General features: G+C 45.4%; 1 protein-coding gene across 1 annotated transcript; it reads right to left on the bottom strand.

Annotated features, from left to right (window-relative positions):
- Window positions 1-19,641: 19,641 nt before the first annotated feature.
- On the bottom strand, window positions 19,642-60,287 carry LOC138164912 (TM2 domain-containing protein 1-like). The gene is made up of 7 exons (XM_069092870.1): window positions 60,118-60,287; window positions 56,023-56,096; window positions 45,024-45,132; window positions 41,641-41,732; window positions 26,752-26,825; window positions 20,803-20,935; window positions 19,642-19,933 (listed from the first exon to the last, which is right to left on the bottom strand). Exons 1-6 carry the CDS (start codon window positions 60,270-60,272, stop codon window positions 20,825-20,827), a joined length of 615 nt encoding a protein of 204 aa, XP_068948971.1. The 5' UTR covers window positions 60,273-60,287; the 3' UTR covers window positions 19,642-19,933; window positions 20,803-20,824.
- Between the last annotated feature and the right edge of the window lie 11,802 nt (window positions 60,288-72,089).

The raw sequence follows: 72,089 nt of genomic DNA, 5'->3' as shown, positions 1-72,089 counted from the left end.
TAATTGTGCATGTATAGCCTATATCAGATTGCAGACTGTCTTGGGGAGGGGAAAGAGGAAGAAAAATTTGCAACGCAAAATCATATAAAAGTGAATGTTGAAATCTAAAATTAAATAAATAATTTTTTTTAAAAAATAGAAGATCTGCCTCACGGCCCTGGGTGTATCTTTCCAAGGACAGAAGAACTGAAGCTTCTTACCACTAGACTCAGCTGCCCTATGGACCTACATTATAGTCCTGTCAGGCAGACTGAATAAAAATTAGGAAAATGAGAAACTGAACTTAGGGTCTGTGGGTCCTGTCTGCAGGCCTGTGGTGAAATAAAAATGCAAACAAGAAAATTTCCCTTCTGATGGAGAAACATTCCAGTGACATGAAGGCATTTCTGGCTGGACCTAAGGGCCAGCTGCAATGACCACTGGCTTCATGGTTCTCTATTGAAATTAAGTCTGTGCATTTTCTCCCCTTGGCTGCCAGGGAAGTAACTACCATAGATCCCCTAGAGACCAATCTGTCCATTGGAAGGCCAAGATATTGCCCCAATAAACTGATCATTTTTCTATTTAACGCAAAGTAATAAAGACCCGTTGGGCAAGCAGGAAGATGTATGCCAGTGCCTGAGTGTATAACATACTGGAATCGTTATTCTTTTTTCCAAACAAACCAACCAGAAACCACAAGTGTTTTCCCTTTTGGAGCATCTCTTCAGAATCTCCCGGATGGAAAGAACCTCGGAGGCCATCTAGTACAAACCAATCTGAATATCAATCACCAAGAATCCTTCAAACACCTACCACACACCAAGCAATGTGAAAAGTACAGGGGATACAGAACAGCAAACAAGACAGTCCCTGCCCTCAAGAAGCCTACTTTCTAATGAGGGGAAATGATGCATGAAGGGGAGCTGGAAAAGGGGGAGAGGGTTATGGGTGGAGAGGAGGTATGACCATGACGTAACAGGAAGGCTTATTGGCAGCTGCGCTGAACTGGACATAGTGCTGGCCTTCATCATAATAGCTAACATTATATAGGACCTACTATGTGCCAGGCACTGTGGTTAGTGCTTTACATGTATGATCTCATTGCTACTCACAACAATCCTGGGAGGGAGGGGCTGTTATTATCCCCATTTAACAGATGAGAAAACGGGAGGAAAAAGAGGTCATTTACTAAGTGACCTGCTCAGGGTCACAAGGTTGTCAGTGTCTGAGGGTCAAAGTTGAACTTAGGTCTTCCTGACTCTCTGCCCAGTGCTCTATTCACTGAGCCATCTAATTCCCCCAGGACTTAGAGACAAGTGGATCAAGAAGTATAATTAGGGTGGGGCAATCAGAACTTTTCCCTGTCACATCAAAATTTAAGGTGCTGAACACTGTTAGTGAACCCTTCAGCACAAAAATTCCTATACCTGGATTCTGATCATACTTTTGGAAAATACAAGCTACATGACCCTAGATAAGTGACTTAAACTCTCTGGGATCATTGGATCATAAAATGTAATTATAGACCACGCCTCCCAGAATCGTGAGGATCAAATGGGATAACATCTGTAAAGTTCTTTGGGAACCTTAATGCTATGTGAATGTCAAGGAACCCTGAACTCCAGTCTGTGGAGCTCACCACATTTGGCCTCCACCCGGAGCCCACACGTTATTCTCCATCCATCTTCAATGCATGCTGCTGTTGGGTCCTTCCCACAACCACCCCTTCCTTCCCTACTATCACCCCACCCCCTCAACCTCTAGCTCCAAGAACAATAATCAAATCAACACAGCTATTCCTGGAAAGGATGAGTCACCCGATTGCCTTATGACTTCATTCATCATCCCTGTGACTTCCCAGACCCAAATACCCCTCCTTGGCCCTGACTATTGATTTCACCTCTGCATCACCTCTGGGATACACTTCCTTGTCTCCTCTGACACAGCCTTACCCTAGTGTAGACCCTCACCACCTGACACCTGGCCTGTTGCAATAACCTGCTTGGGGGGGGGGGGAGCAGGGCTGCCTTCCTCCAGTCTCTCCCTCATGCTAACCCATCCTCTACTTATCTGTCAAAGTGATTTCTAAAGCACGGATCCAATCACATCACCACCACCCCTATTCCATAAACTCCAATGGCTCCCAATGGCCTCTCGGAGCAAATACAAAGTGCTCTGTGTGGAATTCAGAGCCCTTGGGAACCTGCCCCCTCCTAACTTCCAGTCTTCTTGCACCTTACTCCCCGACCACTCTTCCATCCAGCACTGTGGCCATAGTCCAGAGTGGGGTCAGTTAGGGCTGGACCAGGGTGGTGACCATGTGAGTGGAGAGGAGACATATATGAAAGATGTGAAAGTCAAAACAAGACCGGGCAGCAGGTCAGACAAATGGGGGGAGGGTAAAGAAGCAAGGATGACACCAAGACGGTGACCTGGGGGACTTCAAGGTTGGCATCTATTAAGTGAGACGGGTGATGGCTAGGGGAGACCAGGTGTTAACAGGGTGGATCCCTCCTTAATTCAAAACTGGCTTCTCCTTTGAAAGGGGAAAGCTCAACACAGGTGTGCCCTACACGCGGCATTTCCTGGCCCCGTTTGGAGGCTTCTCCCCCCTCCCCTGACACGACACATGGTCTGTTTTGTGTCTTGTATAAACCTTGTATGCATGAGCATATTGTTTCTCCAGAGAGAATGGAAGCTCCTGGAGGGTAGAGACTGTTCTGATTTTGCCTTCATATTCCCCAAACCTGGTGCAGTACTCTGAACCTAGTAGGCATTTAATAAGTGCTCATTGTGGGATGGCTAGGTGGCGCAGCGAATAAAGCACCAGCCCTGGAGTCAGGAGGACCTGAGTTCAAATGTAGCCTCACACACTTAACACACTGTGTGACCTTGGGCAAGTCACTTAACCCCAACTGCCCTGCCTTCCCCCCTCCAAAAAGATAAAATAAAATAAGTGCTTGTTCCTGGAGAGGCTTAAAAGAACTGATGCTGAGTGAGATGAGTAGAACCAGGAGGAATTTGTACACAATTACAGACACAACGTATGTGTGATGACCAACCTTGATAGACTGGACTCTTCTCAACAATGCAGGGATATAAGTCAATCCCAAAAGACGCATGATGGAGAGAAAAACGTGCATCCAGAGAAAGAACTAGAAAGAACTAAATTTATATCCAGGTGGAAGCAAAATACCTGATCTTTTTCATTCTATTATTTGATTTTATGTCCTCTTTACCATTTTTCATTCCAGCTGGTACAATCCATCCTTATAACCTGACCATTGTATAATGTGAAAGTATTTACAGATCCTATACTTGATTATAAGACGCCATGGGGGGGAGGGGAAGGAGGGGGACAAAATGTGAAATTCAAGGAATTGTGGAATTGAATCCTGTAAACTAAAAGAAAACAAACAAATTAATAAATTAAAAATTGAATTTAAAAAAAATAAGTGCTTGTTGATTGATTGATTAATTAATTAAGCTTGGAATGAAATGCACACACACACACACACACACACACACACATATATATGATACAGGGTCTGATCCTAAGAGAGGGTTGTTAGTCTTTAGTAAGGAGGATAATTATAAATGTCCTTTGTTATTACCATTGTTGTCCAGTCGTGTCCAGCTCTTCATGACCCCATTTGGGGTTTTCTTGAAAAAGATGCTGCAGTGGTTTGCCATTTCCAACAGGGATTAGTGACTTGCCCAGGGTCATACATCTAGTGAGCATCTAAAGTTGGATATGAATTCAGGGAGATAGATGAGTCTTCCTCATTCCAGGCCCAGCGCTCAGTGCACTATGGCCCTGCCTGGCTACTATAAATGTCCTAGCTATACAAGAGCCAGGTATCACAGTGGCTAGAACACCAGGTCCAGAGCCAGAAAGACTCATCTTCCGAAGTTGAAATCCAGCCTGAGACACTAACTAGCTGTAATGACCCTGGGCAAGTGACTTAACCTGTTTGCCTCATTTTCTCATGTATAAAATGAGCTGAAGGAAATGGCAAACCACTCCAATCTCTCTCTCTCTCTCTCTCTCTCTCTCTCTCTCTCTCTCTCTCTCTCTCTCTCTCTCTCCTCTCCTCTCCTCTCCTTTTCTCTTCTTACCTTTTCTTTCCTCTGCCTCTTTGTATTCTCACTTTCTCTTTTGGCTCTGACTTCCTTGAATTCTCTCTTCTGTCATGTCCTGTCTTCTCTGCCCACATGACCATTCTCTCACTCTCTTTGTCTCTGTCTTTGTATGTCTCTCTCCAACTTTCTCAAGTAAACAAGCATTTATTAAGGGCTTACTGTGTGCCAGACACAATGCTAAGCATAGGAGATACAAACCCAAGGAAAAAGAAAGCTAGTCCCTGCTCTCAAGGAGCTTCTATTCTAATAGAAGTCAGCACACAAAAGGGAGCTGAAAAGCAGTGACCCCCTGGTAATGGTAGTCAGGTCCCCAGCATCAGCAGGAGAGCTGAGAGAGTGAAGGAAGGCTGGCCTGACCACATCCTTGCCATGGAGGCTGGGGGGAGGAGGCCTCCAAGGGTACAGAGATATTTCAGGGTGAAGAGGCTGCAGGGCAGAGGGCTCTTACTGGGTGAAAGGCAACAAAAGCCTGGTAATGAAGCCAAGAGACCCAAGTGAGGAGCTGACCAGCCTGGTCTTGGCACATCCTCCACGTGAAGGCTCCAGGAAGAGCTCACTCATAGGAGGGGGCCAGAAGGGCCACCCACTTTTCTCCCCCTCCCCCTGCTCTTACTAATTTGCTACTTGGTCTAGAACTGGGAAACCTATGGAGCCTCCTTGGGAACTGGGCCCAAGTGGGGCCAGGAGGGGTCATCTAATTCCTTTCTATTTATAATAAATCTTGTGTCTTTAACTCTGGGCCATTCTGAAGGATTATACTCTCAATTTATAGCAGTCAATTTTGATGGATTCACATGTTTATACTGAGCTAGAAATTCCCCCAAAAGTCCATGTGCTATCTCATCCTCATTAAATAGCTTTCTTAAGTAAAATTGTCAGGTCAGTTTACTTAGCAGGTTCAGCCTGCCAAGAGTCCATTACTCGAAGATCCCTAGTTAAAGAAAGTGTTGACCTTTAGCAGATGTGGGGGAGAAAGGCAGGCAGTATGTACAAAGGTTCTGGGGCAGAAAGCAGGCACAGACTTTTTTAAGAATTCATTTAACATTTTATTTTTCCTTAATTACATGTAAAAATAATTTTTAACTTTAAAAAAAATTTTTAAGTTCCACATTATCTCCCTCCCTCCTCTCTCCCATCATTGAGAAGGCAAGCGATTTGATACAGGTCATACCTGTGCGGCCACAGGCATGGAGCTTTAAGGAGTCTTGACTCGTCCCTTCCCTGACTGTCACATCCCATACAGGTGTCTCTTTCTCTTCTGAACTCTGGTACCATTTCGTGTCTTCACTGCCCTTGGGCTTCATTCGACTTTTCATGGTTTTTTTATACCTTGTTTTTCCGATTAGATTGTAAGCACCAAGAGGGCAAGGATCATGGCTCCTGCTTCTACAAGAATAGGGTATCTGAATGTGACAGCTGGGGATGGGGGTAGGGGAACCGGCCAGTGAGGAAATAGCCCTCAGAGCATGCTGGGTATCCACCCCCATGGAGAGCCTGCTTTTGGACAAGCAGGATGGAGAGTGGCAGACTCACAATCTGTGGTTCAGAGCATGTGGAAGTATCCTTTGACTGCTTCCTGTCAGCCCACTACACAGTGATGGAAAGCCTTTTAATTGGCTGCTGAGAAAGAACTGAACATGCCTGTGTGCTCAATTGTCTCTGTCCTGGTATTTTTTGAATGAGGAGGATGAACTACCCGAAGTCTCTGGGCGGGGGGAAATGCGTTGGGCCTGACGGTACCTCCCTCCACTGGCTGCCATGTGGCCATGAACACATGAGGCTGCTCTTCCTTCCATCCCTGTCATGTTTCTTCTTTCCTGACCTTAGGTGAGTATCAGAGATGGAACAGACTTGGTCAGAACACTGGAGTCCATAATCTAGTCCAGTTCAGCTGTTTTCAGTCCTGTCTGATTCTCCAGGAACCCATGTGGAGTTTTCTTGGCAGAGATACTGGAGGGGTTTGTCATTTCCTTCTCCAGCTCATTTTACAGATGAGGAAACTGAGGCAAGCAGAGTTAAGTGACTTGCCCAGGGTTACACAGCCTGTAAGTATCTGAGACAAAATTTAAGAGTCTACTGGTAGCCTGTTTAACCTATCTCGTGTGTTGTTGTGTTATGTGTTTGTCCTTCTTGAAGAGGACCATGGCATCAGGGAAATGATGACGTGACTTGCAGTTGACTTGGATTTGAGTGAGGGAGGGTTGTGCAAGGTCACCGGCTTCATTGCCTTCTCCAGAGCCATCTGGGTCCAGTGACCAGATATTCATCAGGATGACTGGAGATGGCCCAGGATGCAGAGGGAGACCCCCAATCAAGAAAGAAAAAAATCAAGCAGGGAAGGGAGGACCTTCACATTTCCTGGTCAAAAAAGAAACAGTTACTATTTTTTTCTTTCTTGATTAAAGGGGCCATCCCCTTGATTAACTTCTTAAAGAGGCCTACTCACTGAATGGGCGTTACCTCACTCTCAATGAGAACCTGCAAGGGCCTTAGCCTTAAAGGGCCAGAGTCTCCCACTGCATCCTGGACCATTTCCAGTCATCCTGATGAAGATCTGGCCACTGGCCCCAGATGGCTCTGGAGAAGACAATGAGGCCGGTGACCTTGCACAGCCCTCCCTCACTCAAATCCAAGTCAACTGCAAGTCACGTCATCATTTCCCTGATGTCACAGTCCTCTTGGAGATGAAGGACAAACCCAACCTGTGAGTAGCCTCTCCTCCCCTCCCTTCCCTCCCCTCTTCTCCTCTCCTCTCCTTTCCGTCCTTATGCTGGAGGTGCTCTGCCCAGGGGATGGTACTTTTCGATGGCCAAAAGCTGCCTTTTCCCTTTGGGTTGACTGGCTACATTTCTTGTTGAAAGACCAAGCCTCAAACCCAATTCACTCTGGAGCTCATAGACTGGACAATAGGTCCCTGCACAGAGTGAATGTAAATACTAACCTCTCTTAGGGGATAGGTATCACCTCAGATGCCACATCTGGAAAGTGGTCAGCCAGAGAGCAATCAGTGAAAGGAGACAAGGGCACCCCCAGCCCCACACATTCCCTTGACATTGTCTTCATGCATACGGCACTCCAAGCTTGAGCCCACTCTCTCGGCACTGAATATTGAAGAAAGGAGAGTTTGGTCACTTCTGCTCTGGTTGTGCAGGAAGTCGAGGGATGGAAGAAGAGCCGAGAGGCCGGCATCACCCGCTGCAGCATCCTACACACTGCACCATCAGCCCTTCTCCTACATGTCCATAATGGGGCACAGCCTGTTCACACACACACCACCTGTCTCTCCATTGCCCTTTGGACGGACCTCGCCTTCCCATGGCTCACAGCCACATAGCATCACAGGTAGGCTAGTGGAGGGTCCAGAGACTAGCCCTGTGACATCCCTTAAAGCTAGTATGAGGCTAGATTTTAACTCAGGGCTTTCTAGCTCCAAGTTGAGCGCTCTATCCATTCATTTATCTAATTGGCACTGATAGGAACTGTTAAGTGACTCAGTAGATAGAGCCCTGGGCCTCAAGTCAGGAAGACCTGAGTTCAAATCCAGCCTCAGACACTTATTACTATGACCCTGGGCAAGTCACTTAACCTCTGTTTGCCTTAATCCACTGGAGAGGGAATTGACAAACCACTCCAGTATGTTTGCCAAGAAAACCTCACGGACAATGTCAGCAGGCTATGTGCATGTGCACAACAACAGACATTGATGGACCAATGCAAGGGGCCATCCACCCAACCTCATATCGTTATCTGGACAAAAGTCATTCTCCAGATGCTTGCTTTTTCCTGTGTTGGTAGTGAGACATAACTTCTTGGGGAAGTTCTGAATCTCATTAAAAAACTATATCATATTCTAGGGCTTAATGCCATCTGGACAATGAATGTCACCCCAAAATGGGAATGGCTGGAGGTCATCCCCACCTGGACCAGAGAGACTCCAAGCTCCGAGTTTCGAAGGATTGTAATAACTAATGAGAGCCAGTTTTTCAAACACATGAGGACATGCTCTGCCTGTGAATTGGGTACAAGAGACCATGTGGAAACTTGGGGGGTGCCAGTTTCTGCACGTGATGACTCAGGAGTTTGTGTGTGTGCTGTATGATGATGACAAGTCTTCTGATTTACTGCAGAGATGGAAGATCCCGTGACCGGGAGGCACTGAGCAGGAATGGACTGGTGCCCACTTCTCAGTCTTTCCTGGGTTTTGCAGTCATAATGGGGCAGGACTACTTGTAGCTGGTCCTGAGAAGCGGTAGGAGAGGGACATCAGCCCTGTCTCCCACCTGGATGTGAGAACATGACCACCTCTCTCTACGTATGTTTATGTGAATGAGCATTCTGAGACGTAAGTGTCCAGGGGCTCTTGTGAATTTGGGAAATCCAGAGCCCCCTCAGAGATCAGTGGCAATGGGCGCTGGAGCTTTAGAAGCATCTCCTGAAGGATATGGAAAGACAGTTATCCAAGGGTGGTGGCAGGTGCAGGGGTCATGACCCTTCATGATAGCAAGAAGTAGACTAGCTATGGTCACTCGAAGGTACCAGTCCTTGGGAACAGAGAGCTTCGCCTAAGGGAAGCTTAATGAGGACCCTGCAAAGGGAGAGGAGGACTTCCAGTATCCAGAGGACTATGGATTTACCCGTTGGCCACATGTGTCTCTGCACTGGGCATTAAAAGCACAAGGATTAAGGAATTTCTCAGGCTTAGTGGGACCACTTCTGCCCAGGCACATTCCCAGATGGAGATGGGGAGAGCTGAATCCAACTGAACCAGTACTGTCTTTGCTCAACAGCCTTTCCATGGTGTTATTAAATAACCTTCTTTTGCTAAATGTCGATAAGTGTCTCATTCCATTCCAACTCCAAGCTTGGGCCAGCTCAAGTCAGGCCCTGCCTGGCAGCACTTCTAATAGACCACTGGCTCCCAAAGCAGCAGCATTATCATGGCCAGCATTTACATTGGGCTTTAAGATTTGCAAAGCACTTTACAAAATATTATGTCATTTGATCCACACAACAACCCTGGGTGATAAGTGGTATTATCCCCATTTTACAGATGAGGAAATGGAGGCAAACAGAGGTTAAGTGACTTGCCCAGGATCACACAGCTGGTAAGTATCTGAGGCTGGATTTGAACTCAAGTCTTCCTGACTCCAGGCCCAGCCCTATCCACTGTACTAGCGAATCAAGAAGTATACAGGGCAAGGGTTCCTCTTACACAGATGTGTAGCACCAAGGAGCATTATTTCTCTGCATTTTACATTTTTTATGATTTTTTTAAAGCTTACTGCATTATTAAACCTGACTCATATGATGAATATTTAGGCTGCTCTCTATTTCTTTTTCTTGCAAGAATGCTTGAGAACAGGAAAAATCTCTGCTCTTCTATTTGCATCCTTAGCACATAGCAAGCACTTAATAAATGCATTTTCACTAATTCACTGATTCAGTTCCAGTTTTATATATTCCAATAGATTGTGAGTTCCCAAAGGTTAAGGATCATTTCCATTTTTGCTTTTGTACACCTACACAGTACCTGGTCCCTGCTCAAATCCTCTCCGATGGATCTGTGATTTCTTGGTGTGGATATTTTTGCAATGAAACAAACTGCAAGCCACCCACACCTCCCCATCCCATGGGACCCCTGTCCATCTCCACTACAAGTTCACCAACAGACTATTAAAAAAAAGTTGCTGCTTCCCAGAGATGATCCATCCTGTTCTCTTCCTACTGTTTATTTCTGGACCCTCTTGCCCATCTGTAAGATTTGTGCAAGATTAGACAGATGATAGATAGATAGATCAGAGAGACAGAGAGAGATCTTGCTCTCTCTATAGATATATATAAATATATCTGTCTACATACATATCTACATATATCTACCCATACACACACACAATGATATATAAGCCGGATAAGTTTTCTGTCTAACTACATGTCACAGTTTAGACAATAAACATTCTTCATCACTCATTTTTTTCCAGGAGTATATAGTTATGGCAGACTCTTTGCAGGATCTGATATGATCCTAACATATGCAATAAATCAAGAAACGCATATTAGGCACCTACTATTTGCCAGGCATATTTCTGATGCTGAGAGCACCAAGACAACAACAGAAACCTAAGTCTGGGACGTCTAGAGGCTTATATTCGAATGGGGGTACTCAACATGCTCACATACAGGGATGCATGCAGTAGACACAACACATGCTTATGGAATTGAAAGGGGTGGCATGGTTTGATACAACAAGCACTGGATTTTGTCAAAGGATGTGGGTTCAGATCCTGCCTTTGATGCTTACTCCCTGTGTGATCTTGAACCAATCACAGAAGCTCTACGGTCCTCACTCTCCTTTGTAAATCGAGGGAATCAGATTAGACAGTCTCTAATTTACCTCAAGCTCTAGCTCGAGGATCTTACAAATTGAATTGATGGGTATAACAGGCTTACAGCATGCTATAAAAAGAAAGAAAATGTAACTATCAATTTTCCAAAGTGAAGTAGGTCTAAACTTCTCTCCATTATTACGTGTCAGACACAACCTATCCAGAGGAGACATGTGTTTTTCTTTGGTAGCAGAAAGAACACTAACTTTGGAGTTAGAGAACCCGGGCTCGAGTCAACCTTGTCATTTAGTAGCTGTGTGACTTTGGACAAGTAGCTTCACATCACCTAAAAGGAGGCAATTGGACTGTTTGGGCTCAGAGATCTGTTCTAGCCCAGTTAAACCTTAAAAGTGCTGGCATGAAAATGAGCACAGCTTTAAGTTATTGGGTCAGTTGTGCTTGTTTTCATGAGAAACAAGGGTTATTTGCTCAATTAAAATAATGGTTCAAGTTTTCAGAATTCCCGAAAGCCAAGAGGGATGAAGCCCTGATTTTTCCTAACCATCTCCTATTTGAATATAAAAACGAGCCCCCAAGCTCTGAAAAGGCCAAACCCCACATACTTCTGCAAAGTGTTCTGGTAAGGCTGTGTTTTCTCTTGGCTGCCGCAGGCCCGCCAGCTCCGACCTGAATCATTTTTCACATCTTAATCTCCTTATTCTTGGCACCCACTGATAACCTTGACAGGTTAAAAGCAACATCTCGTTGTATGCACGAGGATGCTCAGTCACAATTAACCTTAATTTGGGCCCAAAGTAGACAGTTCAGCTGCCATCACAGCAACATTTCTAAAGTTGTTAGGTGATGAACTCCAGAAAAGTTTGGATTGAAGAAAACACATTTTGGTGCCACATTGCCTGTGTTACTTGTCCAAGAAGTGTCCTACGGTGAAGCGGTCAGAAAGCCTTCTGAAACACTCGAGATGGGCGCTCGCTTTGGAGATGACACAGTTTTGTTCTTCGTCCTCCTGTTAACCACAAGCAATTAATCAATCAACAAGCATTACTGATCACCTACTATGTACGAAGGGCAGCTAGGACTCATCTTTCTGAGTTCAAATCCAGCCTCAGACACTTCCTAGCTGGGTGGCCTTGGGCAAGGTTAACTCAACCTATCTGCCTCAGTTTCTGCATCTGTAAAATTAGAAAGAAATGGTAAATCACTTCAGTATCTTTGCCACGAAAACCCCAGATGGGATCAGAGAGTTGTACATGACTGTAAGGACTGAGCAGCAGCTCAGGAGCCTAACAGGGAAAGATGAGCAGGGAGCGAGCATGGGAGGTATGGGAGATATGGGAGACAACCAAGGCAGCGGCAGAGAGAGGGAAATGGGGCTGCATGTATTTCTTAATAGAAACTAGACTGACTAGAACCTCAAGTAGGAAGGAAAGTAGCGTGGGATAAGGCTGAAAAGGCAGGTTGGGGCCAAGTTGGGAAGAGTTTTAAAGACCAAATAGAAAAGTTCATCTTTGCTCCTAAAGGTAATAGGGAGCCATGCTGTTTACTGAGGAGGGTACCAGCAAAATCAGATCTATACTTTAAGGAAATTATTTTGCAGACTTATGAATTATGTTCCAAAGAACACTTCACTCTTTCTTAAAATGCAAATAGAAAGGTTCATAATAGACCACACTTAATAAATATTTCTTCAGTTTAGGACTGAATCTCCCCAAATGGGGGCTTCACTTGCAGGTTCGATATACAATAAGCAATCAAAATAATACTGACAGTGGTGGGGGTGATGGTTCAATCCATCACATACCTTATTTCTATTCACTGAAATGTATACATCTGTGAGTAGTTCCAATAATCATGAATGGGTTCTAGGTGTCAAAAGAAGGCTCTGGAGAATTAAATAAGGATACCCAGGACACAGATGTCAGGCCCCATGCCAGGCCCCAGGGATAAAATCTAAAACTGAAACAGCCCCTGCCCTCAAGGAGCTTTCATTCTACTGTCTGGAGCTGCTGGCATGTTATCTCTCCCATTAGGGGTGAGCTCCTTGATGTCAGGGTTGGCCTTTGCCTTCCTTTGTGGCCCCACCACTTGGCACAGTGCCTGGCACATAAAAGGTGTTTAAGAAATGCTTATGGGGCACCTAGGTGGCACAGTGAATAGAGCACCAGCCCTGGAGTCAGGAGGACCTGAGTTCAAATCTGACCTCAGACACTTAACACTTACTAGCTGTGTAACCTTGGGCAAGTCGCTTAACCTCAATTGCCCTCCAAAAAAATGCTTATGTACTAAGCAAAAATAATAAAAACATATTATTAATGACATATGTTAATATTAATTAATAACATATGTTATTATTAACATCTATATAACACTTTAAGATTTGCAAAGCACTTTACAAATATTTTCTCATTTTATCCTCGCAACAACCATGGGAGGCAGGTGCTGTTAAATAAATTCAAAGCACAGAGAGGGGCAGAGGGCTAATAACTGGGGAGTCAGGAAAAGTCCCCCCAGGAGGGAACCCCTAAGAGGTGCTTGGAAGGAATTTGATGAGGGGGAGGTGAGAAGGCAGCCCATTCCAGGCATGAGGAATCACTTTTGTAGAGGGTCAGAGACAGGAGAAGGAATGGCCCTGGAGGGAATGATTAAATAAGTACTTAGGTTAAATTTTCATTTTAGAATTTTTCCAGGAAAACATCTGGAAAGTAAAAGTAGAAGCACATAATTCAATTTTTACTGACAAACAAACGTTCCCTATTGGAAACAACCTTAAGGGTATAGGCACCCTTTGGAGAATTCAATTAGAGGCCAAAAAAGGGGCCTTTTCATCAATAGTACACTGCTGCATAGGAAATGTAAGGCACTAAAAATCAAAACAGTAAAAGTCCTTTAGAAGGATTTTTATGAGGATAGAACATTTTGAATTTACCATTTTTTCTTTTTCTTCCTTCCTTTTTCTCTTTCCCTCCCTCTGTCCCTCCTTCCTCTCTCCCTCCCTCCTTCCTTCCTTCCTTCCTTCCTTCCTTCCTTCCTTCCTCCCTTCCTTCCTTCTTTCCTTCCTGCTTTCTCTGCTTCAGACAGTGAGGTTACATTTCTCCCCCAACAAAACAATGATTTTGCTTTGGGCTTGATTCTAATTTCAGCCCAACTCCAGCAATCATCAGCATATCCAGAGTGAATGCTACATTCTCCAGAGCTGACACTCCTACTTCTCAGTTTCTTGCTGCTGGAAGAAGCTTCAATCTGTACCTACTTCCTATCTACTAATTAACATTATATTTATCACCATACATTCCGCATCTAAATTAGAAGAAGAAAAAAAGTATCATGTGTTAAAGAAAGTTATAAGAACGTGGTGTCTTGGAGAAGAGAGGCAGGGGCAGAGTCCTCAGCTCCACTGGCTCCAACCTGTGGCCATAAGGCCTTCTAGGTCCTTAAGTGCGGCCTTGGGACTGAACACAAGTTTTACAGAACGATTCATGGCCTTAAGGCCACCCCTGAAGCTTGATTCACCTTTGCTCTCAAGTTCATCTGCATGACAAACAGGGGCACCCTGGGGGTTGACAGGAATCTCATCACCACACTTCCACCCGGCACTTTTTGCTAAGCACAGTTTTGCTAACTGGAATCCCTGGGATGGTTGGAAAGGACCCACGCAGAACAGATGTTAAAAAGAATTTATGGATCATAACTCAGATAAGAGTTTAAACTAAGTCCGAACAGCCTAAAGAGGGACAGGAGGTACAATTGAGTATGTGAGTCCCAGGGTTTCCTTTGGCTGTTCAGCTATACACAATATACAGTCGTAGTAGCCCCTGGGGTTGTAGATGAAAGAACTGAATCTTCCCCTTACAAGTGCATGGACCACACAAAAGACTAGGAAGACACTGGGCAAAAACCAGCATAGCAAAGGAAGAAAGTCAGCACACTGGAGGTGCAAATTGTTCTTGACCACACTGGTGTTCCCTCCACCCGAGAGACCGCCGTGACTACAGACACAAACACCGGCGCTAACTTCCGAAGGACTGAGAGTTGGCTTTTGATTTCATCTTCCTTTGCTGGCTTGAGTCTTTGAACCTGGGCAGGAGTACAGACAGATTGGGGTCTGTTGGGTCTGGACTCTCCCTAGTGGGATACCCTTCTCAGGAAGAGTTCGACCCCAGTGAAACGCAGAGTGGGGAGATGGGAACTCTGGCATGGGTGAGGTAATTCCAACTTAGTTTATCCTCCTGGCTTCTGGGCTAGAGGGAATAGAATCGGGCTTAAGCACTGGATAGAGGGTGAAGCTGCAGTTTTAGTCACAGGTTACATTGTGGAAACCTCCTGCTTTGTTACATGGATTTCCCAATTAAAACATTTTGGTCTGGTTAAAATGCACACACGGAGTTTAGAACCTTTATAGGACAGCGACTTGTTTAAACAAGCAGCAGCACCTGCTGTGACTACAGTTAAACAGTCCTTGGGGTTGATATATAAAGACCTGATGCAGTCTGCAGGGCTGCTGATGGACAGATTTTACATTTCTATTCAAATTCGTGTCTTCTGGCAAACTAGGGCAGGGCTTAGTCAGCACCTCTGCTGCAGACCCCTGGCTGCCAGGAGGTTCTCACTAAGAGGTATATGCACTGTCAAACTCCCAAATTCAGACATTGTCTGTCATTGGCGCCCAGGGCAGGAAACAGGAGTTTGAAGAGGCCGTGAGGAGCGCAAGGCTGAGCTTGGTCTGTCCGAGCCTTCCAGCTGCCACGTTCTGGCGGTGGGACGGAGCAAGACCGCCACCCCTCTCTCAAGTCCTTATGCGGGAAAGCGATCTGTCACATGGAACAGTCAGAGGGCAGCACTGCCTTTTCAGGCCCACTTTAAAGCTACTCCTACAGGGTTAGTGACCAATATCACATGCCATAACCTACGTGGCCTCCCCCATTTTCAACCGTTCAAGGGTTGAAAGACAAAGGTACTGCCTGGGTTGGCTGCATCACCCCAAAGAACAAGTCTTTCAGGGGCAGCTAGGTGGCGCAGTGAGTAGAGCACGGGTCCTGGAGTCAGGAGGACCTGAGTTCAAATCCAGCCTCAGACACTTAACTCTTACTAGCTGTGTGACCTTGGGCAAGTCACTTAACCCCAGTTGCCTTGCCTTCCCTGCTCTGGAGGGGAAAAAAAAGTCTTTCAGAGGTAGGCACGTTTCCCTGAAGTATCCAGGGCAGCTCAGAGCTTGCTCCACCATGGGTCGACACCCACTGGGTGGAACCCCCATCACATACAATTTTTAAAGTCCTCTCCCTCTGAGATCACTTCCTGCGTATTTCTTTATGTACTGTCTCTCCCATTGGAATGTGAACTCCTTGAAGGTAGGGACCATGTGTGTGCCCTTCAGTGCTCAGCAGCCGCTGGATCATAGCAAGGTCTAAATAAAAGCTTGTTGAATGACTGACATAATAAGGAAATGCGAAGTCTGGTGTGAAGTCATTTTGGTGGAGGAAGGTCACTGCCAGCACGGGAGAGACCGGAGAAGGCCTCGTGTGAGCTCGATGGATCGTCCACGTAGCGCGAGAGGCCCTCGGAGGCCACAGTAACAGAAATACCGGCCCCTCCTTCTTGCGCTCTGCCCATTCTGGCCATAAGCGTTTCCGGCCCTCTCCTTCTGGGCCGGTGCCCAGCTTCAGCATTCTGCCATCGGCCCTGGCTCACACCTGCCGCACACACCTGACTGAGGCCCTTTTGCACCCGCATGAATCTCCAGTCAGCTCTCCTTACTTTGGCCTTCTTTGCCTTTTATACTTTAAGCTCCACGAGGGCAGGAACCGTCTTAGCTACACTTTTTATCTCCCCCCGTCCCCAGGACGATGCCCTGCGCATAGCGATGCATTTACTTTTTATCTATTTGTCACGTGCTGCAGACACAAAAATCAGAGCAGGCTCTAGCCCTATCTCACTTCTCTATCAAAAGAGGCCACACAAACACACAGACAGATACAAGAGACACAGAGCAGACCCAAGACAACTTTGGAATGGAAGGTGGCAGCTGAAGGCACCAGCAAGGACCTGGGGAGAAGGAGTTGGAATTGAGCCTTAAAGGAAACCATGGACCCCAAGGGCTCGAGGTGAGAAGGGGGTGCACGTCCAGTCAGCGCTAAGGTAGTGAGAGGGGGCTGGAGTGCCACGGGTGAAGAAGTCAGCAAGCGTTTATTAGACACTTCCTATGCGTACAGGGGGGACGGAGACGGCATTTTGGGTTTAGACATAAGTACATGTGGGCAGGACATATTAATGTAATTGAATAATTAGGATGCTCTTCCGAGCCTGCTGGGAACTGAGTCACACGCACCAGAGAAGTGGGGAGCGTGCATTAGCCGACTCTGCACGTCTCACCGATGTGAGAATTTCCTTCAGAGACTCGGGGAGCGCCTGCACGCAGGGGTCTCCCCCAGCCTACTGGGGGCCTGCTCTTAGTCTGGCTCCCGGGGCGCATCTGGGCTTTGTGGTCCCTGGCCCCTTCCCTGGGGCGCCTGCTAAATCTGCACCACCCTGAACCTGCTCACACCCCCCCCAGACACCTCCTCATTGCCCTCTGACTGAACCTCAGCTTCAATTTTCCAGGGACAGTGAGATTCCATGACTCATCACCATATAATATCTCCTAAAAATATAATAAAACTCTCACATGCTATTATAAGGGAAAAAAGAAACTGGGAGGACATCCACCCATACATGTACTTACCGAACTAGCCATCCTAATCAGTTAGGAAGACTTCCTTAAGGCACTTAGTAGCTGTGTGGCCCTGGGTAAGTCACTTAACCTGTTTGCCCCAGTCTCCTTGTCTGAAAAGTGGGGATAACAAAAGCACCCAGCTCCCAGGACCTAATGAGATCACACATACAAGGTGTCCCGTGAGCTGTAATGCATCACATGAACGCTAGCTATAACTACCCAGAATTTTAAGGGGATACTTTTCACGTGCTTTGTAGGCAATCCTTAATGAAGGCGGGGGTGTGAAAGGACCAGGCTGACTTGAGCAAACATTATTTCACAGCATCCTCACCACCAAAAAATTTCCAAGACCCCAAAAGTCCACTGTGTTCATTGACTCTAAGAAAGCGTCTGAGTAGAGAGCACGCTGCCCGGGAAATCCTCCTCGTCAAGATGCCGCCATCTCTAGGGCCTGGCATGGCACCCAAGCCCAGTGGGCACTGACAATGGCTTGTGAGTAAACGAGAGGCAGAGGGGACCCTCCATCCGGATGGATTAGACCCGTTCTCCTCAGACCCCAGGGTGCCGCAAGTGTGGCGGCTCAGAGGCCAATTCATGCTCAAAAATGCTAACACAGTTGTCCAGTCACAGGATGGGCTGCCTGCAGTGAAAGTCTGCAGTCAATGCCCGCTGGAAAGCACTCTACCGAGACAGTGAGTTCAAGTGTCTCGTTTTACAGATGAGGGAAGAGAGTGTTGGCTGGGTAAAGGTCACACAGCCAAGGGGCAAAACAGAGATTTGGGGGACAGAATCAGCAGGACCTGGGTTCAAGCCCTGCCTCTGATGCATCCTAGCTGTGTGACCCTGAACCTCTCAGAGCCCCCAGGTCACTCTCTACCACCCAAGTTACACAGAAGGGGCAAACCTGCACTGCTGAGGGAGTTTCCTTGATGGGAATTCCCTCCACTGATGAAAGCAGAGATCCAGACAAAAAACACAATATAATTCTTATTACTATTATTCATTTTAGAGGCAGCTAGGTGGTACAGTGGGTAAGAGTGCTAGTCAGGAAGACAGGACCCGAGTTCAAATCCTGCCTCAGTTAACAATTGTGTGACCTTGGACAAACCACTAAGCCTACCTGGGCCTCAGTTTCCTCATCTGTAAAATGGGGGTAAAAACTGCACCAGACCTCCCAGGGTGGTTGTGAGGCTGTAATGGGTTAAGCAGAGCACTTTACAAACCTTAGAGCTTGCTGTGTAACGCCTGGGTACGATGAGGAGGAGAATAATAATTATATTAGCCACTAGCCTTTGTCTACTTTCCAGACTTAGATCCCTTGACCTTGAAATACATACAAACCCTTCTTTTCCTTCAGTCTCTCAACACAATAATGAGTGTTAAAAGGACTCTGTTTGGGGTGGCCAGGTGGCACAGTGAGTAAGAGCACTGGCCCCAGAGTTGGGATGACCTGGGATCCAGTCCGGGCTCAGATACTTAGCACCACACCCAGAAATAACTGGCCGTGTAACCATGAGCAAGTTACTTAACCCCAATTGCTTAAAAAAAAAAAAAAGGACTCTGTTAGGAGAAGATGAACTAACCAGCTGCATACAGAACCTGCAAAGTTCAGAGGACTGACACACCTCACCCACACCTCTCTGATCCATGACCAGCTGCCAGGGCTGGCCCCTTCCTGCAGAGCTGACCCAGCCCCTGAGAGTTCCTCCAGGAGGGCCTAGGAAAGGATGCCCGGGCCTCTCCAGGGCCGAGGAGGGACAGGCTCCAGGGGCTGCCACAGACACAGGGGTGGCTCTCAGAGCTCTGTCTGGGGCTGCCCCTCTCTCACCCACCTCCAAACATCCTGGCACAGGCAGGGCTGAATCGGTAGCTGGGCTTTCACCAGGAGCACAGAGAGAAAGGTTTCCGACCTCACAAGCACAAATCCATGAACAGATACAGCCATGCTGCCTCAGCTTTCCCAGGCAGACCAAGGCACTTTGATATCCCTTCTCAGGCAGATCCAAATACTGCAGAAAAGGTGTTACACCCAAAACCATAGAAATTATATTTGGTCAAATAAGACATTAACTGTTTTCAAGAAGCAATTAGACTTAAGAGTAGGAAGACCTGAGTTCAAATCCCACCTTGGAAACTTACTAGCTTCATCATCCTGGGTAAATCATTTAACTTTGTTCAGTCTCAGTTTCCCCATCTGTTTTAAAAAAATAAAAACGCACTCTAGACACACCAGCTACTGTCATTATTACTAAGAGTTGGAGGGGAACTTAACAGTCTCTTCACCCAAGCTCCTCCTTATAAAGAGAAGGAAAATGACGCCCAGAGGAATGAAGTCCCTTGTCCAAGGTCACAGAGACAGTGAGGAATAAAATAACCTCAATTCAAACCCAGACCCAGAATCAGAAGACGGCTACTCAGACTTATAAGAAAGCCCAGAAATGGTGTGAATGAATCATACCCAGCAAAGAGGTTATTCTATTGTTTTATTTTGAAGAAGGAAAGATGACAAGCCACAACTTGCCTATTGAAAAGGCATTTGGGGTAGGACAGGAAGGCGGGTGGGTAGGTGATAAAGCCCTCTAAGGGAGGCTTCGGAGAAAGTCTCCAGTCAACCAAATCTCAGAATAAAATATCTAAAAAAAAAATCTCCAGTAAAAATCACATTGAAGCAACCAAGGCGTGCTGTGCGAACAGGGACGATTAGAAAGCCTGGGATTTCACGCTCTGGAGTTCTCTTAAAATCAAGGAGGCACAAAACCTAAAAGAAAAAAATGGAACCCGTTAAAGTGGGTTTTTTTTTTAAGTCTACAAAGTTACTGCAGACGCCTCCTTTTACCACAATGGGCTCTGCTGTCCCTCAGCCCCATCCACCTCATCCCAGCCCGAGCCCTCCGCCTCCATGACCCTGTGGCCATTCCTGAACTCTGTTCTTGCCAGTTTGATGAGAACAAGCAGACACTTCAAAGCTCTGGTGCACTGCACTTCTTTGATAATAGATAAGGTCAGGAATTTTTTCAAATGATGATAAACAATCTGAGCTTCCTTTTCCAAAAACTCTCCATTCATAGCTTTAGATCATTTAACCATGGTGGACTGGGAATTGCCATTGGGGCCTTTAAAGAGTTCTTTATATATTTTAGATATCAAGTTTTAAATGTCATATTTGTCAAAAAAATTTCTGTTATTTTCCTTTTAATTATATTATGTTAATTATGCAGAATATTTTTAAATTTTTCATGAAGTCAAGGACATGTATCTTGCCCCTAATAAATCTTTGCATTTCTTGACTTTTAAAAATATCTTCCTTTCATAATTTACATACAGAACACTTAATTTTCTTCTACCTTTTCTATCTACCATGCCATGCTGCTTGTCATTACATTAAATATATAAATTAATATCATTAAAATTTTTACAAAATTGACAAATTTAAATATATAAATTTCAGTATTGCCATTTTAACTGTTAATCCAACCCATCCATGAACACTGTTAGTCAGTTAACAACTATTTATTAAGCACCTGCTCTGTGCCAGGTACTGTGCCAAAGGCCAAAGTTAACTCCTGCTCTTCAGGAGCTGCTGCTGACATCTACAAAGCTGAGGGCAGATATAAAATAGTCACTTACCACAGAGCCATGTTCTAAATATCTATGGGTACTTCTGTGTTTTTCTAAACGTTTCATTGGTAATGCTCAGTCTTGTAAGTCTTGTTCCATAATAATCTATAATGTAACTAGTGCCATCAGAAGGACCAACAATCTAAAAAAGGGAAAAAAAATGTTTTTTAATTACAGAGGTAATTGGCAATATTTTGAAAGCTTTCATCCTTAGTTATCTATTCCGTCACAATCATCAGTGAAAACATCTCCTAAAAAGGTTACAAAGTTGTTTACCTGGCATTTGGCTTGAAAAAGTACTTTCCTAGGTCTGATCGTGAAGTCAAGGATGAAGCTAATAAATATGCTCCCTTCTTCTGATTACATCTGGTTTCAAGTTAAAAATAAAACCTTTTTAGGCCCTAAGTTCAGGTGAAAAATAGTTGTGGGTATAAGAAAGGAAATCTGTAGAGGGAAGATAAAACAGGCTTGGGGATATACAGAAGAATGAAGCAGGACAACAGAAGGCAAAGAGCTGGACCAAACCAAAAAGAAAACCTTATTGCTTTGGACCCCACTGACAAAGGTCACCAGGGGCCCCCTATACACACCCTGGAAGCCACATCTCCTCCTCAGGACTCAGGTCACTTTCTCCTGGCAATCAGGAGAGGACGCCTGGGCTGCCGGCAATGCAGGTTCAGGAGTTCAGCCTGTGGTGTCCATTACGATTCTCAGTTTAACCATCTAGGCCCCTTAAACCTCCACAGCTCGCCTTCTGTGTCGACCTTGAAGGGGACATACCACGAGCAGGCATCCAGGCCCTGGAAGGACCATTCATCCTCCTCCTCAATGAAAATACAACCAAGGATTTCCTTGGGAAAAGTCTAGAGCACAGACTGGAGTCTCTCAAGGAAAACAAAGCATTTGGTTCCAGCCATAGAATGGACCCAACCTTTGCTTTAGAAATTCCATTCATTTTGCTCCCCATGCCCAAAAATCCACATGTGGTCTAAAGATTCAAATTCAGGCCTAAGAGACACCAGAGACCAAGGAGGTAGGTGACTAGACTGCTGGGTGTGGAGGCAGGCGAGCCTAGAGTTCGAATTCTGCCTAGGGCCACAGGCAAGTCACAGGATCCTAAATTTAGAGACAGAAGTGACAAGCATTCATCTAGTCTAATCCATTTCACAAATGAGGAAACTGAGGCTAAGGATGAATGAGTTGCCCAAGGTAGCACAGGCAGCAAGGAGCAGAGTCAGGAGCTGAACCCGGGTCTTCTGGCTCCAACTCCATTGTGCTGCTCCCAAGCCACTTAAGCCCTGCTGGGCCTCAATTTTCTCCTAGGTCAAGTGAGATAACAATGTGTGGATTCATGGGAAGAGTTGAGTGAGATCCATCAACTGTCCAGATTCTCACAGGGAGTACAAAACACCTGTGAGGAAATGACTGGGTCAGACAGTGAAGGCAAATGTTTGTTGTGTTTTCTATTCACCCCCCGCCCAGCAGAGACTCCACAGCTGACCAAGGGGCCTGGCCTCCTCTTGTGATCCTCACCATCTGTTTACAGGGTGAGGGGGCACATCTGTGACCATAACAAAGCTAACTAACCCCAAGCAGGACTGGGCCCTGACTTTGGACTCCTGAGCATGCTCGCCACCAAAGGAGCGGAAGGTTCAGTTCTATTTTAATAGAGCCCAGAGGTAGTCTCCCAGAAACTGTTTCATGGAACTAGGGCGTCCCGAGAGAAAGCACATTATTGGAGGACTCTCTCCTAGCCACCATCAGTCAGGCAATATCATCTAGCTCTTTTTTTTTTTTTGAGGGCAACTGGGGTTAAGTAACTTGCCCAAGGTTACACAGCTAGTTTTTTTGTGTGTGGGTATTAAGTGTCTGAGGCTGGAACCGAACTCGGATCCTCCTGACTCCGGGGCCGGCGCTTTACTCACCGCCCCACCTAGCCGCCCCTATCATCTAGCTTTTATGGCATTATTTACAAGTTTCTTACCACGAATTTGTAATCAGGCTTGAGAACTGACTGGCAGTTCAGAGAGCAAGCCCTTGTCTTCACCCAGAGGCCCATGTGGGACTCTAGATCCTGAGTCATGCCACGGGGTCTTACCTAGACACGCTTAGTCATGTACAGTCTAGGAGAGATATTGGAAGGAAGGGAGGACCTCAAAAGTGGAGCCTGAAGAAAAAGCAGCAGAGGGTCAGCGAACACCAGAGACCAAAGAGGGTGGCCAACCCTCACGACTCAGGCTGTTAGTTTCAGTTGTATCTGACTCTCCATGACCACATTTGAGGCTTTCTTACAAAGATACTGGAGGGGTTTGCCATTTCCTTCTCCAGCTCATTTTACAGATGAGGAAACTGAGGAAAACTGGGGTAAGTGACTTGTTCAGGGTGACACAGCCAGCAAGCGTCTGAGGCCACATTTGAACTCAGGTCCTCCTGACTCCAGGGCAGGGGCTCAGGTACTCCATCCTCTAGCTGGACTCTTCACTGACTGAGGGGAGTTTCAGAATTAGGCCTCCTCCCCCAGCTGCTCTTTCCTGCCCATTAACACACACTCCGCTTGTTTCTTGACCCCAGTGTTTCTGGTAACCTGAATTTTTGCCTTACCAATAAAGAGGCCAGGGCTTAGCTAGAGATAAACATAGATTCCAATTAGGTCAGAGAACCAAAACTCTGGCTGAATGTTAGGAATTTCCTAATTGGGCGCTGAGCTGAAGATCATACTCCTAAATGTTTTGTTTAATATCAACTTCACACAACAGCAGAGAAAGGGACCTCGAGGACCTACAGGGTCATGGTATTGCCACCAGTCTAAAGGAACCCCAGCTAACCGGTGTAGCAGGGTGTGGCTGATTAAACCAGCAGAGGTCCAGGAGACGAGAGAACAGCACTCTAATGCCATGCTACACATTTATCCATTGCTCCTCCAGGAAGGCCCTAAATCACTCAATAGGTTCCTCCAGCAAGGGAGTGACCACCGGGCTACGTTTGGTGAGGGCCAACAACGTCCCAAGTCTTAGGCCCTGTCATCCAATAGCTTATGACAGCTCGGGCCAAGTTACTGCCATGGCCTCCTAGATGGTCTCTCTTCCACACTGTCAGCAAGGGCTTGCCTCAGGTGTACAGCACAGGTAGATCCTTGAGGACAAAGCTTTATGTCTTCTGCTTGCCCACTTCGGCCTCACTGCGTGTCAGGCGCCCAAATGGCCGCTCTCTCAGCTCCTCCAACACAACACTCTGAGCCCCATCTCAGAGCCTTCTCAGGCACTTGGTAAAGCCTTATTGATGTCGGGGACAGGGGGGGAGGGTTAATCCTGGATCTGCCCCTTATAGACTGCACAGGTGAGGCAGAGGACTGGAGAATCTCTTCATCCCTTCCAGATCTAATCTATGATCCCATGGACATTAAATGGCCAAGTGCCAAAATGAGTGGCAGAGATGATATCCGACATGAAGGCTGTCCACTAGATACAGGTGACACCGGGGAGTCGTGACAAGGAATCTCTGCAGTGCTGCTGACCTGGTGACGGCCGAGACCAGCCAGCTGCAGAAGCCAAGTGAGCAGGGCTTCTCTGACCATCAGAACTGTCTCAGGGAAGCAGAGGGATATGGAGGGGCTCCCCTGGACTGCCCGGGGAGTTCAGACTTGGCCCTGGGTCCCAGGCACTGAGGCAGTTTACTATCCTGCACTACTTCACACCCCACCCCCCACCCTGATGCCATCAGTATATCATTACACAGGTGTTGCTTTAGGACTGAGCATCGAACACCCCGTCTAGGTTTGGTAATGAACAGTAGATACAGTTTCTGAACTGCATGAGCTTCAAGGTGAGACTACTTCCTTTAGCCACAGACACTGAACAGCATTTTACCATTAATCTAACATCAGAACACAGGTATCTAGACCTATTTTTCCCTTAGGATGGTTTTTCTGAGTTTTCGTTACAAACTATGAAGTGCAAAAGAAAAATCATAATGTGCGTTTTAGGAGGTCATGAGGCCATGCACGATGTGTTTCTGGGATCACAGCCCAACAGAAAAACACTACTAACCACTGGGGAGGAATATTTAATGGTTAAAAAAAAAAATGGGCCCGGAGAGCAGGGGAAAAGGGGCAGAGAAGAACTGCACACACAGAAAAGCAGGATGGAAATGTCTATGATCAACTGGAACAAATCTATTCCAGCCATAAATATTAACATACGTCGATAATGCTTGTAGTTAAAAGTTATTCATATTTGTTTAAAAACGATTCATCTTGGAAACACCTCCCTTAAGATGCAGCCACATGTTCACGCTTATCACGGGCATGGAGAATGATGCTTGGCAGCTTCAGAGAAGGGACTGCTCCTGCCCCAGCTGATGGCACTTCAGAGCTGGTCTTCCATCCTGACAGTTACTGCAGGGGACCACGGGTGCCAATTCTTCCCCCAAACATCTTCCGATTCCTGTGGATTCCACTTCCCTGGGGGTCTTGAGGAAGAGAGGGATCAGTTACCAGAATGTAGGCATTCAGCCGCCTCAAGGCAGAGGCTGAATCAGCTGATGCTTTCTTGAGGTCCTTTCCAAGTTTGTGATTTTATGTAAATCAGAGCTGCAAGGAAATGCTGCAACGACCAAAAGATACAACTCCTTCTAAAGCTATCAGCCAGATGGTGGGACCGTGGAGCTACTTAGTTTGGAAGTCTTAACTCTAAGAATCCCAATGATACATTCAATTTCTTTGAATGTCATTTAACATGAGACACCACTTTCCTAACATATGTAAAATGTTACCTCAGCCTCTTCATGCCTCCTTGCCTGTCCCACAGTCAGAGGAGGAAGGGCAGATGCTTGGGGGGGAATATAGTAGAATTCCAAATTCAAAACTCAATATTTCCATTGTTTAATGCTGCTGGTCGTCCTCTTTCCCCAGATGCTGCCTCCTCCTCACAATATGGCAACCTGCATGTTCTCCTCCTAGATCTGTGCTTTTATCCGTAGAATAAAGACTAACCGTATAAATCGGCGAAAAGGTGAGGCCTGGAGATGCTGTATTTCACAGAAGGGGAACAGAACGAAAGGCAATCAGAAGGCGGTAACCTGCATACTTGCTGTAGGATCAAGGACAAGCTTGTTCCAATGTCAGGCACTTAACAAAAGTTTGATGAATAAAGGAAGAAATGTATTTTCTAGGTTCAAAAGCTAAATATGGCCATTTATCTTAAACTCCACAAACCCTGATCTGGGACATAATAGTTTGCAAAGTAAATACCCAAAGGACTCTGTGACTACTCAGAAACATGGCAGTTATCTGGTAGAGCAATTTTACGAAGCAAATTTGGAAAACTTTAACAACTGTCAACCTCTTAGTGTGATGTGTGATAGAAATTTGAAATGTATTATTAGTTCCAGACAATGTGCAAAAAGACTTTTTAATACTTATGCCGAATGCCATTTTTTTACCCCTCAATTCTACTACATTTTAGTCTGTGAATGGGTATAACCAGAGATGCACAATTTTAATCGACCACTACTAGGCTCACAAAAACGAAAAGATGTGTCATGAAAACTTATGGAAATACCTATCACTGGAACAGAGGTGTCTGGTCTACCCAAAAGAGAACACCAATAAACAAAACCAATGAGACCAGTTCATGCTCTACATGGATTCGTAGTGCATGGACCTACATAGTGCACGGACCTAAAAGAAACTAGGCTGGGCCAAAAAGAAACAAGAAATGAACCTTTAAAAGAGGAGAATAAAGGAAGGCTGTTCCTCCTTCCCACTCTGAGAAGGCGCATGAAGGAGAAGACCCTTCTCAGAGGCAATGTGGAAAAGCAAGAACCAAAAGACCAAAGTCCTTGGATTTATACACATTTTTTCTTCCTGAATAAAACACACACACACACACACACACACACACACACACACACACTCCTACCCTTACACATAAAGTGAATATACTTAGAAATCAGGCTTACCTGCATTGAAATGAGAATGAAGTCAATCAGACTGCCAATTCCACAAAATCCTACGGTGCAAAACTTTAACAAACCTAAGAAAAAACAAAAACAAAAAAGAAAGAACAATAGACAGGCTCCTGAGTGCTCCACAAAGCCAACAGAACTTTTCGATTTTACAGGGAGCTTGGCAAGATATTCCACACTGGTCCTTTTATTTCAAGAATCTGAAACTGGCAGAAGAATCCATTTCTCTAACAAAAGTTCATGTGATCACACATGAAATATATTTAAAGAAAGAATAAAAAGTCCAGGGTTTCTTAACTGAATTAACAAACATCAGGAAATGAAGGAAAAATGAAATAAAGTTTGCAAAAGTTCTTCTGGGCTAGAAGTCTAAAGAAATAAATCTTTAAATCTCAGTGTCCTAGAGTTACAGACTACCTTTTAAAACTGAAAACATTTCTCTATGACATCTCTACCTGACTTAGAGTCAATATGATCTGTTCACCAGTTCTAATGTGCATAAACTCATCAGAAAGACTTCAAACAAAAAAGGCTGGAATGCCTATAACAAGGTAGCCAATTGGAGAACAAATCTGTCTATCATATTAAAATACCAAAACTACAATAGGGCAATCACAGAATCATGGCATACAGCTGCCAATTAATAAATGCTTATTGATTCAACTAATCAGTAAACCTTTTTTTTTCAGTGCATTCTTAGCCCATGCTGCTTTATTGCTAGAACCCAAAACAAACCGCAAGAGTTTTATACATAGTTGCAGAGTGTCCAACTTAGGTTTTTAAAAAGTTCCTCTTTATATCAACTATATATCAACAAAAGAATAAAAGCTCTCCTTCAAACCCCCAAATATCAGTAAACCATTCTTAAGCATCTACTGTGTCCCAGGCACTGCACTAAGTGCTGGTTAACTGACTGACTGATTGAAGGCGCTTAAGAATTCATCTGGTTCAACCTACGCCTGAATAAAAAAGAGTCTGAGAACATAAGCTCAAATCCTGCCTCTGTCATCTCATACTTACACGATCCTGGGCAAGTCACTTAAATACTCTGGGCCTCAGTTTCCTCCTCTGTAAAATGAAAGGATTGGACCTGACAGCCTCTCAGGTCCCTTCCAGCTCTCACTCCAGGATTCTCTGAAGGTTTCCAATGAGGGGGAAACCCCCGTTCCCCCCAACCTATTCCATTTTTATTTTTTAACAAACATTTGTTTGTTTTTCAATCAACAAAAACATGCCTTCTTCCTGCATGCCCTCACACCGAAATGAGAAAGGAAAACAAAGCCCATGTTATAAACATACAGACAAGCAAAAAAAAATAACATAACATAACAAGCAAAATAAAATACCAAAAAAGTCTCGATCTGTCCTCAGAACCCACGGCCTCTCTCTGGAGGCAGGCAGCAGGTCTCCTTATGAGTTGGTCTCTGCAAAGGTAAGAAGCCCTAAGTCTTTCCGAGCTATCTGTCTTTACAATGTGGCTGTCATTGTATCAACCTTTCTCAGGACTCAGCTCACCTCACTCTATGTAGTTCACAGAAATCTTTGTGGCTTTCCCATAACCATTTCTTATGGCACCATTGCGTTCCCTCACACTTCTCTACCATAACTTGACAGTCTTTCCCCCTTTAGTAGCCAACTTCCTTAGTTCCAAATTCTCTGCCGCTGATAAAAGAGCTGCTGTAAGTATCTTTGTAATCCTTAGTTGGAGCTCAGTTTGCCGAGGACTTATCCCTCCCTTAATCTGCCTTCCATCTTATTTTCTCTATTCCCTTCCATTTGCCTGTCATATGAAAAGGAGGTTGGATAACCAAATTGTCAGTGACGCTGTGGGGGTCACTGCTCAAGAATGGGTCAGCAGCCTCTCTGAGGTCCCGTCCAATAGTGAAATTATATGACTAATTATTAGATTTTATTATTTCATCTCTGCTGCTGACAAAATTAGATTTGGATTTAGAAGGGGTTCTGGGGGTCACCTAATCTAGTCCCATCATTTTGGAGACCGAGGCCCAAGGTCAGACAAGTAACAAGTGTCAGAGCCAGGGCTTCTGAGTCCAATCCCAGCTTTCTTTCCAGGATGCCATGACACCTCCAAATTTACATCAAGCCAAAGGTTTGGGGCCAGAGAAGTCTAGCAGACAATAATGGGTCATTAGGATGCTGACTCTCCTCTGAAAATCTTTCCAAACACTAGATGAGCATGCACCGGGGATGGCCAAAGTGCAGATCTACCTTAAATTGGGAGCGATGGCCTGGAAAGCATCTCATTCTCTCTGGACCCAGAACCAAAGACTCCATCAAAGGCAGAAATAAAAGACAAAGGGGTAAGAAACCAAAAGAGGGAAACCACAGCTAAAGAACTGAAGAAAGAAAAGAACAGAAACAGTCTTGCTGTTATTATTCTTGATCATGGACACATATGGAAATGACTCATGGAAATAATCATTAGAAGACTAAAAAACCCAGAATGATGTGGTGCTTAAAAGTGTGCATTGTGCTTTCCTCAGAGCAACCCTATGAGAGAAGGGATGTAAACACTGTTCCCACTCTGCAGGTGAGGAAACTGAGGTTCCCAGAGAACAAGGCTGACTCGGGTTAATAAGAATGAGAACTCAGCCTTGATTCAAGCCTCCTGCATGGACCAAGGTTCTTTCCTTTACACGCGCTGCTTCTAAATGATGAGGTAATTCTGTACATAACACCTTTCAGGAAGGTAGAAATACTTTAAAATGTAATGAGATGAATGCAGCACCTGGGAATGCAAAGTCACTGTCCTAAGGACTGCAAAGACAGCTATTAATACCACTGGTCAAACTATGATAGAAGTGGCCCAATCTTTCTGGAAATCAATTTGGAATCATGGAGGAAAAAAATTAACTCAACTATTGGAACCCCTTGCCCTGGTGATCTCGCTCCTGGCATGCCTATCAATGAAGGAAGGGAAGTGTTACATTTAAAAAAGTATTCACAGCAGCACTTTTTTGTGATAACAAAGAACTGGAAGCAAAGTAGGTGCCCACAGTTAAACAACGTGTGGTAGGTGAATGGAGTGGTTCTGTGCAGTTAAGAAAGGATGAACGGAGAAATCCATCAGTAACAGGTGATGCAGAGGAGATACACGGGGCCCAAACAACAAAACAGAATGACCACTTGTTTCTCATCAAGGAGGCGAGGGGTGCCGGCAGTGACTCTCCTGTCAGTCACAGCCCTGGACATGGCTGCTTTTCTCTTCATAGCAAGGGAGGGCTTTACAGGAGAACAGGGAAGATCATATTGAAAATCAGTGATGTAAAAAGGGCATCAATAAAACTTTTTAAAAATGTACAGAAGCAGGAATAACAACTAGGAGCCCATTCTGATTATACACTGCTTGTTTATATTTAAAGATAAATCTCAAAAGGCCTTCTAGGATACACAGAACCATCCCACATGTCGGGCTATTAAAATGAGAGGTCCCGTTGTTTCTAGAAAAGGCTCTCTGTGCAGCCTCCTGCCTCACTTCTGAGGGCATCTCAGAAGCCTCAGATGACACTGAGCTTAACAGATCCCCCTACTGCTGATCTAAAACGCTGATATGGAAGAACATATCCATGCTTGGAGCCTGGCAAATGTTAATGTCGATACACCTATAGAAGCTAGGGCATGCAGTCACGGTGCAGCCTGGACTAATGGTTAGAGCACTGGACTTGGCATCAAGAAGATGTGGGTTGGAATCCTGCCAGTGGCTCTCACTAGCACAAAACTCAGGGCAAGTCATTCCCCTAACCTGCTACCTGTCAAATGAAGGCTGCACTCAATGGCCTCAATGACCTCTTTCCACTCTAAATGGATGATCCTGTGAATCAGGAAGCCTAGGCTCCACTGCGAGTCGCCCAACATTCATCAGCCGTGTGACCCCTCTTGGGCAACTCTAAGACCCAGACAAGGTGAGGGTTGGTGTCTAATGAGTTCCCAGCTGGAAGTGGGAACTGGCCTTAACTTGTATTCAGACCTCAGGGGGCCAAGCCAACCAGCATGGTGCCTCTGACACTGGCAGCACCCACTCACAAGTCCCAGACTGGAGGCCTCCTCCACCCAAATCACATCCTCATGGATGGGGGGTACATCCAGGTGATACCTAGGCCATGGGAGTAAGAGGGAATGAGTGGCTGAAACAGTCCCTCATTTAACCCTACCTAGAACGCTGAGGTCGCCATGACCGATAGAAAAGAATCAAAGGAGGAAGGCGCCCAGATTAGGTGTGCCCTGCCTAGGTGCAGGATCCAGTGACCTGTCCTTTCAGAACTTCACATTCCAAAAGCGTCTGTCACTTGGGTTTTTACTTTCTGTTTTAAATTTTTTAGTGACACTGTCCCCAGTACACAGACCCGAATCAGAGAGGCCTTAGGGCAATCACTAACTGTAGGCTTGGGCCTCAGTTTCCCTTAAACAGGCATAATATCGATCAATCAACAAGCATTGATTAAATGCTTACTATGCACCAGGCACAGAGCTAACTGCTAATGATACAAAGAAAGGCAAAAACCCAGCCCTGGCCTCAGGAGCTGCCCAAGGGGGAGGCAGGTCAGTAATCAGGTAGAAGTAGACGGAGGAAAGTCCTCTCGGAAGGAAGACCTTGGGGGGGGGCACTGAGATAAGGAGCAAAGCCACAGGACACACTTTGAGAACCTGAAAATGCTGCTACAGAAACTTCTGTTAAAATTGCTGTTGTACACGACTAACAAAGTAACATGTTTTGCATGATTGAACATGTATAACCTCTATGAAAATGCTTTACCGTCTCAGGGAGGAGGGAGGTGAAAGAAGGAAAGAGAAAATTTGGAACTCAAAATTCTTAAAAAATGAATGTTGAAAATTGTCTTCAGGGGGCAGCTAGGCGGCGCCATGAATACAGCACTGGCCCTGGAGAGACCTGAGTTCTAATACGGTCTCAAGACACTGGACACACTTACGTGTGACCTTGGGCAAGTCACTTAACTCCAACTGCCTTGCCTTCCCCCCTCCAAAAAAAAACTGTCTTTACATATAACTGGGAGAAAAAAATAAAATACTATTTTAAAAAACGTTATGGTTCAGTTGTTTCAGTCAAGTCTGACTGTCTGGGGTTTTCTTGGCAGAGACACTGGAGCGGTTTGCCATTTCTTTCCCCAGCTCATTTTACAGTTGAGGAAACTGAGGCAAATAGGGTAAGTGCTTGAGGCTGGAGGCCCAGCGCTCTGCGCACTGGGGCTCCCCCTAACGGCCCCCTCAGCCTTGCGGGGCTTCCCCAAACAGCGCTGTGCTCAATGACTCAGCCCCTGGTTAGGCACCACTCACCAGGCAGCTCTGCCCATCACATGAACTGCCCCAGCTCAACGCTGACCTGCAGCACTGAACAGGAAGCTCGCTGGGAATTCTGATCCCAGAAAGACCTGCCACCCAGAGAGGGGGAGAGGACATCACATGCCAGGCCCCTACCCAGCCTCCTGCCTCCCCACTCTGACCTCCCAGAGTCCCCAGGCTTCCTTCAGGGAGGCCGCTGGGGACAGAGTGTTGGGCCTGGAGTCAGGAAGCCCTGAGTTCAAATCTAGCCTCATACAGCTGTGTGACTTTAGGCAAGGTGCTTAACCTGCCTGCCTCAGTTTCCTCAACGGCTGAATGAGGATAATAGCAGCACCCCCAGAGCTGAGGATGGACAGAGTCTGCGCAGGGCTTGGCCCAGCACAGGGGAAACACTCTACAAATGGGCCACTCCAGCTTCCTGCTCCCCTGGAGTGTGGAGGCCTTGCTTTGTCCTTGTACATAACCCAGGGGCACACCTGTGGGCCAGCCCTCTCTCCCACTGCCTGTGAGTTCCCAGAGGACAGAGACGTCTTGTGTCCTCCTCTGTGTCCTCAGCCTGGAAGGCAGCAAGTGACTGATAAAGGCTTGTTCACTGACTGGCTGTCTGACTGCAGATGCTGTGACCAAGCAACCCATTCTGTCATGGCAAACAACATGGCCATGAATTCACAATATATACCAAGTAAATACAAGCTATGTGCGGGGTTCAGGAGCTGGTGTTTAAATGGTCCTTTAAAGGACGGTGGAGTGAGGGTGCTCCAGGCACAAGGCACAGCCTGTGCAAAGGCACTGAGATGGGGAATGGACAACAGAGTGCTATCACTACCATGCTCATAACATGAATTTGTGTTTATACAAAATCTTCAGGGATGATTGTGCACCGAAATAAGGATAGAAACCCATCTGCAAAGCACTTTGCTACCAACAATCTGGTGTGTAATGCAAGTAACACCATCTCCCCACAGATGAGCAGACTGAGGCTTTTGGTGCCGAGCTGCCGTGCTAGGGAGTGTCTGAGGCAGAAGGTGGGCCCGGGCTTCCTGGCTCCAAGCTCAAGGCTCCGTCCACTATTTCCTGTCCTTTTTAATACTCGCTGCATGATTAAACATATTAATGATGGAATGGAAAGAGTGACAGCAGCCTTCAGGAGAGGAGTCAGGCACGAAAGAGCAGGCAAGCCTCTGGTTGTCTATACACACACACACACACACACACACACACACACACACACACACACACACTCAGAAGCTTCCATTAACCCCTGAGATCATTAAACAGAAATATTTTGGTTAACAGTAATCCATTCCTTGGGGGACGGTTCACAGACCGACCTCTCCTAACAGCGTCCCTCATTCTGCGAAGCCCGGTTCAGACAAGGGGACAACGTGCTGCTGACAAGGATGGCATCCAGGGGCTCACAGAGCACTTACTTCCCTTTCCAGTTCCAGGCTCGTGCAGCTGCAGCTGCACCAACTCACTGCTTCCATCTGCCTCTCCCTATCTCCCCGTGGAGCTGAAGATGGGTAAGGAGGCAGATGGCCCCGAACCCCTGATTCTAGGGTGGCAGAGGGATGGGCAGAGGAAAGGAGGGGAGGCAGGATCCATGGGGGTGAATACTCCCCAGGCTCCACACCAGCCAGTGGCAAACATCTGCCTGAGCCTACAATTATGTACAAGCAGGAGCTTGAGATCTGGGGCAATTCCTCCAGAACTGAAGAAAGATTTCTTTGGCCAAAGGACATCCTGGGGAGTTTTCACTGTACACACAAAACAACATGAAGAATCCTTTATTAATATAGCACTATGATTTTTCATCACATTCTTAAGCAGTGTGCTCATTCAGCTTAAATATCTGTTTTCACTTTTTGGGGGAAAAAAAGAAGTACAGGCCTCATCATACAAGACCTGCTATCTTATGACATTCGAGGCTTCTAAGTCTTAAAACAAAGTGTCACGGAAGCACTGAGAAGAGGTCTGGCCCCGGCTCTGTAAAGGTCCCATCGGAGAGCAGAGACATTTCAGCGATGCCCCACCACCAATGGGCTCCGGGGAGGCCGACAAGGAGGCCTCTGCTCCCTTCTGAGCCGCGACTCTGGCACACAGCGCCAGGCCAATCGGGAACGACGCTGCCATCTGACTAGTGACAAAGCAAACCCCCAACACCAGCTTTACCGACGGATTAGTTAAAGAATCAGACTTCACATCTTAAAAAGATGAATTCAATAACAGGATTTACTCAGCTGCAAAATAAGATGGTGAGCACAGATTAATTTTTCAAGTCCCCTGCTTTGTTACAGGTTAGTTCTTGCATCTATGCCCTCAGTCTAAAGAGTCTCTTTTAAGACTAGAGATCATTTCTGACTTACAGCAGCCTCCTTGCCAAAACCCCGGAGAGTTAGATGATAAATCTGGCCATTAGTCACCAAGATTTCTTTCGCTCCTACACCTACACAGAGCAGCTTTCAATCCCAGGAGAAGCTTAACTTGCAAATCTTTTTTATTTGGGTTTAAGAACTCTCCATTATATGCCGGTCCAGACGAGTAACTTCAAACCTACTTAATAATCATATTTTTGAACCATGAGAATACTATGGACGAACTTAAGATTTTAAACTCCAGGACTAAGGCTACAACACATTGTTATGCTCATAATAAGAAAATATTTACACTTGAAAACGAAGAGCATTAGGAAATGGGAGGATCTGCAGTCAGAGCCTCCAAAGGAGGCTTTCTCGTCAAGAGCCATAATCTCTTAATGCAACAGATGGGCAAAATAAAACGTGCTAGTTACAGCATATCCGAAAAAAATGTCACAGATGTTAACACAGAATTAAACATAAAGACAGAATATTATTAGAAGAACAAGACTTCATATTGAGTAGACAAATGAAAGGGTTCCAGATGAAGCAGCCTTGATGTATTCTGAAGGGGATGAGGGGAGGCCGAGAAAGGAAAAATTCCCTAAGACTGAGCAAAACAAATTTCCTAAATCTCTTCAAACTTTATTAGGAAAAAGGACCAACTTCCCTTGCTCTGTGCTGCTGGACAAGAGTCCAGCAAAGCCCCTAACACTGAAAGCATCTGCAGCACCCTGCCCTGGGTGGAAGGCTGGCTCGTCCTGGGCACAAGCACCCCAGGGCCACGGGGGAGCCAGTGACTCCAGGGGCTGTGCTAGCCCCCCCCCCCACTTTATTCACCTCCAAAAGTCAGCGGCTACAATGAGTCCGCATCACAGGTATCTGCTGCAATGGTGCACAAATGCAAAGGATGAGGGCTTCAGAGCATCTCTCCCGTGAATGCCCAAGGAAGGAATGCAGACAGCAAAAGCACAAGTAAAGACACACACACACTCACACACAGACACACACCATCGCACATGGCAGGGCCTGGCCAGCCACAATGCTCTCCTTTCCTTCTGGTAACCTCACACTCTTCCCCATCACGACTGCACAGCTGAACGAGGAGCCTGCCTTCTGCAGGCCATGAATCTTCTGTAACACACCGCTGCCAGCAGGAAAGAGAAGAGAGAGGCCATTCTCCTTCTCCTCACATGCTGGCCCACTCCTCCTTCCCCCTCACCAGCTACCAAAGGTGGCTGACACTCCCACCCTAGGCAGCATCTAGCCCCTTCTCTGCCCCAAGTCCACCAGCCTGGATCAGGACAAGTGAGAAAGCCTCCAGAGGGCTCTCTGTGTGGCTACCAAGGAGATCTTCCTCAAACACACACTGAGGCCCTGCCTAAGAATGTGCAGAAGCTTCCCAGAGAGCCAGGCCTAAAGTCGGGTGGATTAGACACTACCTCAGACACTACCCGGCTGGGTGGCTGTGGACCTATCACCTCACCTCCATCTGTCTCAGCTTCTTCATCTATGAGATGGGGATAATAAGGGCCTCTGTCTCCTAGGATGGTGGGCTCTGCCATCCCTTACAGTGCTGCAGAATGCTAACTACTGTTCTTCCTTTGGGATACCTATTCCTCTGGCCTTAAGTTCTGGCTCCAAGCTATCTTTCTGCAATGAGTCCACACAGCACATATGTAACCTCCCATATCAGAACACCCCTCCTTGGGGCCACCTGTAAAAGTCATTCTTGCCTTTCTAAGGGCAGGGGCTCTGTTGTCTTTTGAACATACATCCCGAGGACTTGACAGAGTCCCTCACACACAGTGAAGCCATAACCAATTCTATTTTCATCTATTCACTCACTGAAAAGTTACAAGACTGGTAGGTATATGACTTGTAGGTCTAGTAAGCCCAAATTTCAGCAAAACCTTTTACAAAACCTCTCAAAGAAGATAAAGAGGGATGGGCCAGATAACTACAGCTAGTTACAACAGTGATTAGAATGTTAGGCCTGGAGTTGGGAAGATCTAAGACACTTCCTAGCTATGTGACCCTGGGTAAGTCACTTCACCTTGTTTGCCACATATATAAAATGTTAGCATCTACCTTCCAAGGTGGTTGTTGATCAAAGCAGATAATGACTGGAAAGTGCTCTGCCCCGGGCCTGGCACACAATAAGTACTATATAATTGTTAGCTATTATTATTATTATTATTCAAAACCAACTGATAACTAGAACCAAAGAGCAGATATTAATGGTTCAATGTCAGCAGGGTAGGGGTAGGTTGCTAACATGCCCTTGTGCCATGTAACATTTTTATGGAAACTAGAAGAAAACCATAAAAGGAATGCTTTTCATGTTCACTTATGCAGCAAGACACTAAAACTGGAACAAGAGAGAGAAGATGAGCACAGACGTGCTAATACCTGTGCAAGGACACCGAGATTCATGCCTGTATTTCTCTATTACACTTCGGCAGAAGTGAAAAGGGCAAGGTAGCAATCAAGATCTCAGATAAGTCAAAAGCAACAACCGACCTAATTAAAAGAAAAAATCAGGGAAACTACATTGTGCTAAAAGTTACCAAAGACAATGGATTACTATCAGTACTAAACACATATCAACCAAAGGTACCTAAATTCTTAAAGAAAAAGTTAAATGAGTTCCAGGAAGAAATAAACAGTGATACTATAATAGTGGGGAAATTCAATTTACCTCTCTCAGACCTAGAGAAACTGAACAAAAAATAAACAAAAAAGAAGAACCCAAATGGAATTTCTGAAAAGTTAGATATGCTAAATAAAGTTCTGGAGAATACTGAATGGAAAGAGAAAGGAGTACACCTAATTCCCCACTATAGATGGTACAATTATAAAAACTGACCATATATACTAGAACATAAAAACCTCACAAACAAATGCAGAAAAGAAGAAATATAAAATGTCTTTTTATCAGCCATAATACAATAAAAATTACATTCAATAAAGGGCCTTTGAAGCACAGATTAAAAATTATTGGAAACTAAGTAACTTAATCCTAAAGAATGGGTGGGTCAAAGAACAAATTATAGAAACAATAAATAATTTCATTAAAGATAATGACAACAATGAGTCAACATACCACAGTTTGTGGGATGAAGCCAAAGCAGTAACTGGGGAAAAATCTATATCTCTAAAAGGAATGCTTCTCATATTTGCTGATGACTTAGCTAATCAGACTAAGTAACATGCTGAATGACAAGCTCTAAAAAGATCTTAAAAGTCAAGAATGGGTCAAATTTAGTAATATGAGATTTTAAAAATAAATCTAAAATTCTATATTTGGTTTCAAAAAAGAGACACTGTGATGCAATGTTTTGGAAAAGGGTATCATCATCTTCCACCTCTGTAAGGTGAGGGGTGTGCATAAGTCATTCAAAGCTATAATCTCAGAGATCATGCCAACTTCCCTCTCCCTCACCCAGCATGTCTAATCAGCTGTCAGATTCCATCCGTCCGCTCTCTCTGAACATCATCTCTTGCTTTCTTCACCTCCTCCTTTCACTTTAGGATCTTATCTCTTCTAATCTAGAGAATCAGAAAAATCACCTGTAAGGGTTATGGGATTTAAAGATCTTCCATGCCCCGTTGGACTTGCTGACGTAGCAGGAAGGGGCGGAGCAAGAGGAAGCGGAAGCCAAGCTAGCGTTCCTTCGGTGGCTGGCGGTGGTGGTGACGGCGGCAGCAGCAGAGGCAGTGGCAGCGCGAAGCCCTTTTTGAGTTAGAACTGCTAAGGACTTTCTGCTAAGGACTCCTGCTGAGGACTGCCAGGGGCCGGAGCTGCTGGGAGCGCTCTTCCAGGACGCTGGGTGGTTGCTGTGAGTGGGGAGAGGAGGACCTTTGCCTGAGGTAGCCTGTTCTGTTTTAAAGGCTTGAAAATGTGGGTGCTTTCTACTTTATCTACCTGTGCCAATGTCATAACTACTCTGATGGCTTTCACTTTCTGGTTTTGGGACTCAGTCTTTTGGTATCTTAATAAATTTTCTAGTTTATTTCCTCATATGGCAAACATGACGTATTTTCTAATGGATAATTATATCAGCATATTTGTAATCTCTATAGGCATTGTGAATATGGCATTGCTGATACATCACCTAACTGTTCTTCCTACCTCCAGCCCGACTGTCTCCAACCCATCCTTCAACTGATGTCCAAGTGATCCCTCCCTGCCAAAAACCTTTCAGTGGTTTCCTACTGCCTACAGAAAAATGTATAAAAGCCTAAGCCTTGAATTCAAAGATTTTCACAATCTGGCTCCAGTCTGTATTTCCACACTTATCTCATGTAGTCTAGGTTCCAGCCAAGTCAACTTATTTCATTTTTGCATAGTTTTCCATTAGAAAATTTTTCCATACCACAAATCTAAATCTGTAGCTTTACAAAATTCTCCATTCATAGATCTGCCCTCTGGGACCAAACAGGACAACACAACAGCTCTTCAGCTGTGTTTGTGGAATGAATGAACGAATGAAAGAAGATTTATTAAGCATTTGCTATGTTCAAAGCACTGTTCTAAGTGCTGTGGGGACAAAAAAGTCAGACGGTCCCTGCTCTCCAGGAGTTCACAGACATGGGGGAGAGAACAAAGATGGGGAGTTCTAACTATAAGTCAGATGGAAAAGTCCCACAGTCCTTAGGGTTCAACAGCAAAGCAGATGGTAATAAGGTCCCTTCTTTAGTGTCATTTCCACTGACAAAATCCTATCGGTTTCTGATGGTGAGTGATGTGACAGGGTCAAGCACTTGCTTCTCTGGTCTCCAGTAGCTGTGGCTGTAGCCCCTGCTTTGGGGGCAAGGATGGAGGGTACTGACCTGTCCGGTACAAGCCACCTCCTACCTTTCCCTTAGCGAGGCTGACCTGTCTGCCCTGTGGGTGGCAGCTTGTGAGGACAGCTGACCTCTTCTCCATAGGAGTTCTTTCCCTGGATAATGGCTGTGAGGGCTAGGCTAGAAGCAGGACCACTGGAATGGGGGGAACTGCCACACCCAGGACTCTCAGGATTTTCTATGCCTGCTGATGGAAGGAGGTCAGTAGTTGTTGCTGGTGGTCATGGAGAAAGGAGGCCCCCTTCTCCACAATGACTTTCCCCCTCACTGATGGCTACCAGGGATGGCTTGGTAGCTGGTCTGGGGGCACTGCTATTCCCAAGGCAGTGGGTTCAGTGTCCAGTCCTAGGCTGCCTCCATTGGTGGTCTAAGGGGAGGTGGTGGTAGTGGTGGTAGTCTGACTCAATTGGCTCATGGTCTTTCTCTCCCAGCTCCCTCCCAGCTCTTTGTTGTACTCACAGGATCAAAGACCCTAGAAGGATCTTAGGGTCCATCTGATCTTATGCCCTCCTTTTCTAGATGAGGAGACAGGACCAGAAAGGTGAGGTCTCTCATACTGTGGCAGAGCCCAGGTCTCAACCTCAGTTCCTGCAGCCTTTCCTCTGTAGCATAGTGCCTTTAGTGCCAAATTCATTGTTCTCTTATTTTAAGATAGGTATCAGCCATGACCTTGGTCCAGGCTTTCGTTGTCTCCAACCTGAATTAATGCAATGGCTTACATCAAGTCTCTCCCCGCTTCAGTGCAGCCCCCACAGGGATTCTAAGTCTGACCACATCATGCTCTTCCTCCAGAAACTGCAGTGGCTTCCTGCTGGCCCCAAGATAACCTGTCAACTCCGTGGCTCGGTTTTGGAAGCCTGCCACAAGCCCTGAGCGGCCATTCTGTGTTACTCCCCTTTCAGCACTCGACAATCTGTCCTTTCTGTCTATTCAGCATTCTGTTTTCTGTCTCCTTACCTCCATGCCCAGAATGCCCTCACCTTTGCCTCACAGAATCCTGCACTGCTTTCAAGACACAGCTTGTGCACCTTCCCTATGAAATCCTTCCCAATCCCCCTATCTTGTGCTTATGCCCTCCCCCCATCTACCTCACTCTGAATGTCCTGTACTTCATTCATGTTTATTCTGTGTAGACTGACCCTTTAGGAGGTGACAAGAGGCAGCATGGCTTAGTGGTCAGGAAGGCGGCCTCAGAGCCAGCAAGACCCAGGCTCAAGTTACACCTCTGACCCAGAATGGCTGTGTGACCCCAGCAAAGTCACAGCCTCTCAGTGCTTTAGGCAAATCATCAAACTCCAGCTTGCACAGAAGGTGGCACCCGGATGGAAAGAATTTCCTCCCTCAAGAATCATCAGGATAGGGCTGGTTAGGTGGTACAGTGAATAGAGCAACGGCCCTGGAGTCAGGAGGTCCTGAGTTCAAATCCAGCCTCAGACACTTAACACACACACACAAAAACAAGCCATGTGACCCTGGGCAAGTCACTTAACCCCAACTGCCTTCCAAAAAGCAAAAAAAAAAAAAATACAAAAGAATCATCAGGGTAGAGATGAAAAGTGAACCCATGGAAGCTGATGAAATCACCAAGGAAAAGAGGACAGAGTCTGGGGGACCCCAGCGTCAGTGAGCACAGCATAGTGAAGACACAGCAAAGGAGGCTGAGAAAGAGCAGTCAGACAGGTAAGAGGAGAACCACGTGACACGGAATTCTGGGGAGAAGAGAATCTCAAGGAAAAGAGAAGGATCCTCAGGGTCAAAGACTACACAGAGGTTGAGAGAATAAACACCAAGCAAAGGCCCGCAAGGCAGGCCACCAAGAGCTCAAGGGTAACGGTGGAGAGCATGGCCCCATGGAAGAACGAGGTCATGAACCAGAGTGCCAGGGGAGAAGAGCCTGCCTCCTCCTGCTCCAGTCATTCCCCTGAAACCAGCCTGGCTCACAGGGTCATAAATCCCAAGATTCCAGGAGCCAGAGCTGGGGACTCCAAAAGGGCCAAAGGGCAGTGGTCCCTCGAGCTCCACAGCCCGCAGCAGATGGAGGAAAGGGAGGGGACAGTGGCCATCTGGAGCGAGGGCTGTCTCTAAGTCAGCATTTCTAAGCAGAGAACTTCCTGCGTTCCATCTATCCCTAAAAGCATTCCACGAAAGTGAAAACCCAGCTCTGCGAGGAAACAGACGCGCTCTGCAGATGCGGGATGGCCAAGGAATGCGGGCTCTGTTCTTCCTACAGATGTCTCGCCACTAGATCCAAAGCAGCATATGGAACACTGAACATTTAGAAGAATCGAGAGATCATCTAAAAGAAAAGATCTACATACACAGAGAACTGTCATGTTTCCCGAGGGGGCGTACTCACCTAAAGCAGGGTATCCCAGGTAAAACCTGTCTGCTCCTAACCAGCCAAGGAACAGCGAGAGAGCAACTGCTACCCGGTAGGAATAGCCATTTCTGAAGGAAAATGAAAACCAAGATTCAAAGACTAATACTTCCAAGAAGTAAATGGCATTTTAAAATCATATTGTTAAATACTATAATTAAAATAGTCTGTGAGTCAAAATAAACTGGGTTTTAGTTAAATAAAAGTATTTTAACTACTTGACCCATTTCTAAAAGCAGATTCTTATTTGTAAGCTGGAAATGCATGCTTTTAAATGTGACTCAACCAAAATAGAACATAGCACACCATGCACACAGTAGGTCATTAATAAAAAAAATTCTGGTGAAATTGAGTGACAGTTATCATTTAGTTATACATACGGTTATAATTTAATAGTAATTAACAATGGCAGGTAAAGATAAAATCCCAATACAACATCTGGCTTTGGCATAGCAAAGGTCTCCTTTTGTTCACAGAACGAGCCTGTGCCAATCACTGGATTCCCTCCTCTCACTCCCAATCCCCGCCATATTCTCTCTCCCCATATAACAGCCAATTACTGACTCAGGTCTCCTTCTGCCCTTCTCCAAAGCTGCCTGTATCACCTCCTTTTGCCCTCTGGTCTCTCCACCAACGTCCCATATCCAGGCCTTTCCTACTCTCCCAGGGCCTTGCTCCAGCAGCTGGCCTCCTTTCCCTTCATCTTCAATCTCTCCCTCTTAATGGTGCCTTTCCATTACCCTACAACTATGCTCAGAGCATCTCAAAGCTTAAAAAAAAAATGACTCTTCCCTTGATCTTTCTATTCCATCTGACTTCTCCCTCCTCTGTCTCTTCCCTTCTTCTGATAAACTTGAAAATCTAAACTATATCCAATGTTGCCAATGTCCTCAACCCCTTACAATAAAGCTCTGACATTCAGTCTACACCATGAAACTGTACTCTCCAATAACATCAAGAAATCCAATGGCCTTTTCTCAGCATCCACCTTCCTTGATCTTCCCCCAGTATTTGACACTCAGCTGACAGTGTCCCATCTATCTGTATTCATCCCAAGGCTTCTGTCATTTCTGGGATTAGCTATCCTTCCTACCCCTGGGACTGCTAAAAACAGGATGAGGAGGCCTTGTGGTCCAGTAAGAAAGGGTGTGTGATGACACAGGACATTTGAAAGCTCTGTAAGTTCCAAAGCATTTTCCTCATAACAACCACAGCACAGAAGGAGGGTCAGAAGCTGGGACCACCTAGTCCAGCCTGTAAGTGTTTGAGAATCACACAACACAGCCAAAGACCACCTCCAGTGACTACACTACACCACATTCAGAGGAAGCTTATTCCACTTTTTACAGCAACACATCCTGCCATTTAGGCAACACAAGGGTAGCCTCACCTCTGCACAGGAAGAAACAGAGGCACAGAGACATCACATGACAACAAAGGAGAGGATTCAGGACTTGGAGCCCGAGCACTTGGGCTCACCTGCCAGATTGGCTGCTCCCTGCTGCCTACATGGTCTGGAAGAAGCCCCGTCACTTCCTGGGCCTCTTCTCCCATCTGTGTCAAAGGAGGGAGACAACTCCAGAGGTCCCCTGATGACCCTAGGACCTTACCCAAGAAGATGCAGCTAAAAAGTGAATCCAAAGTGGATGAGGAAACCTCAAAAGCCAGGTGAGTACTCAGTGGAGGTCCTCCATGTGACAGAATGCCCATTCACTGGGATGGGTGGTAGAGAGGACTTTTCTGAGGGTATGGCTGGCTCCAAAAGTTCTTCCAGTGCATGCCATATACAGAACAAAAGTTCATGTTTCCTGATGGGCCAATACTCTTCTTGTTATGTCATATTAGACATTTTCTCATGATACCTTGGATCTGATTGTCAGGACAGCTGTTTAATTAAAGTCAACCAGAAAATAAGAGAAAGACCTTGCTTTTTGCAGAGGGGGGAAGGGGAGGATTCTGCAGGTGTGCTAAAGAGCTGACTTCAGCTTCTAAGTAGTGGAGGTAGGAAGGCGCCAAGTGAAAGTATCTATGATCTAGTACCCGCTACTAACAAGAGAAAAGCCAAGCAGAATCCAAATAAAACGTCATTAACATGCTTTTGCTCCGAGGAACACAGTGCCAGGTCCCTGAACCAGAGCCTTCTGAGGCAGCCATCCTGGACATGGGGCTGGACTCATATTTTCCATCACGGACACTTACTTTAAGAAATTTTTTTCATGAAAAACTGTCCAAAGTGCCCATCAATTGGGGAACGGCTGAACAAGCTGGGGTACATGAATGTAATGGAACACCGCTATTCCAGAAGAAACGATGAGCAGGTGGACTTCAGAAAAGTCTGGAAAGATTCATATGAACTGATGCTGAGTGAAATGAACAGAACCAGATCATCGTACACGACAACAGCCACAATGTTCGATGACTGGCTTTGATAGACTTGGCTCTTCTCAGCAATGCAAGGATCTAAGAAACTCCAAAAGACACATGATGGAAAATGCCATCCCCATACAGAGAAATAACTAGGGAGTCTGAATGCAGATCAGAGCAGACTATCTGCTCTCTCTCTTTTTTCGTTTGGTCTTTTCCTCCTCGGGGTTTCTCCCTTTCATTCTAATTCTTCTTTACAACATGACAATTATGAAAATAAGTTTAATAAGAATATATATGTAGAGCCTTTCTTTATCAGATTGCATGCTGTCTTAGGGAGGGGTGGGGAGGAGAGTGGCGGAGAAAATCTATAACTCAAAAGCTTATGGAAGTGAATGTTGAAAAATTAAATGTAATTAATTAATTTTAAAAAAAGAAAAGCATCCAAAGGCACTAAACATTCAGCAGAACTCGAGCAAAACTTCACTAAACTGACCATTTTCACTTTTAAACTGGATTCTCTCTTTGGTTCATTCATACAATTCATAAAAGGACAATTTGCATTTCAATCACTGAAGTTATTTTGCACAAAGGAGTCTGGAAAAGTCCCTCAGTGCAATGTGAAGAGTAGGCATTAGAAGTTGACTCTGTAGAAATGAGTTCAAATCCTAGCTCTACCCCTGTGACTATGGCCAGGCCCCTTACCCCACTGGGCCTCATGTCTCTCATCTGTAAAATGAGAGGGTCCATTCCAGCTCCCCAGCCAGGATTCCATGACCTTCAGTCACCTTGCCTCCTTGTCCCTTGGATTTCCCCTGCGAGAATGAGGAGTTTAGACCAAATTACTTTTGGGGGAGCTTTGAGTGCTAAATGTATGATCCTAAGTCCCATTAGTTCTACGTTTCTCCCCTAAGTTAATTCATCTTCTCTATGCAATCAAGATGTAATTATTAATCAATTAATTTTGAAATGAAAACTCAGGCAAACGTTTTACTTACACATTACGGCAAGGTATGGTCTTGAAAAAACCAACTTCATTTCCAGTAAAATGGGTTTCATTGCCGCTAAAATCCTTACAAGTTATGTTGGGTGCTGGGTAACATGATGCTAAAGGAAGAAAAAGTCAAGAAACAATTATCTTTCCTACAAGCAAACGGGCTTTGTAATGACACAACAATCTTACTCAAAAGTCTACAGAAGGGCAAATATGTCCCCAAACAAGTGAAGAGGTTCTTCCTGAAGACCACCGGGCGGTTGGTCATATGGTGATGGTTTAGTTATGAAATGAACACTCTAAGATATTCAAATTGGCCAAAATTTATCTAGTACCTACTGTGTACAAGCCACTATGCTACCAAAGTGAGGATAAGGAGTTCCCTAAAGAGGTCCCAGACACTTAGATTCACACTACTTGGAATTATGATTATGTAAAATATGGTCACTGGTTCCAGCCCAGTGGAAATATGCAGTGTAGCCAATCATGGCATTCGTTATTCCAACTAATCTGAACCTTGGACCTCACTGTACCCCTTCCTTTAAGGAGTTTACATTCTACAAGGACAGAGGTTCTTAACCTGGGGTCTGTGAACTTGGCAGGGAAAAAAGTGACATCTTCATTTCACTCTAACTGGATTCCTTTGTCATCCTCCATATTTTATCTAATGCATTTAAAAATAGGATTCTGATGGACTTCATAATAATCTGGAGAGACTTATATAAACTGATGTTAAGTGAGGAGAACAGAACCAGGAGAACTTTGCACACAATCACAGACACAACATATGTGTGACGACCAACTTTGATTGAATGGGCTCCTCTCAGCAATGCAAGGTTATAAGACAACTCCAAAAGACTCATGATGGAGAGAGAGAGCCACATCCAGAGAAAGAACTACAGAGTTTGAATGCAGATTGAAGCAAACTACTGGCTCTCTTTCATTTTTTTGTTTTGTTTTGTTTCCTCTTTCCCACTGTTCATTCCATCGGTCATAATCCTTCTTTACAATCTGACTAATGTTCAATATGAAGGTATCTGTAGATCCTGTATTTGACTGCATGCTGCCATTTGGGGGGGGGGGCAGTAGAGAAAATTTGAAACTCAAGGCATTGTGGAACTGAATGTTGTAAATTAAAAGAAAATTAATTAATTTTTTAAAAAAGATTAAAAAGATGGATCAGAAGCTTAAAGTAAAAAGAAAAGGATTCTGACAAGAGGGCCATCAGGTCCACGTGCCCCAAAGAAGGCTAAGAATCCCTGTATTAGGAGGACATGACATGAACACAAATAAGTAAATATGTGGCCATTTGAGGTGGAAGGAGGCATTACCAAATGGAAGGACTTAAACATATCTTGTGTTAATCTGACACACTGCTAGAATGAGATCTTTTTGAAAGCACAAGAATATATACAAGCCCATTTATTAAGATCCTATTTCCCATATATTAGGTCTACACTGAATTGTAACATTAATTATAAACCAGCCTTCAACAAGTCACAGGGGGAGGGGCAGAATAGGGGTCCATAGTGATGCCTACATGTCACAGGAAGTCACATCTGGGGGTGGGCACAGTGACATCCAAGCCTATGTAAGTTTAGTCATTAACACAACTCTTTGTCCCCTTTCCTATGACTCTGCTACTGTCACTGTAAGAACAGATGGAAGTCACACAGGACTGTGGCATGTTCTGTCTCTTTCTTTTGTCAGCTCACTAGAAATAAGCCTCTCCCTGCTCAAAGGCTGATCTTAGAAAGCAAACAGCCAGGGAGGCTAGGTGGCGCAGTGAATAGAGCACCGGCCTCGGAGTCAGGAAGACCTGAGTTCAAATCCAGCCTCAGACATTTAACACAAAAAAACTAGCTGTGACCTTGGGCAAGTCACTTAACCCCAATTGCCTATCTTCCCCCTCCAAAAAAAAACAAACCAAGAAAGCAAACAGCCTACTAGGATCACGGAATCATAGAACAGACCTCAGAGGCCAACAAGTCCGATGCTATTTTATGGATGAACGGACTTGCTGAAGGACTCAGAACCACAGACCTAGAGCTGGAAGAACCTTGGAGGTCATTTAATCCAATCCCCTCATTTTAGAGAAGGAAACTAAGGCTCTCTGAGATTAAAGTCAAAGAAACAGAAAGAGTGCTGGGATCCTTGCTGACTCCAGGCCGCACCACACTGTCCCTGCACTGTTGGGATCACATCCAAAACCCTGACAACGAGACGAGCCTGGTGGGCCACTTTCATGCTCTGACACCATTTATTAAGCACCTACTATGTGCCAGGCACTGGAGATATGAAGACAAAGACAAAACAGCCCAGTTCCCCAGGCACTTAATTCTGCGCCATGAAGAGGCATCTGAGGAGGATGTTAGGCTTTTACCCAAATATTTTCAGCCCCTAGGACCTCTTTACATAAAGAGGCTTTTGAGGGAAAATGATTCGCACCTACATGAAATACTTTCTATATGTTCTCAATTTCCCTACTTCACCACTTCAGTATTCAGGAATCAATAAACAAACCTGGGTTTTTTCCTTAATCACACGCTTCCTGATATCCCAGACTGGTGACTACCCTTCATCATTCCAGTGATTTTCTGTTGTCCTACCACAACGCCCCCCGCACCTTTTCCCCAACCCCTCTGATCATCTCATTCGGGCTATCTGCTCTCACATTGTGTAACAGCAAAGGAGAAGAAGGAAAGCCCCCAACACACAGCAGGCCTCTCCCGTGAGACTGACTGACAGGAGACGAATGACTGACAGGAGCAGCCATTTGAGGCTTGCTGTTAAAGAGAGTAAGATCACAGACCCAGCAGACTAGCAAAATCTCTAGGTCTATTACACCATTGTCAGGGTAGAGCAATCTGAACTGTACTCTCCTCTACTAAGAAAGAAGACATAAGCAAGCGTACCCCGCTCCCTCCTTGGCAGAGGTGGAAGACCACAGATGGGGAATATGACCTGTACTGTCACAAGGTATTGATAGGATTCCCTGAACTGCTTCTTTCCTCTTTCTTTGAATGGCTTACAGGGTAGGAGAGCAGAACTAGATTTACAAATAAAGTGATAGAAAAAAAAACATACAGTAACAACATTCTTTCAGTGTAGTACTTGTACAGAATGTAGGGGGGAAGCCTCGGTTGTGCCTTCTCTCCCGAGGGATTCCTGATAGCTACTGTAGCTGCACCCTAAGAGGACATGGCAACACAGTCTCAAGAAAGCTTGTCTGTGACAAGCTCAAGTCCCTTTTCTGGGTCATAACTGAGAGCTCGGAGTCCTTTGGCCAGAATACCTACTATGTGCCAGGCACGATGCTAAGCACTGGGGACACAAAGGTAAAGGACGGTGCTTGTTCTAAAGGAGCTCCCCACCTAAAGGGAAAGGCAACACACAAGTAACTACGTACAGGTACATGTCACATGCAGGATAAATCGGAAATAATCAGCTTACAGCCCACCAGCCTAAAAAACGCAACTGCTTTTCTCCAAAAGTAGCCACACAAAGCCACCGCCACGTATCTGTGGTCTCTTCCTGGAGTCTACAAGCCAGTGACAAGAAGGCAGCACCTGCTGCACAAACACTGAGATGATTTGCTCCACTAGGGGTTAGGACCCGGTCGATCCTAAAGAACAGAAATTCATTCTGTTTCCAAAAGAGAAAAGCCCACCCTGTTTCTGAGCTGGGAGGAGGGTGGCTCTGCTCTCTCTCCCCCTGCAGAGTTCGCTGTTCTGTGGTTCTTGGTCTCAACGAGCTGGGGGCAGGAGGACTCAGAGGGAAGAACTAATGGTCACAATGGGTGAGGCCGGGCCTCCATCTACCACCGAGCTGCCTGTACTTTCCAAGATCCAGCCTCTAGCAGAAGAGCCCACAGCCTGATAACTGTAGATCTTATTTACATCACTATTTTTCAAGTTCCTGCTTTCTGCTCTGTGTGCTTTTACTAATCAGAAAGTAGGTGACAAACCCCTGTACTCTAGGAAGTTGGGAGCTCTGGAAAGCAAGACAAATAGGGCACGTGAGATGCTAGACTGGCTGATGATACAAGGCCACAACAGGTACCCAGAAGAGTTCTGACTCTGGGTGTGCCAAGGGAAGAGGCAATGGTCAGTTGCTAGCAGTGCCATTGCAGGGAACACCCAGATCCATAAGAACACTGATCCATTTAACTACTGACTGAACTGTCAAGTCCCATTTCGAGGATTTCACCCAAATCAATCCAACAAGCATTTACATTCCTGGGGACACAGAAATGGACCAAAACAGACCCTGTCTTCAAGGAATTCAGATTGCACTGGGGCAGAAGGTGGGAAGGAGACACCACACACTTCAATACAGAAACTATACAAAGTAACATCCGAGCTCTCAGTTATGACCCAGAAAAGGGACTTGAGCTTGTCACAGACTATATTCTTGAGACTGCTGCCATGTCCTGCTAGGGTAGCGCTACAGTGGCTATCAGGAATCCCTCAGGAGAGAAATGGAAACACAACAGAGAAGTTCCCTTCCTTAAAGTCAGGCAGCATTTCATCTGGTGGGAATTAGAAACAAACTGGAATGGCCCCAAGATGTCAGATAACCCTCAGGATGAGCTCGATTCAGACTCAGCCTGATCTCAATCAGTAACGAGGCAAAGGCTGCACTCTACAAGCCCCTATGCAAATGCAAGGAAGGCCTGGTTTACATTTAGGATTTTTTTGTTGTGTTTTGTTTCTTCAACATCTACATTTTCTAATGAAAACAAAAACTGGAGACATATCAAGTTCCAGAAGCTGCCCCTAGTTTTTAAAATATCCCCTCTACTAAAGGCTGCTTCTCCACCTGTAAGACAAGAAGAGTGGACGAGATTGTCTTAGGGCCCCTGCCAGCTCTGAAATTCTATGGTTCTACGACTTCCCCACAGAGGAAAGCGGGGCCTAGAAGCCGGGTCCTAGCAGGCCTCATGAGAAGCCAAAGGGCTTTGGGGGGCAGACTCAGGAGTACAATCAAGTTTTACTTTTAGGCCCAGGAGTACCTTGGAGGCAGACCCATTCCTAGATCATCAGTGTTGAGCATTTCCTCCCCAAAAATGGCAACTGCAACACATCAGGGTTTGATCTGTTTGCTGATTATCTAGACTGAAAAGTGTTCATGATGCAAATTAAGCTAACCATGTGTGTGCAGAATGGCGGGGTATGCCTGAGCTCAGCAGGAGGGCAGGAGGAGGCTGCAGGGATGAGCCTGGTGGCAGTAATGACCAGCTCACAGTGGTAACAATGTCTGGCATCTCTCTGGTACTCTCAGGTCTACTTTCCGCCCTCTCTCTTTTGGGCAAATACCCTTGTGTAGGTCTGAACACAAACCACAGGCCCTCTCCCCATCACCTCAGCCATTAAGTGCCTGGTACAGACTGTCACTGAGGCTTACAGCTTCATTCCTACAATTCTCAACTGGCTCTTTCCTGACAGATCTAGAGAGCCATGTACACAGTGCTGGGGGATAGGAGGGAGAGAGGAAGGGGGCAGAGACTTGAGAGTCCACCAACAGATCCTTTGTATGCTGCGCAGCAGAGCTCTATCAACCAGAACTTCCAAAACAGACATATCTAGCTTTCAAATTCAAAGGATAGTAATGAAGATGACAGTGTAAAAAGATCTGGAAGAAGAATATCAAAGACAGTGAATAAAATATCTTTATTTGAACTGAAAGAAATCAAGGAAAACACTCACAGTAAATTTCTTATAACAACAAAAATTTAATAACAAACAATAACTACTCTTTTCAACGTATGCCTTCATAGGATTTTCATTTGAAAGAGATCTCATTTTGGGGGCTGAGTCTATATTCATCTGGACTATTAGTTCCTCCAGTGTGGGGCCTAGGTATACTCTCGATCACTTCACAGAGTGCTAAGAACACAACAGTAATTTAAGAGATACTTGCAAAATAAATGGATCTGAGAGCGATCAAAAAATCCACATTCATTTATTAAGCACCTACGGGGTATGCTCTGATAATAGCAGTAACTAGCACAGGTACTGAAGACACAAATACAAAGTATACAACTACAGAACATATCTACATTATGAGTGATGCCAGTTGCTTCTAACTTCACCATTTTTTATTAGATTTTGCAATATTTCCCTACCCAAAAAGCCCATGATTTTAAAATTGCTTTTTCTCCTTGGATCCTTGGGAGCCAGTCTAGTTTGAAACAAAGTTGAAAGTTAACTCTGGTCAAAATCTGCTGCAAAATAATTCTCAACTGCTTCCTACACAACTTCTGGCAGTTGGGGGTGCAGGCTCTCGTGCTGCCTGGGAGCGGCTCTTACCTCCTTCACTGAGGATTCATCTCAGGCAATCTCTGACCAGCAAACACAACCATTCCCCAAGTGGAAAAACCCACTTCTTTTCTTACAGAGCCTCTCTTTACAACACAGATTGGTAAACCCTCTCCTCCGAGAATATTTTCCTGATTAGCCCTAAAAGCATTTCCTGATTATCTGCATGTCTTCAGTCAAGTATTAATTGTTCTTGAAAAGATTACCCACAGTGCTCAATTTGTAGGCAGAGCCCATACACCTGCTTCAGCTCCTATCAAGCTCATCACGAGCACCAGTTCAGTGTTGGGCCTACAAGGCTGAACTCAGAGTCCGGGTGCTCAGGCTGGAATCCCTGCACTTCCTGGCCTTCCACAGCCCCTCCAGCCCTTCTGGCTGCAGATGCTCCTCCCTCACTCAGCAGAATTCCATCACAGGCTCCAGCCAGCAAGGCTTAATGTTCAGTGTCCTTGGGGACCTGATGGTTTCACTGGCCTAAGGCACAACAAGGAAGGACACTATCACCATCAACCCCACAGCTGGCAGTGCAGGAAGATCTGAATCCATAGCCTCACAAAACGAGAGCTAGAAGGGGCTTTGGCAGCTGCCTCCACCCAGGAATGCCAGCACTTTACAGAAGAGGAGACTGGCCCATACAGGCAAAGTCAATCAGTCTGTCAGTTAACATTTATTACTGGCCTCTGATATGTCAGGGACCATGCTAACCTGGAGACTCAAGAAAAGGTAGAAGGGGCTGGGATTCGAACCTGGGCCCTCTGACTCCAAACAAGACACACTCAGGATAATAGAGGGGATGGGTGTATGGATGTGGATGTGTGTGAAAGCAACAGTCCCAAGTAGATCCCTGCTTTCAACCCCAATGCTCTCCTCCTCAGGACACAAATGGAGAAATACCAGTCTAGACAGAGTCTACATGCCAGAGGACCCCAAGAAATGGCAAGAGGCGGATGCCCAGTAAATACATGGACAGAGCAGGGAGGACCAGAAAGGGAGCAGCTACTTAACAGAGGAGACGAGCAGTCAATAGGACAGCCAAGAATGACTCAAGAATGGAGTTTCCCAGGGTTGGGCAGACTCTCTTCATTGGCCAGGTGTGAAAGGCCCAGATAACCTGGCTCCTGCACTTCCCAGTCTCCGTCACAGACAAATGGGACCTACCTCTTCCCAGACTTCAATATGCCGTCTCCAGCCTCCATGCCTTTGGGAAGGCTGTTCTCCAGACCTGCCATACACTCCCTCTCCCTGTTCAACATCTTCCTTCTGGGCTCAGCTCAAGAGCCAACCCTCCCTCCCCCTTTTAGGTTGTCCCTCACCCCCAACTGAAAGAATTCTCCCACCCACACACCTTTGTTTACAGCGCACTCTGGCCACTTCCTCTGCCTCAATCATGCTCTAAGCTGAATTTTATTTGGTCCCATAAGCTCTGCAGGGCAAGGCTGTGTGCCACACTTCAGCTCTATTTCCCCATCAGCCACTGCAATTCTTTTCAAGTAGCAGAAATTCTTTTCTTCTTTTCAAGTAACAGAAACAATATATGGAATCTAATCAAATTTATGGAAACAGGGGCCATAATTGCACTGGATTAAGCAGGCCTATATGGGTTATGCCCACACTTGGAGGCCAGACCAATCAGAACCCAGATGCCCTTGAGGATTAATGCCCATGGGGGCAGCAACACCACTGGAGGGGAACACTGGAGAAAATACATGACTACCATGTAGGTAAATTGGAGTATGCTCAATGTTTCTTTGATTAATAAATAATTTTCAGGGTTCTTTCATATGGCCAGCTCCCACAGGGCACAGAAAACAAGACTCACTTTCCACATATTTTCAGTCATCTTGCAATGTACCTGCAGTTATTTCTGTTTCTGTAGTAGAACATCACTCATTCAGACTCCTCCCCCCTCCCCCCACCCTATCCTCTTTACCAAATTGAGAATATATTCAAACTCAGGTCTTTCTGTCTCCAAGACCAGCACTCTACTGACTTCAGCACCTAGCTGCCTGTTAAATTTAAGACTTTCAAAGGCAAACCACAAATTCTGCAAGCAACCAGGAGAAAGACCTTTAAATAAAAAGAAAATGAAATGAAAGTACCATGGCTATTCTACACCTACCAGAAACTGGAAAGGAATGGAGTCATGTTCCAAAGAACAAAGGAGTTCCAGATTCAAACCAAGGTGACAGACACACCCTGCAAACTTGAATGTGAACATCAATGAAAGAAGATCAACATTCAGTAAAAGAGAAGCAGCTGAAGCCTTCTAACCCACCCCCCAAGTACAAGAAACAAAAATGAAGACTTTTACAAACATCGCAGCCAAAAGGAACAGAACAGCAACCAAAGAGAGCATGAGGAAAGGGACTACCCCATGAAGAAAGGGGGAAACTAGACTAGCGTGGCAAAGCCACAACTGATTTCTTTCTAAAAGCACTAACAGAGAAGGTGAACAGAGTTTAAAGGATAGAACTAAAGGTGGAGAAGAGACCTACAAGACCACAGACTAACCCTCCTAATACCCAAGAGTTTTCTGTTTAGTTTTGTTTTAGTTTTTTGTGTTTGGGAGACAAAACTATTGAATAAGAGAGCATTAAAAGGGGAGAGCGGAGGAAGATAAATGGGAATGTGTGACTGCATCTGGATCAAGTCAATGGTAAATACTGATAGAAAACTAACTCCAGTAACAGCTCAGGAAAAAGAGGGCCTACAGGAGAATGGATGAGGTGGAGGTGAAGGGGGAAGGGATGGAGGTTAAAATGGGGGGGGGGGGGGAATCTCAATTCAGTGTTGGAAAGGGATCCCGATGAAGGACATCCCTGTAGGGTAGAAAGATGTTCTGGGATAAGAAATGGAAACCTTACAATGGGTTTAATTTATAGGGATTTGGTGCTCAAAGACCACTCTTTGAAGAGGTGTGATGCCTCAGTAGACAGCATACTTCCTCAAAAGAAACAAAAATAAGAGGGGATGGGAGGCAGAGATTCAGAAAGATTTCATGACAAATGGGCAAAGAAAATACCATGAGGGCAGGGTACAGTAATTCACAACACAGATACACAGGAAATATCTGCCAGGAGGCAATATTCTATTCTCTCTATCTCCCATAGCAACTGATACTTCTAAGAGCCAGGCACAAAGAAAGGGGAGAGGGAACAAGATAACAAATATAAAAATACTTTGTAACAACAAAGTATCTTTTGAGAAGAGGTAACAAAGTATTTGAGAAGCTTTAATTCCAAGAGGCACAGAGACTAAAGAGAAAATAAATACAAGAAGTCTGAATCACAGAAAAAAAGTCTAGAATAGAAAGGGAAGAGAACAAGGGAAGTCTTCTTAGAAAAAAAAGGAGTTGAAGAGGCCAACACGAGGATTAGATTAAACTGAGATGATGGAAAAGCAAGAGAATTGGGTAACCAGGTAAGAGAAAATGCTTCATTGGAAATAAGGGAATCTGGATTCAAGTCCATGCTCTGCTGCTCCACACAACCAACCTGACAAAGGAAAAGTCCCTCCTGCAGGTCTGTTTGTTCAACAGTAAAATGAGGGCTGAGGTGGCTCCTTTGAGCCTAAATACCATCTCCTCCAGGAAGCCTTTCCTGATGCCCTCAGGCAGATAGGAGCTTTCCTTCCTCAGATCCTGCACTGACCTGGCCCTCCCAGGCCTGTAGTACATCCCACATAGTCTTAGCTGTCATTCTATCAGGTTTTAAATTCAATGGCAGACATATTTCTAATCCCTAAAATACCTAACCCTTAAGACAAGATAAAATAAGGGTAATAATGAACAAGACAGCCTAGAGATTTAATGGCCTTACACAATTTAAAAATTTCTCCCTAGCTATTATCAGTGATCTGCACAAAGAAGGAGCTAAATAAACGTATACAAAATTGAATTTTCAGGTACAAAGATAAATATGGACCTAATCCTTGACACAATTAAATGCATAACTACAATTTTATTTTTAAAATTGTATTGGCCCATTCATATCCATAAATGTTTAGTGAATTAGATTAATCATGTATGATACTTCTGTACTAAACCTAACAGCTGAACTACATTAAGGACACCTCAAAAGGATGTTTCTTTTATTATTCTGTCCAGATCCAAAATAAACAGGTGCCAGAAAAAAGAATTAACATAGACACAATCTATTTTATTAGTCAAGAAAAATTATTTTGATGTAACTTGTAAACAATGGAACACACGACTACTTCAGACCACACTAATAATAAGAGATCATCTAGTCTGAAACAAAAATCCCATCCACCACCTCTCCTAGAAGCAATCAGCCAGCCTCTAACCTCTTACTGAAGAAGGCTCTTCATGGGCAGCCTCCCAAGGCAGTCCATGTCACTCTGGGGCAGCTCTAAAATTCTGTGATTTTACCTTATATTGAACCGTCTCCTTGTAACTCCCACCCAGTGGTCTAAACCCTGACCTCTGGTTAAGAACCAGCTCAATCTCTCCTCCACAAGACAGCACCTCAAATACTCGAATGCAGAGATCGGGTCCCCTTTAAGTCTCCCTTTGCTCAGGCTAAGCTTGCCTGGATCTCTGAACCAAACCTCACAAGGCATGTCTTATAGTTCCCTCATCATCCTGGTGACCCCTCAATGGGTATGGGTTGGTTTATTTGTTTTTATTCATTTCCTTGACAATATGTTTTCTGGGCATCTTACCATGAGCTGTGTAATTTGTACAGTTAACAGGTTCTTGAGTGGCCTCATTTATTTTAGGATCTTTACAAAAATATGTTAGAAGAGTTAAGGAAAATTTTGAATTGCATTTTAACACAAAGTACTGTCATATTAATAATAAATTTCTAATACAATACAAGCATACACACACTGAAAAATGAAAGAAAACAAAAAACAAAGGCACAAGCATCACTGTTAGTATCCCTAAATACCTAACCCTTAACTTAATGCAAGATAAAATAAGGGTAATAATAATGCATGAGACAGTGTATAAATCTAACAGCAAAAACCTGAGTTTCAGGATACAGAATATTAAATTCCTGAGTTTTTTCTTCTTTATTATTATTTTCTTCTTGATTCTTTTTGGGGGGAACTGAGGGAGAAGAGGAAAACTTGGTCTGGCAGGACTCCTGGCCGTGAACGGCATGACATCCAGGCCCACCGTCAGAAGTTTCTGAATCTCTTGGAGTTCATTCATCTCCTTTGGCAGCAATACCAGAGGCTTGCTAGGTCCTTTCCCCACACGGAAACAAAGACTCTCAGCCTCTGCTATCCAGACTTCAGAAAGCACCCCTCCCTGCCTTCCGCCCTATTATCTGTCGCAGCTTCCCAAACAGACATGCCCTGGCCAGCTGAAAGGCCCGATTCCTTGCCCGGACAAATGAGAGAATGGGACTCTCCAATGGCGATCTGTGTATGCGCCAGAGCTCTCTGCTAGAATACAAGCTTCTTGAGGGCAGCACCATTTCTCAGGTATTCTTTTATCTCTCCATGTGTGACTGTAATCACGTGAAAAAATCCAATTCAACTTAACAAGAATTTTTAAAGGCCTAGGAGGTGGAAAGGGGAAGAGGCAAACTTTTGTTAAGACAGCCACTAGAGGGTTCACAGCCCAGCAGGAGTGGACGACACATACACATGGAGAATCCCGTTCTTCATTCATCGAGGCCCTCCCTGAAGAGTCCAGTGGCCTGGTGTTCACACAACAGACCTAATCAACAGGGCAGCTCCCTAGTCAGACCTTTTCATAAAACCTGCTGGTACTCAGCCTTTGAAAACCCAGTGTCGCCTCCGCACAGCAGCGAGGCTTAAAGGGAAGGGAGCACAGACAGACTAAGAATTCTATCACTTGAAAGCTCTGGCAGCACTGAAGACATAAGCTTAAGGCACACGGATTTTGGCAGCGCAGGCTTCATAAATGTTTGTGGAATTTAGCTGAAGGAAAAGGAAAGCTGGAGGGAAGCTCAAAGCGCTGAGAACCAGAAAGAGTGAAAGAGACACTGAACCACAGACTGGGGCTGAAAGGGGCCGTGGAGATGCCGAAGCACGAGCCTCTGGCTTCACCGAGGAGGAACCATGGGCTGAGGAAGGGTGGCTGTTCTGGCCTGTCTTCCTACATGGTTGGTGAGGACGTGAGCAGGGCCGGGGTGCTGGGAAAACAGGTCACTTGTCCGCCACCACAGATTTGTCCTCCAGAAACAGAAGATTTGGCTGCAGAATCTCTACGGTCCTTTTCTGCTCTCAATCTGAGGTTGTTAGAAGCTCCCTCCCAGCTCGGACATCCTATGACCCAAGATTCCTCCCCGCTCTAACACTCTGAGTTCTAAGCTCCCTCCCAGCTCAGACATTCTGTGTTCTAAGTTGCCCCCTAGCTCAGACATTCTATGTCCCAGGGTCCCTCCCAGCTCGGACATCCTGTGCTCTAAAGTCTCTCCCAGCTCAGACATCCTGTGCTCTAAAGTTGATTCCAAGTCTGACAGTCTACGTCCTAAGGCTGCTTCCAGCTCAGACATTCTATGTCCTAAGGACACTCCTAGCTCGGCCATTCTGGGTCCTAAGGTCCCTCCCAGCTCAGACATTCTATAACCCAGCGTCACTCCCAGTTCTGACATTCTATGTCCTAAGGTCCTTCCCAGCTCAGACATTCTACGTCCTAAGGTCCCTCCCAGTCCCAACAGCCTGTGTCCTAAGATGGTCCCCAGATGGGACATCCTAAGTCCAAAAGTCACACCCAACTCCGACATCCTACGTCCTAAGGTCACTCCCAGCTGGGACATCCTGTGTCCTAAGGTCACTCCCAGCTGGGACATTCTCCGTCCTAGGGTCCCCTCCAGCTCCGGCATCCTGGCTCCCAAGGTCCCCACCATCTCCGGCATCCTGGATGGCATCCTTTGTCCCAAGACTGCTTCTAGCTCTGACATTCTGTGTCCGAAGGTGGCTCCCAGCTCAGACATCCTATGTCCTAAGGTCGCTCCCAGCTCGGACATCCTGTGCGCTAAGGTCCCTTCTAGCTCTGATATTCTATGCACTAAGGTCCCTTCTAGCTCAGATATTCTATGCGCTAAGGTCACTTCCAGCTCTGACATTCTGTGTCCCAAGGCCCCTCCCAGGTCAGACATTCTGTGTTCTAAGGCCCCTCCCAGGTCAGACATTCTGTGTCCTAAGGCTGACCCCAGCTCAGACATTCTGTGTTCTAAGCTTGCTCCCAGCTCGGACATTCTGTGCTCGAGGGTCTCTCCCAGCTCTGACATTCTGTGTTCTAAGGCCCCCCCCAGCTCTGACATTCTCTGCTCTAAAGTTGCTCCCAGCTCAGACATCCTATGTCCTAAGGTCGCTCCCAGCTCTAACATTCTACATTCTAATGTAGCGCCCAGCTGTGCTGTTCTCCGTCCCAGAGCTCCTCCCAGGCCTGACACTCTGTGTCCTAAGACCCTCTCCAGCTCGGACATTCTGTGTTCTAAAATGCCCTCCAGCTCAGACATTCTGTGTTCTAAGGTGCCTCCCAGCTCGGATATTCTGTGCTCTAAGCTTTCTTCCAGCTCTACTATCCTGTGTTCTAAGGTCTTTTCCAGCTCAGACATTCTGTGTTCTAAGGTCTCTCCAAGCTCGGACATTCTGTGCCCTAAGGACCCTCCCAGCTCGGACATTCTGTGTCTTAAGGTGCCTCCTAGCTCCGACATTCTGTGTTCTAAGGTTCCTTCCAGCTCTGACATTTTGTGTTCTAAGGTCCCTTCGAGTTCTGACATTCTGTGTCCTAAGGTGTCCCCCAGCTCTGACATGACAACTTCTAGGGTCCCTCCCAGCTCTGACATTATCACGTGTCCTAAGGCCCCTCCTGGCTCCGACACTCTGTGTCCTAAGGTGCCACGGAGCTCCGACATCCGACACTCCAAGGTCCCTGCCAGCTCCAAATTCCGGTACTGCACCCTGACTCCCAGCTCCGACGTTCTGTATTCGAGGTTTCCAACCAACTCGGAAGTCCTTCGCAGTGACAGCCTGTGTTCTAGGCTCCCTCCCAGCTCGGACACTCTGTGTTTCAAGGTCCACCCCAGTTCTGACATGCGGTGTTCTAGGGTCCCTTCCAGCTCCGATGCCCTGTGTCCCAAGGTTCCTCCCAGCTCCGACATCCTCTGTTCTAAGGTCCCTACCAGCTCTGACATCCTGTGTTCTAAGGTCCCTTTCAACTCTGAAACCCTGTGTTCTAAGGAGTCTCCCAGCTCTGACATTCTGAGTTCTAGATTCCCTTCCAGGTCCCAAGGCCTGTGCGCTTTTCTGTTTCTTGGGTTCCCTCCTAGCACTGATGTTATTTTCTATGTTGTGGGGGAGCTGTGATCTAGATTCCCCTTCCTCCCCTGATGTTCTAGGGTCCAGGGAGGCTCCACATTTTAGGACCCTGTCTGGTTTTGGCACGATGTTCTAGGCTCTGTGTTCTAAAGCCCCGGTTCCAGCATGGGCATTCTAGATTTACCACCCCAGCGCCAGAGCCCAACCTTCTAAGACACCCCTCCCTAGTGTTCTAGGTCCCAAGGGCTGCAGATGCTCTTTGCTCTCTAGGCTTCCCCTCCCAGCCCCCAAGTTCTAGGTTCTAGGCCACCCTTCCCCAAGGGCAGGCAGGCCTCGGCTCTAGCCCCCCCCCCCAGGGCTGGGGAGTCTCGGTTCTAGACCCCTTTCAGCACCCACGGGCGGTTCGAAGTGATGGGCTCCCCCCTCCCCCCGGAGGGCCCAGGTTCTAAGCGCCGGGTTCTAAGGTTCTAGGTGCGGGCCCCTCCACCGCGCCCCCGCCTCTACAGAGGATATTGTCCCACTCTCAGGTCCTCGCACTTGACCGTCTCGTCGCCCCCCGCGGCGGCAGCCGCTGCCCCCCACGGCCCCGCGCTCACGGTCACGGACACGAGCCACAGGACGCCCAGCAGCCCGGGGGCGGCGGCGGCCGCGGCCTCCGGGGCCGCCATGATGGAGCTGCCGCGTCACCCGTGACGCACTTCCGCTTCCGGCTCCCCTTCCGCCGGCGGCACCTCGTGAGGGGCGGGGGAACGGGACGAGCCGAGAGTTCCTTAAAGGGACCTCGGGCCGGGGGCGGGGCCGGGAGGAGGCGGGGGCGGGGCCGGGAGGAGGCGGGGGCGGGGCCCATCTGAGCCCCGCTCCCCCCTTTCCCTTACAGGGAGGCGCCGGGCAGGATCGGCCCCAGGTCCTCTGGCTTCGGGGCCTGTGCTTCTTGCCCCACTCACGGCCGCCTCCGGAGATAGCGACGAAGTCGACATAAACCGCCTGGGGCCTTTTATCCGTTAGGTGCCTAGAGGCGAGACGTGGCTGCCTGTGGGGAAACTGAGGCACGCAGTCAGCGTTGGCGATGGAGAGGGGAGGACCCGGCCTCGGAACTCGCCGGTCGGCTTCGGGTCCGGCCCGGCTCGAGAGCCCGAGGCCCGGAGTGCTCCAGCCCAAGGACGCGCTGACAGGCTTGGGGGCGGCACTCTCCACACCAGGACTTACCCTCCTGGAGGAAAGCGGGAACGCAGACTCAGCCCCTGTCAGGGTGCGGGGGAGCCCTGGCAGGCAGAAGAGCTGCCCCTGCCCGCTTCTACAGATGAGGAAACCGAGGCTCCAGGAGCCCGACTCCCCCTGACCCCGGGAAGCCTGCTGTTTCTGCGGCGCTCCTGCCTCTCCCGGCGGGGCCCGGACCCCCGAAGTCCATGCGGGGGCCAAGTGGTCCTGGAGGAGCAAGCCCCCGAGCTAGTGGGCAGAGGCGGGGCCTGGAGTCAGGAGTTCAAGTCCAGCCTCGGACATTCCCTAGCTGGGTGACCCCGGAGAAGTCCCGGCACCCTGTCTGCCTCAGTTTCCTCCTCTGTAAAATGAGCTGGAGAAGGAAATGGCGAAGCCCCGCAGTGTCTCTGCCAAGGAACCCCAAATGGGGCGAGGAAGAGTCGGACACGGCCGAAGAACCAGGAGTGACCGCTCAGTTTCTGGGCACGTGGAGGAATGAGCTCGCCTCCGCCTCCACCGGGAGGATCTGAGGTTATTTACACGGGCCAACTTTTCATTGCTGCAGAGATGTAGTCACCGGGTCAGTTCCGAAGTTGAGAGAAATCAAGGGGTCATGGCTTTGCTTTAACATGACATTAAGCTCATCCAGCCCTAAAATCTAGCGCTAGGAGGGACTTTAGGTCCTTATTTTACACATGTGGAAACGGAGGCCCAAAGAACTGAAGTGACCCAGCCGGAGATGAGAGTGACCTTCGAGGCCAGCGTGTCCATCCCCCTCCTTTTACAAGCGTGCAAACAGGCCTGAACAAGTGAAGTAGTAGTGCCCACGCCATGCAGGGACCAGGAGCTTGTAGTCCCTGTCCAAAAGATTCCCAAAACCTCTTAAATCGAATCAAAATCGGAAAAATCAAAATTTATTTTCAGAAGAGTGTGCAAAGAAAATCAAGAGAGGGAATTTCCTTGATTCAACCATCATAAAAACTGTAATTAAACTTGGTGATTTCCCAATTATTTTTAAGAATAAGTTTTATGGAGGGTGGCTAGGTGGCACAGTGAATAGAGCAGGGGCCGGCCCAGAGTCAGGAGGATCCTGAGTTCAAATCCAGCTTCAGACACTAAGTCACTTAACCCCAATCACCCTGCCTTCCCCCCTCCAAAAAGAAAAAAAAAGTTTATGGGTGCCTGCTGTTTTCACTTCATAATCATTTCCACAATAACTCTCATGCGGGTGCTCCATCTTCCTGGTATAAATGGTGACCCCATCAGGCCTTCTGTTCTGTCTATATCCTTCCTACATGCAGGAACATTTCTCTAGATCTCTTGACTTCACAGAAACCAATGAAGCATGCTTCTTATCCAACAGTTTTCCCTCAGTCTCACTACATGATCGCCATGATTCATTTCCACACATCTCCCTAATGATCCCAGCTACAACACTTCTGCAAAATTCTGTGTAACACTTGCTGCTTCCTCATTTAATTAGACTGTGACTGGGAGCTCCTTGAGTGCAGGGACTAGTTTTTGCCTTGCTTTGTATCCCCAGCACTTAGCACACAGTAGGTGCTTAATAATTCCTAGTCAACTGGCTCCAGCCATGTGCTTTTCCATTACCCTTTGGGTGACTTAAATATGATTTTCATTCTTTGTCAACTGTGATATTGAATGACTTGTTGCCATGTAACTTGGAGTCATTAAAAGCACAACATAATTCCCCAAAGGCATCTAGTCCACTTCCTCCTCCTGTACAACTCTGAGCCCAACACATCATTTGCCAATCTACAAGCATCTATTAAATGCTTGCAAAATGCCAGGTACTGTGCTAAGCACTAGGACTACAAAGAAAGGTAAAAGACAATTCCTGCCCTCGAGAAGCTTACCCTCTAATTGGAGAAACAATATGTATATGAAATTGTTTCATATGAGATACATAGAGAGTAGACAGAAGGTAAGCTTAGGAGGGGCTGGGAAAGGTCTCCTGCGGAAAGTGGCATTTGAGCTGATTTTTGAAGAAAGCCAGAGATTCTAAGAGACAGAGGTGAGGAGGGAGAGCATTACAGGCTTAGGAAATAAAGATGCAGAGAGAGAAGATAAAGGAAGAGTAAATGGACCAGTAAGGCTGGGTCATAGAGGGAGTAAGAAAACTGGAAAGGTGGGAAAGAACCAGGTTGTGAAGGGCTTCAAACAAAGGAATTTTAAATGTTTAATTCTAGAGGTACTAGGGAGACAGAGGTGGCTATTGAATTGGAAAGGGAGATGCCTATGGTCAGATCTATGCTCTAAGAAAATCACTGACAGCTGAATGGAGGAGGATGGATTGGCAGGGGAGATGAGGTAGAACACCAATTAGGAGGCTCTTTGCGGGGTTTGCCCATGGCATGTGTACCGTTAGACCAGCTCTTGGGTTGTCCATTCATCTGTGCATCGCAGTCTAGACAACAGTTGTTCATCCCCTCGGTTTTCCATCTGTTATTATGCTGAAATCCTTTTAGAGACTACAAAATGTCTGATGAATTGTATAATTTATGATGTTTGATAAATTGTATAGCATTCCTTTTCAGGCTACACTCCTGACTCTCAGGCCTGGCTTGATCAAGGCTCCTCCCCCTGGAAATTCACTCCACAACTCTGGACTTCTCCCTCTGCAAGCACAATCCAGCCCTGCAGTCCCTTCCTCTGATTGGCTAATTCATAGGTTCTCTACTTTAAGGAAATCACCTAGACCAGTTGTGTCTTCTTTTCTCTACAGGCTCCACTCCTAATTCTCTGGAGGGTCCTTACTGTGGCCTCATGTGCATACCTTCTCCCAACCCCACCACGTTTCAGCATCCATTTATGTGCTCTCTTCCCCCATTGGAATGTAAGTTCCTTGAGGTCAGGTACTGTCTTTCTACTTGCATTTTTATTCTCAGCATTTAGGACAGTGTCCGACTTGACTTGATAGAAGACCACTTTATGCCTTCTTAAGCTTTTACCAGAGATACCCTCAATGTGTATACATAGTTTATTCTCTTAAAGATTTTGTTGTGATGCCAAAATAGGCTACTTCCCCATGTGTCAAGTAATTTTCAATATTGTCTCAGTGACTTTTTTTTAGTAATAAGATACGTGATTTTTTCCAAGCATAAGATATTTACATCTTTCAGAGAGCTTAAAAATTGATCTCTCAGGGTCCTCAAAATTGTGTTGCTTCCAGCTCAAGCATCCCCTCCTTTTTTGTACACTGAACCTAGTTCAGGAGTTCTTCCCATCTTGATTTTATTTCTTACCATTTCTTCTTACTTGCATGGAACATCAAAGACTGATATTAAAGGCCCAATATAGTAATTCATTCTCATTGATAGACATAAAACTTTCTGACAGGAAATCTTGACAGGTTAGAGCATTAGGCTGAATCTAATAAGATCATGTTATTTTTTTAAAAGTCAATTTTATTTTTAGTTCTGAATTTTCTCTCTCCCATATCCATTGAGAAGGAAAGAAAAATCAAAACCCCTTACAAATATATATAGTCAAGCAAAATAAATTTCCTCAGTAACCATACCCCCCAAAAAAAGGAAGAAGAGAAAAAGAAGAGAAATTTTTTTAAAAGAAGCTGATTTAAGTATCGTGACCAAACAGTTGCTGAATCACCTAGTCTCAGTCATTTTCCTGAATAACATCCCCTGCATTTTCAAAGAATCATTTTCCGATCTCACTTTGCTGGTACTCAACATTTGATTTTCTCCATTACAGATGCAAATACCTCTGGTGAGCATACATCTTCCTGTTTTATGCCTTGCCTGATATTAATGATCAGAGGGTCATGCAACAAGGTTATCTCCACCATTTTATCTTTCAAGAAATATTGCATGAATTTGGTGGAGTAGCACTTTTAAGGCAGCATTTTTCTCTCAAAAGTTTTTTCATAGCCAACAAAAAAAAATGCTTATTATGACATGCAGTTGGATGGATAATCTATAAAATTTATCAGTAAGGATATTTGAGACAGACTCTGAAAATGGATAAGGATGTAGACCCAGAATTAAATAGAAGGGACTATATCACCTTTGGGAAATTGGAAAGTTTCAATAATAACTCCAAACTTTCCCCAGAAACAAGAGCCCCACCTTTTGAATGTCAATATTCCACCAGTGTTATTGTATGGTTGTGAGATGTGGAACAATAGAGTCTCTAAAAAGATAAAAATAAATATAATGCAACCAGGTGGGGTAAAGAAAAGAGTTTGGATGTGTGATCAGGAAGTCCTACATTTGGGGCAGCCAGGTGGCTCAGCGAGTAAGAGCACCAGCCCCAGTGTTGGGATGACCTGGGGATAGAATCTGGGCTCAGATACTTAGCACCACACCCAGAAATAACTGGCCGTGTAAACTTGAGCAAGTTACTTAACCCCAATTGCTTAAAAAAAAAAAAAAGAAGTGCTGCATTTAAATCTCCCTTTACTTATTTATTAGCCTTGTGACTCTGGGCAAATCCCTTAACTTTCTTGGTGCCTCAGTTACCTCATCTGTACCATGGGGATAATGATAAGAGCCCCTGCCTCCCGCGGTTGTTGTGAAGATCATCCAACATGACATATGCAAAAAGCTTTTCAAACCTTAAAGAAATGTGTGTGATGTGTGTGTGTGCGCGCACGTGTAATATATATTCTGTTAATAGGAATATCAAGATCTACAGTTGGAAATGATCTAAGCATTTATCAATAGTCCAGCATCCTACCACACACAGAAAAAAAGGGAACTATAAAGAACAAAAGATGTCATGAAAGAAATTCATGATATAATAATAAGACAGGGCTAGTCCTATGGTGGAAATAAGAGCCGGTGAACCTACTGTGTGCTTCAATGGAATCTTCATGATGTTGAAAAAATGAGGAAGGCTTCTCACCACATTGGATGGACTACTACTTGGGGAACTTATGGGAGAACCTGGACATGAATCACATAGGCTGAGAAAACTGGGCAGATGGACAGATGGATGGATTGGTTGCTGCCTTCTCAGAGGGGAACATCTATGTGGATGAGAAGCCAGATAGTCATTGGAATGTTTGAATGTTAATAATGAATACACCAATATTCTCTTATTTAAGAAACAAATTCTGACTTCAGGCTTTGATCACGGAATATATGGTATTTCTGGTTGGGAAGAATGAGAAGAGGCTGTAAAAGATTTCTTTTCATTTGTAAAGAGTTGGCCAAGTGGGCTCTGTCATCTTTGGGGGTAGAGGAAAGTAACCTGAGCCCAAGGTGCTAGGCTGGAGGGAACCATTAAACGAAAATTTTTTTGGCAAAATTTTGATGGTTGGATGTCTGTGGGGTGGGGGTGGAGGAGTTTGGAATTTAGATTCATGCCTGGCCATTCTGAAAAGGTACATAATGCACACCCATCCTGATATGATATGATAACAGCAAATTTGTGGCTACCCCTTGGGGAAAGATTTTTCTTTTCTCCATAGTTGCATTTTCTCAAACTATTCCCATCCTGAAGGTACCAAAGAGACCATCTTGGGGTTAAAATATCTGAAGTCAAAGCCTCCCATCATTTCTACATTTTGAAGGAATGTAGAAGGATGCAAAGAAAAAAATTAGCAAGTAGGCATTCCATTGAGGTGAACCTGGTAGATTCTTATCCCAATCCCTTCTGGAGGTAGAGAGCAAAAAAATCCTAGGGGAGGAGGAGGGAGGAGGGGGAAGGGAAATTGATGGGGAGGGTGGGGAAGCTGAATCTTGTGGCTCAAGGACTCTGCAGACAGCATGTTTTTCATTCCATAACCTAGAATCTTTAAGCAGCCAATAATATGAAGGGAAAGCCTGGGCAGCAGCACATCTTTCTTAGTAAGGCCCTACGTCCCCTCCTTCCCCAGTGGGAAAAAACAGAACTGATTTAAGTGACATTTCTGTGGAAAGAATCCTGTATTTGGAGTTAGACAATCTGGGTTCAAATTCTATCCCTGTGTGATATAGTGAGTGAATAACTTAACCTCTCTGGGTCTCCAATCCTTTTCTCATCTGCAAAATGAAGGCTTCTGAGGGCCCTTACAACTCTAGAACTGTGATCTGAGTGCCTAATGACCTGATATTGGGTCTAATCCCAGCTCTGCCCCCTTACTACCTCTGTGTTCACAGACGAGTCAATGAACCTCTCTGGGACTCAGTTTCTACATCTATAAATTAAGAAGGTTGGACTAGATGCTCTCCAAAGTCCCTTCTGGCTCTGAATCTATGGTCTTTTGGTCTTCTTCTCAGGGCCTTCATGGGTCGATTTACTTAAACAATCATTTATTAAGCTCTAGGTGCCATGCTAGGATGTAGGCATACCATGACAAAACTAAAACCTTTATTACCTCCAAGAATCTTACATTCTACTAGAGCTAGGTCATTCAACCTACATACAGCTAGGTATATAAAAATACAAACGAGGTGGCTAGGTGGCACAGTGAATAGAGCACCAGCCCTGGAGTCAGGAGGACCCTGAGTTCAAATCTGGCCTCAGACACAACACAAAAACTAGCTGTGTGACCTTGGGCAAGTACTTAACTCCAATTGCCCTACCCTCCCCCTTCCAAAAAAAGAGCAAAAAATAAATGAAAATATAAGCAAAATATAGACAAAGTAATCTTTTTTTTTTTTTTTGGTTGGGAGAAAAGAGTATTTATAACCATGGAGATCAAGAAAGACTTCCCTTTAACCAGGCATGCATTTTAATTATACATACCAGTCCTTTTGTCTTTTCTTTTGTGATTAAGAAAGACAAAGATTCTTTGTAGCCTTATAAGATCCTGAGACTCTCCCCAAACCACGTCACAGCCTGTCATCCAACATCAGTTCATACTAAAGCCTACATGTTGATTATTCCCAAATCCAAATTTATAGTCAAATGCTCTCACTGAGCTCTAGTCCTTTCCATTTAGGTATTTCATGGTCACTGTCAAATTACTTTGATATATTAATAGATCTGGTATCTCCCGAATAAGTGTATTACCTCCAGAGGTGCTGATCACAACTCATTTGTACCTTCTCATGCCATGGAACATCGTTATACATCCTCCAAGAATCTCCTACCAGGACTCATGTCCACCTTCTTTCTGGGTCTTCTAAGCCTATAAACTTGTTTTAATTTTTATTTTTTAATTTGGTAATTATATTTTACTAAAATCAGATTCTTTCATAATCCTAGGTTACATGTTTACAAATATCGTTCTGAGAAGGGATCCATAGCCTTCACCACATTGACCACCCAAGGGCACTAGGAAACAACAAAAGAACCCTAGAAATAGATCTCTTGACAATGAATGGGTGCCAAAGGAGCACACAGGTTTCCCACAGGATATCTGTCCCTCTCAACATATGCTTGGACCCAGTCCTATTTGGCTCATATGTTTCCTTGATAGTATCCTTTATGCCACTTCTCCGGTGGAATTTTTTTTTATTGGAAATAGACTGATACAACAGACTGATAGGTGAAAAGCTCAAGGTGAAGAATGAGACATGGCCAATGCGAAATTTGTTTGATTATACTCATCTATAGGCAATTAGGTAATGCAGTGAATCAAGTGTTGGACATAGAGACACGAAGACCATATTTCATATCAGGAAATGCTACAAATCAGGGCTTGATTTATAATTTTTTTGCTTGTCTAGATTTAAGAAAGTGATAGAGAAAATGTTAATAATAATCCAGATTAAACTTTTAGGAGAGCTGGTTGTTAAATATTTACTAGCATATCATGGAGTGTAACCATCAATCAGGGAATGACTGAACCAGTTGTAGAAGATAAATAAAGTGAAATTTTGTAGTAGTCTTAGAAAGGATGATTATAATGGATTTAGAGGAAACTAGGAAGATTTCTGTGAACTGATGCGGAATGAAGACAGCAGAAGTAGGAGAATCATTTATACAGTAACAACAATAATAGTGTGGGCTCCAAAAGTATCAGAACTCTGACCAAAGCAATGACTACTCATGACTTTAAAGGAGTGATAATGAGCTATCCCTCCCACGTGTTGGCAAGAAATGATGGACTAGAGCTTCAGAATAATTCTCAGACATGGTCCTCCTGGTGCCAATCTGACTTCCTTGCCTATGTATTTTCTAAAAAGGAAAAGCTTCTCCTTGATTGAGGGGGCAAGGGGGGATGAGTTATTGGGTAGTGCTAGATGTAAAGAAAAGAATATCAAGGAAACTTTCTTAAAATGCACAGAAAAAGAGAAGAAAAGAAGGGGATACAAATAGAGTGTCACACCTTGAACCACTCACTTGGCAATCATCACTCACTCCCTTAAAGCAGACCTGCTTCTGCACGTTTTATCTTCTCTGATACTGGAAGCCTAGCTTTGTAGACCAGAATCCAAAGATAGAAAGACCTGCTTGACACTTATCTTTGATACTGACTCACAAGGTGGCCATGGCCACCTCACCTCCCAGAGCCTCAGTTTCTTTATCTGTAAAATCAGAATAATACTCTGACAAGGTTGTGATCTTGCGTGAGGACCAAATGAGAGCATGTGCAAATTGCTTTGCAAACTTTAAAGCACTAATTATCAATGATTAAGATGACTACTCCACTAAACTCCTTGGGGTGAAGAACTATGTTTTGTATTTTTTCCCACCCTACCCTACCCAGCTCCTATCCCCTTCCAACTTCCAAACCAGTGTGGAACATATTTTCTCTTGGTCTGGCTCTGTACCTTCATCAATGTAGAGAACTTCCAGGGCAGAAACTCCATCCGCAGACATAGATCAACACCTTTTCCATAACTTACAGTCTCAGGTTATTGTCTAGGACCTTAATATTGCCCAATATTTGACTAGAATGTATCAAGTGAGACACCATATATACAATGCACTACAAACTTTAACGCCCTATATACAGATCAGCAATTATGATTATGATTATAATGATGCACGGCAGGCTACCTCTCTACACGGGGCATTCCAAAAATTTTAGTGCGGTTTGCAATTTACTAAGGCTTTTGGAAAACCCTGTGAATCTTATACATAATATAGCTTAAGAGACATTAGATGACTCATTGTGGAATCAATGAAATAATTGATTTTGTCTCTGTTTGAGGTGTGGTAATGGTGATGGAGAAGTATTAGAATCTCTGCCAGAATCCTAGAATTGATTATGATATGAAAAAAAAGAATCAGTAACATTGTGAGTTTTTGTACACAATCCCTTGATGTGAAATTATGTTGCTAAAGGAACAAAATTAAGAGATCAAACATTAGGTCGATGATTTGAACCTTTGAAGACAGTTAATCTAACCCCCTTCTTTTATAGGGGGATAAACTGAGGTCCAGAGGAGGAGAAGAGACTCACAGGAGGTAAATGGAAGGGTCAGGTTATGAACCCAGATCTCCAGAATTCTCAGTCCTGTTTTGTTTCTGCTATACGATGCTTTGGGATGTTGACTCAGTCAAATGAAAAGAAAGAATCTGAGAACCTAAAATTGCAATATTTTTAGTCTTTGTGTTGGCACTGGTCTGAGTGTTTTATGTCAAATGAGATATAAGGCATTGCGTGAAGATTAAAGGCTCCATTGTGCAATGGGGACATAATCTCCTTCCCAAGACATGTTAATGAGAAGTGGAGAAACAAAGGTTAAGAATGTGCAGGTCCTTCCCTACCTTGAAGGAGACTTCCCCAGGGAAGAAGCCAGGGGCCCCAAGGGGACCCCGGAGCATTGTTGAGGCACTAAATGACTCCATTTTAACACCCTGAGTCAGAATGGCTGGTGACCATTCCCTTCACAGCTACAAGCAGAGGATACTGATTCCAGGAGAGAGGGAGCAGCCAGGTGCCCTAAGAGAAGACTGGGCTAAAAGGGCCCAGCACAGGGCTTGTGTGTGTGACCCCCAGCTCCAAGCTGCAGCTCCTTTGATTTATTTCATTCTTTTCTGGCTCATTTCCTAATGAAGCCCAGGCCATTTTTCCTATATGATCTCACTTCCTGTTTCGCTTCTAACTGGTAGGAGGAGGTGGGGGGGGGAGGTGCAGTAAAGACATTCATCCCCACTAAGTGACAGTCATTGCAGCTGGCATTTGAGTGTCTTTTCCCTTTTATGGCTCATTTTTCTTATGATGTACATGAAACTGCTGTTAAACTATATGGCCATTTACCATGAATCTGTCGATGAGTATCCTGTTCAAGACTGAGAGAGAGGAAGTTAACCCAAAGGGAGAATAGATTTTTTTCTCCAGGAAACTGGGGTGGAGGCATAACGAGCCAATCAGAGTGTCTGAAATTATGGTTATAGTCAGATGGATTATCACCTCAACTGCTTTAGAAACGACAACTCAGATGGAGAGACTCAGCAAAGAAATGAGCCCATAAATAGAGGGGCTGAGCAGGAGCGTGGCTTGGGCATGGCTGAAGCTGGCCAGCTCTCCTTGTCTGGTGTTAGAAGACCTTGGCACCACTCAGCTATGACTGCCCCACCAGTCCCTCAATCTAGTGATGGAATAAATGAGGAGGAGGCTAGGCGATTGAGTGCTGGGCTTGAACCTGGTTTTGAACTGCCTCAGACACTTATTAGCTAGGGGACTCTGAGCTATAGCAATGTTAACTCTTGTGACTTTTATTATCTGGAGTCAGAGGATTTGGGTTTCAACCTGTACAACACTAGGAAATCTATTTCCCTTCTTTGGGCCTCAGTTTCCTCATCTGTAAAATAAGGAGGTTGAATCAGAAGGCCTCTAAAGTCTAAACCACCTAGGTCTAAATGTATTTTCCTACAAATTCAACTATTGTTACATTGGGAGAAATGAGAAACATGAGGGGGAAACTGAGTCATAGGAAAGGTCCAAGGAACAATGAAGCCTGCTCCTAGCTGAGAGGGGAAGGAGAAGGAGACACATGTTTCTGGGCATGGTAAATACGGGGGTTTGTTGTGCTTCACTGTGCATGTTTGTTACAGGGATTTTTGCTGTTGTTTTTTGTGAGGAGGGGAATGGAAATAAATGTTTGTTCGTTAAAAAAAATTAGAAAAGGACATGTAACAGGAAAAAGCTAACAAAAGGGAGAGCTACGCAGGAGGAGACTCAATTAAAAGTCATGTTTGACCAAGTCCATTCATTTATTCATTCAATAAACATTTATGGCTGCTGTGTTCCAGGAATTGGGTTAGCTACTGGGGATACAAAAAACGGTCTCTGTCTTTCAAAGGCTTTTGTTCTACGGAGGGAAATAACACATAAGCAGATAAATAAATATAAAGTTAACATGGGGGTAGGAGAGCAGTAATAGCTGTGAGGAATCAGGACAGACATCGTCAAACGGTCAGTAAAC

This window comes from Petaurus breviceps, unplaced genomic scaffold (assembly GCF_028583685.1).
Source record: "Petaurus breviceps papuanus isolate PSGF00001 unplaced genomic scaffold, PetGlider_PUasm1.0 207, whole genome shotgun sequence".
Classification (NCBI taxonomy): Eukaryota; Metazoa; Chordata; class Mammalia; order Diprotodontia; family Petauridae; genus Petaurus; species Petaurus breviceps.
The sequence above is the reverse complement of the archived record's forward strand: the minus strand, read 5'-3'. Positions and strand labels throughout refer to the sequence as shown.

Excerpts from the sequence above, each read along its gene's own strand:
- LOC138164912 (XM_069092870.1), bottom strand. The coding sequence starts at position 60,272 with ATGGCGGCCCCGGAGGCCGCGGCCGCCGCCGCCCCCGGGCTGCTGGGC. Across the intron at positions 41,733-45,023 it reads ACCATACCTTGCCGTAATGT|AAATGGCTATTCCTACCGGG; the intron begins GTAAGTAAAACG and ends ATTTTCCTTCAG. Across the intron at positions 20,936-26,751 it reads TCATTCTCATTTCAATGCAG|ATTGTTGGTCCTTCTGATGG; the intron begins GTAAGCCTGATT and ends TCCCTTTTTTAG.